General features: G+C 34.3%; 1 protein-coding gene across 1 annotated transcript; it reads left to right on the plus strand.

Annotated features, from left to right (window-relative positions):
• The first annotated feature begins 40,788 nt into the window (after positions 1–40,788).
• On the plus strand, positions 40,789–44,697 carry LOC126884998 (nematocyst expressed protein 4-like). Its single transcript, XM_050651386.1, has 2 exons — positions 40,789–40,890; positions 43,916–44,697. Exons 1-2 carry the CDS (start codon positions 40,841–40,843, stop codon positions 44,532–44,534), a joined length of 669 nt encoding a protein of 222 aa, XP_050507343.1. The 5' UTR covers positions 40,789–40,840; the 3' UTR covers positions 44,535–44,697.
• The last annotated feature ends 16,251 nt before the right edge of the window (positions 44,698–60,948 follow it).

A 60,948-nucleotide genomic window follows, 5' to 3' on the forward strand; every position in this document is an offset into this window, starting at 1 on the left:
AGGCCGTGAATACATATTGGCTCCCGACATCATTTAATATTGCACTATTTGCATCTGGTTTTTTGTTTACATTATAAGCGTACATAATACCCTATGTACTAGTGCTAGGTATTAAGTATTGTAACCTCGGAGATCCGTGGAAAAAATTTACACCCAAAATAACAAAATTCAGTTTGGCAACACTGTGTAAATGTTGATAGTAACATATCCTTTTTAAGATAAACACCAAATATTTTCAACCAAATAATGTTTCAAATGTGATGTGCAAAATAATTTTTAATTGGATTCTGCTAATGGGCTTGCTCTTTTTGTCATTGAAGTAAAAAAAACTTCAAATTTCACTCACTAAATCATTATTGTCCGGTTATCGTCTTAATTATTTTAACTGTACTAATATCCGTCGAGTAATTCTGAATGGTTAATAGGTTGTTAAAACATTTTATCTGTAGCAACTTCTGGAATATCTTAAAAATATTGAATTTCATTGATAAAATGCACATATCTCACATATCTTCGCTTCGACACCTACTCGACTATTCCATTTTAACTGCGCGTCTACCAAAGGGCGCCAGGGCATCGACTGCACACGGGCGCTAAATGGGCTAGAGCCGCCTCTGATAATCTTACAAAATTGTGAACACTAAACACTATAAAGCTTCGACTATGAAAGAAAACTCAAAACAACACACTTCGACCGTCAACAACTCGGCTGCATCGGAATGACAGTGCCAATGTTGCCAGTTCCAGACCGTAATATTCCGAGTTATCATTCTTTGGAATTGGGAGACTAAACATAAATTTTGGTTTCGTAGCATACTATTTCGAAATATAATCGTATGAAACTGACAAAAGTGATTTTTCTTTTAAATTTCCGAAGTTGAATATTTAATTGTATGGATTTGTTTTATATCCAATCGACTTGTAAGTCTTTGGAACTGATAGAAATGATGATTAGGCACATTTCTCCATATTTAACTCAAAATAAAAAAAATCTGACTTGTAATAGTCTGGAAGTGAGGTATCGCTTTGGATGTTGAGAGGTGACTCATATTTTTTGCAGAGATTGTTTGAAAATAACTATATATATATATATATATATATATATATATATATATATATATATATATACGTCTTCCTATCAAGGTGAGATCCGACTAAATCGAGGACAACCCGAGATCCACCAATAGGAAATTAATTATTGGAGTATACTGTTCATAACTATCTTTATAATTAACATATTAATCATGGCACACTTAGAGGGGAAAAGATTTTTGTACTTAAATTTTTCTGATAAATTTACAGCGAAACGAGATCCGTAGCTGAAAAGTAAAGGGGAGGACTTATATACGAAATTTTAGATATTTACCGATCAACGCGAGATCACACACTGATGCCAGCTCTAAAGAGTATTAGTCGAGCGATTGGAGCTCGTGTTGTATTGTATATTTCCCACGATATACAGATATATAGCGGGTGGAGTCAATGACGGCACCAACAGCGTTGTCTCGAATTCTTTATGTAACTTTTAAGTATCGCTTCTTTTGTGTCTTTAACGTCTACGATTTACCTTTCAGAAAGTCCCTTAGTTTTGTTACATACATAAGGGTGTGAAAAAAGAAAAAGAATACTTCACAAATAATAACCATTTAATAATGATAATTATTTGCAATACAATATTTTAAAACTATACATTAATATTCTTAAAAAACACTTACTACGAAACCAAAATGTAATTATTATATTCTTAAATAATACAAATTGTTACAAAATAATTATTTAAATGATTGCTTGTTTTAAAAATACATTACAAGAAAGTAAAAATTTTTATAATTATTATTAAAGTTTAAAAAATAAAATAACTCAATATGTAATTATTATTTGGTAGTTAAAAAATGATTTTAAGTAAAATGATTTAAAAGATAAAAAGAAACACACATAATTTTCAGGGTCAACTCCTAATTGCATGAAAATTTGGATTTAGATTCTACCCATCCCCCACTTCAAAGTTGAATTTGTGCCGTTGATTGCTTTTACTTGGAGGGTGAAAAAATATACGTTTAAAATAAGTCCGGAAACAGATCTGACTAACTTTAAGCAACTTTTGCTCTATAGAGTTTTTTTTAACTTAGGTACTAGGTTAATTCAGTGGTAGGTACTAGAGTCACTTGCGACTAAAAATGTTTACTTTTCAACAAAAAAAAAACATGTTTTTCGGCGGTTTTTCGCAAATACTCAAAACGTAAGTATTTTATCGAAAAAATATTCTTGGAAAAAATGTAGCATATAAAAAAAACGAAAAAATGGTATATTCTTAGTCTATAGAACCAGTAAAAGTAAATTTGTAGCTCATAAAAAAGACGATCTTATCCTTCAAATTCCAAATCAAATATTTTAACGTGATACATAGTACCAAAAAATGAAGCTCTTTTCGGGGAAAACCCATTAAAATTTTTTAAAGTGTTTACAAAAAGGTTTGTTATATTTTATAAAAGTTATATACGGGTAGGAAAGACAACGGAACGAATTTTCGAACGTTTAAACAGACGACATCCCAGATTTACCAATTTCTGGACAATTGATCCAAAGGCTGGATTCTAACAACGAAACAGTTGTGGATTTTCAAGTTCTCAATGAGAGTCAGAATGAAAAAACATTAGTGACCTCGAGTATGATGGTTTGGAGAATTTGGCTGGTTATATCTGCCATAAATTGAAGGACTCCAGTATTCAATCCGAAGATGTTTCAACGTACACGTGGGTTGATCATTTGAGTAAGTGTGGTTTATGTAAACCATCAGACACTCTCTTGTCATATATTAACATAACTGGAGACAATTTTTCCTTCCACATGAATGGTGATTCCATTTTGGTAACTAAAAATTATTTAGAAAACTTTATGTCCAAAAGTGTAACTGTAGACTGTTCTAACAAAGCGAACAAGTTATTTTTTAGGTCTCGGATGTACTTCCGAATTAAAGAATTAAACAAGTCTCTTAACAACCTGACATTGCGTAAAAGAAAAATTATGAAAACTGCTACATAGTTGCTGTATGTACATCTATTCAGAGATATGTAAAGAAAATAGATCAGGCTAGTCATATGCCACTCAATGCATCGGGGTGTAACGCCGATTTCAAGTACGGTGGTCTAGCTATCTTTGTCTGTCGTGCGAGTGTGAGCGTATCTACCAAGAGGTGGGAATAACGGAACGACAGTGACACACAGGCGGCGGCCATCATATGCTAGAGAGAGAAAGCTAAGCGCCGGTAGAGAGATAGATAGACCACCGACATGAACTGTTCCGCGTTACGCTATTTTTCGAACTGGCCTAATCTATTCTGTTATATCTATGCATCTATTTCACATGCACAAAATTTAAATAAAGTGCATGGCATGAAAACTGTAAAACTTGTTTTTGTCTTTTCCAAGCCTCTTACTTAAATCTGATGAAATACATTATTTAAAAAGTAAAAAATTTTGTTTTTTTATCAATCCATTAAATTTATGGTTTTGTTTGGGGCTTTTCTTCCCCTTGGTAAAAATTATATTTACTAATGTGTAGGCCACTAATCAATTTTTGCCAACTAACGAAATATAATAATTTTATTAGATATCGATTATATGAATATTTTTATTTTCCGGATACCAATATAATCAAGAAACTGGGAACTTTACAAATAACTGAAAATCAATTTAAATAAAAGTAAATAGTTTAATAATTTTCCTCTAAACTATTAAGATCACTTAGTTTCTTTTAGTCATAATTCACTCATTTGTACTATTCTCAAATTTTATTCGCGTTCGTATTACGAACGCATAGACGGGACTATGCTTTACCCTGTTGCTGACGTCATGCGCCAATCGGACGAGCTTACGTAACTAGAATATCAGAGTGTGCATATTTCCGGGTCCCGGTGAATTCTTATCTATTTTAATCCCCCATCCTAATTACAGGCCAACTGGCAACTCTGGTGCGCAGGTAATTTTTAGATAACCCATTAACTACCGGTGAATTGGTAAATTTCATTTTTTAAGTATTGTTGATAATCTAATATCGGTACTCCAGGTATTTAGCGCTGCACTCCTAGAAAATGGAAAATGCACAGGAAGTGAAACCGATGATGAAACGAAAAAAGAGAAAACTTGGATGATTGTTTTAATAGAAGTAAAATTAAAAAACGGTCACCAAGCAAAGCAGGCAACGAAAACAAGGAAGACATGGAAAATGTTATGATTACAATAATGAAAGAGCTAATGAATAAAAACGATGAAATGCTTCAGGAAACAAAACAAATAAGGAAAGAATAACAACAAACCAATAAAGAGTTAATGGATGTAAAAGCAGAGAATCAAAAACTAAAAAAAGAAGTAAAACAGCTACATGAAAGAATGGAGCAACTGGAGAAATTTAGCAAAAAGAAAAACTTGATCGTAACTGGGTTGAAAGTAGAAACAAATGATTATAAGAAATTAAAAGAAGAAATGGAAAATTTCATAGCCCAAGAGTTGCAAATACAAATAAAACTTAGAAGTGCAAAAAAAATAGGAGAAACAGTATGCGCAATAGAAACAGAAGCCCTCACGGATAAAATGGAAATCCTAAACAAGAAACGTAAACTAAAACAGCATAAAGATCGTATCTATATAAACAACGATTGGACATCCAAAGAAAAAGAAATACAAAAGGAAATAACTAAAATAGCAAAGGACGAAAGAAGCAAAGGTAAACAAACGAAAATCGGCTACAAGAAATTAATAGTGAATGGCAAAATCTAGATATGGAACGAAGAGAGAGAACAGCTGATAAAAAATTCAAAAAACTAATAAACGAAGAACAGCGGCTGAAATATGATATTGACATGGCAAAAAAAGACTCGGAAATGCAAACAGTTAACGAAAACAAAATAACGCACACAAAATAAAGAAATAATCTCAATAAGAAGAAAAGAACAAAACCCATTAGAATGGGATCTTGGAATATTAGAACCATGATGGCAGTAGGTAAGATGCAAGAAATAGCTCTTGAAATGAAAAAATACCAACTAGAAATCCTAGCCCTACAGGAAATACGATGGAAGAAAGAAGGAAAAATTGAGAAGAAAAGCTTTAGCATGTATTATTCGGGAGAAAACAAACAGGGAACGAATGGTACGGCATTTATGGTGAACAAAAAAATGAGGGAAAAAGTGATACAATTCAAAGCAGTTAATGAAAGGATATCTTACATAAGAAAATAAACAAGCCAACATCTCGATAGTCAATTGCTATGCACCCACCGAAGAAGCAAACCAAGAAGATAAAGCAGAATTCTACGACATCCTGGAAGAAACCTGTGAAAATATTCCGAGGAATGACATATTAATAATATTGGGTGATTTTAATGCAAAGATCGGAAAGGAGGACTATAATCGTAATGTAGCTGGCAAAGAAACCATTCATGAAACTACGAATGATAATGGAGGAGAAATCTGCAACTTAGCAGCAGTAACAAACACATATATAGTTAGTACTGGGCATAAACATAAAAAAGAACACAAAATAACATGGATGATACCAGGAAGAATGGATGGAAACCAAATAAATCATACTCTAATTTCGAAAAAGTGGACACAAATAGTACAAGACGTAAGGTCATATAGAGGGGCAAATGGAGGCACTGACCACATATTGTTGATAGCAAAACTTAAGATGAAAATAATCAAAGCAAATAATCATAAGGAAGGAAAAAGGAGGAAATGGAATATAGCCAATCTGAAAACGCAAGAAACAAAGCAACAATATACAGAACAACTGGAACAGAAATTGGGTCAGTACGAGCACATAGAAATAGAAGGAGAATGGAAAAACATAAAGAACAGCATAATAGAGACAGCAGAACAAATAATAGGATTCCAAAAAACAAAGAATCGAAAGAATGGTTTGATGAGGAATGTCACCAAAAAAGTCAATTGAAGCACCTCGCAAGAAACAAATGGCTACAAAGTGCCGAACAGGAACAACTGGACCAATATAGAAAAGAAAAACAAGAAGCATTGAAACTCTATAGAAGAACAACACATGGATCTCTGAACAAATGCAAGAATTGGAAACGAATAATAAAGACAACAAGAAATTGTTCGAATAGATAAAACAACAATACAGTACCAAAAAATCTGTCACAAAAATAAACAAAAAAGATTGGGAAAAACATTTCACGGACCTATACAAAAACGACAATAAGGCATATTCAGAGGATGAGGATATAAGAGATAACAGAGATGAAGAGGAAGGCGCACCTACTTATCAGGAATTCATGGACGTATTAAAACAACTAAAAGTAAACAAAACGCCAGGGCCAGATGAAATCAACAACGAACTGATCATCAACGGAGGAGAGGAGCTCACGAAGCGAATGCACAAGTTAATGGTTACAATTTGGAAGGACGAAAGCATGCCCATAGAATGGAAAAACGGACACATCGCACCAATCTTTAAGAAAGGAGATCCAACTAAGTGCTGCAACTACAGACCAATTATGCTATTAAATACAACGTGTAAGATATTGACCACAATTATGAGAAACCGACTAAATCAATACACAGAAAAAATTATAGGACCATACCAACAGGGTTTTAGAAAAGGAAGATCAACAATAGATGCAATACACGTACTGACACAAACAATTGAAAAAAGCTATGAACATGACATAGAATTACACATACTATTCATCGACTTCTAACAGGCCTTCGACAGCATGTACAGACAACAATTATTAAAATAAATGAAAAAAATGGAGATACCGGCAAAATTAATAAGACTATCTAGAATGACAATAAAAGACTCAACAGCAAAAGTTAAAACAAATGAGGGCGATACAAATGACATCAAAATAGAACTTGAAGTAAGACAAGGAGACAGTCTGTCAACGACAAACGACACTATTTAATATCGCTCTAGAAGGAGTAATTAGTGACACAGGGCTGAAAACGACAATCATTCAAAGCTCAACACAGATCATAGGATATGCAGATGACCTGGGACTGGTAGCACGAGATAAAAAAAGACTAGAACAGGCACTTTTAACCCTGGTAAGAGAAGCAAAGACGAGAGGATTAATAATCAATCAGAATAAAACAAAATATCTTAGAAGCAAACGAGACAATGTAAACAGAATAACAGAAATAAAGATAGGTGAAAATACATTCCAGAGAGTAGATTGCTTCAAATACCTGGGGGTGATGGTGGACGGCAAAAACGGAAGGAGTATAGAGATAAACGAAAGAATTAAAGCAGGTAATAGAGTATATTGGAAATATCACCAATTACTCAAGGACAAAAACCTGAGCAAAAAACAAAATCAAAAATATACACAGCAGCAATCAGATCAGTGATAGCCTATGGAGCAGAAGTAATGTGCCTTACGAAAAAAGACGAAGAAAAGTTAAGAATAATTGAGAGAAAAATTATGAGAAGAATACATGGCCCAGTAAAGACAGAAACAGGGGAATATAGAAAGCTGATGAACCATGAAATAATAAATATAAATAAAGGAGAAGATATAGTAAAATTCATTAAAGCACAAAGGCTCAGATGGTTTGGGCACACACAAAGAAGAGGGGTAGAAGAACTGATCAGGAAGATAATGAACTGGAAACCAGTAAAAAATAGACCGAGAGGAAGACCAAAAATAAGATGGGAAGATCAACTGCTAGACGATATATCAAAGATGGAAATTGCAAACTGGAGAGAAAAGATTCAGGACCGGAGAGAGTGGAAGAAGATAGTAGAGAAGGCAAAAAAACATCACAACCTATGAACTACGACCTAAAGGAAAAGCGGACTAATTTACCGCGTGAAATGGATTAAAAGAGCTCATATTTGAGTGAACTATACTCTAACAAGAGTGAACGGTCCATATAATAATTCCAGGTATGTACCTGTATAAATTACCCTCCTTGAAGTTGATGTAAAAGGTATTCATCATTTATGTATTGTCTTTTGGAAGGATTACTAGAGAAAATCCAAATAAATTTTGAAAAAATGGCTGAAATCGCTGAAATTCTTGTAACAGATTTCGTAATGAGTGAACATGGGTGTAAGTTATTGGTGGTAAATGATTTTAAATTTCACTTGAAAAAAGTGCTAAAAAGTGGAAAACATTTATGGTACTGTTCTGCATCTGGTTGCCACGCAACCTGTTATACCGACGGTTAGTTTTTTTTAAATATTTTGAGTAGTAACTATGTTGGTTATCAACAATTTGATGTAAAAAATGCACATTTTGCCATTTTTTGTCTACCAGTAAGAAGAAAAACATTCAAAACAAAATTTAAGATAACCGCATTATAGAGCATGTAAAACAATTTAAACAAGGTTTTATAAATTTCGCTATACTTAATTGTTGCTTATAAAACTATAAATTAAGTCAGTTTAACGTTAATATAACTTATGTAAAAATACAACTTATATCTCGATTTTACGTGAAATAGCTCAAAGCAATGAGTAAAAATACACGGTTTTTATGAGACTCAGTGTAACTACGTAACAATTGTTTTAGTTTCTATATGGACGGAATAGAAAAATTTATATAAATCTGACCAATTTTTTCTCAATTTAATTATTTATTGACAATTTAAATGAAAAATAGCCGATTTTAAGAATTTTCGTCTATAAGTTACAATATTTTACCAAAAAACTGAAAAAAGAACCGGTTAGTTTATTGAAATAGCCTTAAAACGAGTTGAAGTAAAATAGAATTGGAGCTTTGTTTATCAATAAACATTAATGAAAAGTATACATTTGCGATAGGCTCTGTGTTGGCTTAATCCGTTACTATTCAAATTTATTTCTTACGTTTTAAGCTAACTACCTGAGGTACCCCTAAACCCTAAAAATGTCATCAAAACGAAGATTTTGAAGCTCTTCCGACTGGATTAAATAAGCTCTTATCGATTCAAACAAAAGTTGTGTATTTTTAATTCTAAATTTCAACTATTTAATTAAAAATAAAGGGTTTCAGTTGATAATTCAAAGTTGCTACACCCACCGCTTTCGCAGGCAGAATAAGAACCGAGGTGTTGAGAAGAATGGGAAAAGATAAAGAGGTTTTAAATACAATTAAAGTCAGAAAACTGCAATATCTGGGACATGTTATGAGGGGCGAGCGTTATAACTTGTTACAATTGATAATGCAAGGAAGAATACAGGGTAGAAGGAGTCGCGGAAGAAGACGCATCTCCTGGTTAAACAATTTGAGAGCTTGGTTTAATTGCACTTCTGCTGATCTCTTTAGAGCAGCGGTATCGAAAGTGCGAATTGCCGTGATGGTTGCCAACCTTCTTAGAGGAGATGGCACATGAAGAAGAAGAAGATAGATTTTGAAAAACCATTAAAAAAGCATTCCAAAGTTTTTTCGATATGCCGTCTAGTTCTCGAGATATTTGACAATCGCCTTTCTGGACAGAGCTCTTAAATAATGTAAATATTCTTATTCAAGCTAGACATAAGCCGAGTGAGAGAGCTGACCGTGAAATTCATTTGCGATGTTTCCAAATTTACCGGATCTCGGGTTGTCTGCAAAATATATATTTAGCATATACACAACGGATCGCGCGCGCTGCCCTCTACAGCGGATTTAGTGGAACCACTGCAATATAAAATTCACCAAAAGGGATGCAAAATGAGGTCCAGACAAAAATCGATTTCCTTGTACCCCAACCATTGTTACATCGAGATGTCACTATATACACGTGAATACAAGGTGAGATCCAAAATCGGATCTCGCCTTGCAAAACGGATCTCATCTTGTATAGCTTATGATACAAACGGATCTCGCCTTGATATGAAGACATATATATATATATATATATATATATATATATATATATATATATTTTCTTTTGTGTGTCGGTTGGGCTAGGATGACCTGCTGGTAACTATTTGACCTTAAATTTTTAAAGTTGCATATTAGCATTCTACTCATTTAATGATGTTACCTAAAGTTAAAATGAAGTATGCTTAAATACTACTAAGTTTTTGGAAGTGAATCTGGTTTTTTCTTGGTTCATTCTTGACTTCAAAAAAAGCAAGCCGGCTTTTTTCCACTTGTTTTTTATATATGACTGTTACCACATGGTCTTGTCTTTGGCTGTACTAAAGTTTTTTAAATATTAACTATACACTTAAATGTTATATACTTTTACATTACGTTGGTTCATGGATAAGGTTTTTTTACTATGTACATCTTATCGTTTGCTACATGTCTTTTTAAGGTAACGCTAGTGCTGGTTTACCTCTCTTTTGGATGTTGTCTCTTATACCACTCTTTTTGTAGATGAACTGATGATGTCTACTGAGCAGTAGACGAAACGTCTTCAATAAATAGATGAAGTAGCTGAATTCTTTGTCTCTTTTTTCACCCACTTGACCGATAAAACCCTACACTTACGAGTGCTCCTTTGTTATATTGGAATTGACGGTCGTACTCCTTTATGATGTCTTCTGTTACAGAGGGTTTTTACGCTAATACCAGGCGCATCCATGGGGAACTACCAGTGAAAAAGCTCAAGAGATGGACCAATTTGACCGAAAAACTAGCTACAGCTGAAGCAAGAAGAACTTTCCTTCTAGAGTGCAGGAGAACCAAGAAAATTCCAAGATTTATCACAGATACCACTTCTAACATACTTACTACTACCACAGGAACCCACGATCACACACTCCAACGCAGGAGCCAGGCTCTTAATAGACAGGTGAGGGCACGATTACTTAATTTCCATATATCGAAGGTTCATTCAGATATTAAATTCATTTTTGGTCAAATAAATAATGTCACTGATTTCTTAGATCACACTTTACCTGCATCTTTGTTAGATAGGTTTGAGACCTCTTTACACAAGAAATTTAATTTCGTTTATAAAAAAACTATTTTACATCTTCAGAGTAAGCTTGATAAATTGGGTGCACCAGACTTCCACAAAATTCCATTTAATCCTAATTGGATAAAGAATCTTTCTAATGTGGATGTTCCTCAAAATATTCTAAAGCTACTATCTTTGGGCCCTAAATTTGGTCTGGAACCTACCTTCAAAGATTATTCAATCAGTAGGACCCTTGCAGATGTAGAAAATATATTGTCTCATGCAGACAATGCTGATCTTCTTTCCCTAAGGTCATCTTCTAATAACATTCTGTTGAATTATACCAACCGCCCTAGGCAATCCATATCTGAAATTGATAAGATTTATAGGGAAACGGTATCGTTTTTAAAAACCCACCCTAATCTTCTCGTTCTCACCAGTGACAAAGGCAATGCCACTGTTCTTATGGATAAAGATCAATATATCAGCCTCAGTCAATCATTGTTAGATGACGTTAGGTACTACCAACCTCTTACTTCAAATCCCTGTTCAAAATTTTCTAACAAAATTAATAAATTCATTACTCACTTAAAAAATATTAAGATCATAGATCAAACTTTAGCTAAGTCATTACATAATTATGATGGTTATGCTCCAAGATTTTATTGTCTGCCCAAAATTCACAAGCCCACATTGAGCATGAGGCCTATTGTTTCCTCAATTAATTCACCCAACATACATATTGCAAAATTTTTGACTGATATCTTGTCAAAATCTTATAATTACAATAATGATTACAACATTGTTGACTCTTTTCAATTTAGTGAATTTATTAATGACTTTAAGCTACCACATGGTTATATTTTGGTGAGTTTTGATGTAGTTTCACTTTTTACTAACCTTCCCCTAGCTAGTGTCCTTACTTCACTAAGAAATCATTGGAATATTATCCAACCTAATTCTCCAGTTTCCTGGGAAGTGTTTGCAGAATTGCTCCAATTAGTGTTTGACACTAATTTTTTGGTCTTCAACGACAAATTTTATTTACAAATTTTTGGGACACCAATGGGTTCCTCGATTTCACCCATCCTAGTGAATTATGTTTTGGATGATTTAGTATCTGACCGTCTGGGTTATTTAGATTTTCAAGTTCCTTTTGTTAAACGTTATGTGGACGACCTATTACTAGCCTTACCACCAGACAAGACTCAGGCCACCTTGTCCATCTTCAATGGGTTTGATCCTCATTTGCAGTTCACATGTGAACTCGAGGACCCCAACAACCATAGTATCCCCTTCTTGGACATGCGTGTCACTAGAAGTGGAGATAACACACTTTGTACAAGTTGGTATAGGAAACCAATGGCCTCTAATAGGTTTCTCAACTACCATTCTTGTCATCCTTTTAAATATAAAATAAATCTTATTAAAGCTTTAAGCTGTAGGCTACATAGGTTGACACATCCGGTTAATCGAAGGGAATCCCTTCTGCTACTCAGAAGTATATTGGTAGATAATTCCTACCCTTCCTCCCTTATCAATAAATTTCTTTTTTCCCAAAGCTACGGTTCTTCTCTGAACGACATACCCAATGGTGACCAATTTAGATCAATATCGAATAATACTGTTAACATCACAATTCTGCCTACTACTAATCTTGGGACTCCTGTTTCCCAGTTTTCTTCACTTCCTTATTTTCCTCAGGTTACTGATAAACTTATTAAACTATATAAAAATAATAATATTCCTGTTAAGATTGCAATTAAGAACGCAAGAACAGTCAGAAATTTGTTCTCTAAGACTAAAACACCCTTGTCCCCTTTGGAACAAGTTAATGTGGTCTACCACATACCTTGTGCTGAATGTGACGCATGTTATGTAGGGCAGACAAAGCGAGCTTTAAAATCACGTTTAATTTCACACCGTAGTGATATCAATTTGAAAAAACCAACTTGTGCCTTAGCCCAACATGCAATAGATACAAAACATAAGGTGGACTTTGATGAAGCCAAGATCCTTTGCAATGAACGCAACCTGTCGAAAAGACAGTTCTTAGAGATGTGTTTCATATTAAAAACCTCTAATGTACTTAACAAGAGAACTGACATCAGTAACTTGAGTCAAATATACCATGCATTGATTTTGCAGAATTAGTTGGTATTATTACACTCAAATTATTATATTGTAAAAAAGTTTTGTGGTTTTCAGGCTTTTTCCACTTCTTTAATAGTGATCTTGCGGAATCAGTCGATGTTATTCACTTAAATTATTTTATTGTAAAAAAGTTTTTGGTGGTTTTTTCAAGCTTTTCCCACTTTTTTTTTTGATAATAACAGTTTACTTATTAGATGTACAATTTAAAATTTTGCCATAGGATAAAATTTTGCATTATTGATATTAATTATAAATTACAATTTGCCAAACTGATTTATAAATTTTCTTAAATTATTGCATATTTTTTTCTTGCTTTTTGAGCTGCGATATATGGGAGTTATACTATTGTACTATCTTATATATTAGTTAGTTAACTGGATTACCAGTACTAACGTAGGCACTTTTCCATATAATTGTGTGAAGTGCCCTCACTTGTTTAAAATAAACTGTGATTCTTGTCTACGAGGTATAAGGTACATCCCTTGATTACTTCTTGATATTACTTTCACTTTTTAAACACTTTTATAACTGTTTTAATTACATCAATTTAAATTTTACCGCGCTGCACTGCAGTTGTCAGTCACTCTTTGTTATAATTTTTTAAAGGTTGCCTGCCTCTTGGCGAGATGTCAGTTTACACCTGATAATTCAAACTCCATTTTCTTTTGTGTGTCGGTTGGGCTAGGATGACCTGCTGGTAACTATTTGACCTTAAATTTTTAAAGTTGCATATTAGCATTCTACTCATTTAATGATGTTACCTAAAGTTAAAATGAAGTATGCTTAAATACTACTAAGTTTTTGGAAGTGAATCTGGTTTTTTCTTGGTTCATTCTTGACTTCAAAAAAAGCAAGCCGGCTTTTTTCCACTTGTTTTTTATATATGACTGTTACCACATGGTCTTGTCTTTGGCTGTACTAAAGTTTTTTAAATATTAACTATACACTTAAATGTTATATACTTTTACATTACGTTGGTTCATGGATAAGGTTTTTTTACTATGTACATCTTATCGTTTGCTACATGTCTTTTTAAGGTAACGCTAGTGCTGGTTTACCTCTCTTTTGGATGTTGTCTCTTATACCACTCTTTTTGTAGATGAACTGATGATGTCTACTGAGCAGTAGACGAAACGTCTTCAATAAATAGATGAAGTAGCTGAATTCTTTGTCTCTTTTTTCACCCACTTGACCGATAAAACCCTACACTTACGAGTGCTCCTTTGTTATATATATATATATATATATATATATATATATATATATATATATATATATATATATATATATATATATATATATATATTATTCTCATATTACCCATTACTCCTCTTTACCATATTTTCCTCATGTTACTGAAAAACTGATTAAACTGTATAAAAATAACAACATTCCTGTCAAAATTGCTGTTAAGAATGCCAGGACGGTCAAAAATTTGTTTTCTAAAACTAAAACACCCTTGTCCCTTTTGGAACAAGTTAACGTTATCTATCACATACCTTGTGCTGAGTGTGACTCGTGCTATATCGGTCAGACAGGGAGATCATTAAGGGGGCGTCTTACAACGCACCGCAGTGATATTAACTTATCCAAGCATACGTGTGCTCTTTCTCAGCATGCGATTACCACAAAACACAAGGTAGACTTCAATGAAGTTAGGATTCTTGGCAATGAACGCAATCTCGTGAAAAGGCAGTTCTTGGAAATATGTTCAATACTGAAGCACCCCAATGCTCTTAATAAAAGAACGGACATTAGTAACCTGAGTCAAATTTATCATGCATTAATATTGCAGAATTAGTCATTATCAGTGTCTACTTTATTATGGTCCCCTATGGTGTGTTTCTGTATACATTTTCACTCTTAAATATATTCAATAAAATTTTTTACTTTAACCATAACTATTATTAACTTAATTTTTATTGCTGAAAATTTTTGATAAAATAGTTTAATAAAAATTTTTAAATTAATTGGATTTACATAATTCTCATTAATTACTCAGTTCTATAGTGTGATGAACCTTGGACTGTGGAAGTTGGATGAGTTTATAATTTCGTTTGGCTGGCTAACCAGCTATAACCGAGTCACTTATGGTGATTGGGAAAGATCGTTCCTCACTTGGTTGTTTTTTTTTATTCGAACCATTCCTTGAAAGTTAAATGGTGGTTGTTAACCACCTGTTACTCTCTTTTTAATGTTTCGAACTAACAACAAGTTTTCTTTACAATATTATAATACATCTTTAAAATTACCGCTCAAATGCATTAGCGGTTGGTATTTCGCCTTGTTGCTGTCAATTTTGACTTCAAGGTCACTGTCTTTTACGGGATGGTTCGTTGTTCTTAGAAATGCCCATTTTGCCGAGTGAATTTGAATAGTGTAGAAGCTTTTGTGGTAACTTTTAATACTTTTTTATTAATTTGCAACTTTAAACTTTTACAATCATTTTAATAATGTTACCCAAAGTCAAAATCAAACTAAATTAATATGCTTTTGTTGGAAGGTTGATCTTGGTGATCTTACTAGTTCTCGGCGAATACAAGTTTTTTACATAAAATTTTTTTTTATACATGTATGATAACCACATACTTCTTTTGCTGTTCTAAGTCTTTGTTAAATTGTAAACTGTACTTAGTTTTATTGATTGTTTCTACACCTAACGATTCAATGGTTCATTGTTTCAAGCTTTTGTTGCTTTTTATACCTTTGACTGCTACATGTCTTTTTGAGGTAACACTGTTATATTGACTTCTCTATGGATGTTTGGTTTTTCATATTGTTCTTTTTAGATGAACTGATGATGCTCTTTGATCAGAGAGCGAAACGTCTTCGAATAAATAGATGAAGTAGCCACCTTCTTTGTCTTATTTCTCCACCTATTGACCGAAAAACCCAAAAACCCTCCACTCTTCGAGTGATCCTTAATTTATATATATATATATATATATATATATATATATATATATATATATATATATATATATATATATATATATTGTTATATTCCTATTTGATAGGAGAATTAAAATTTTATAATTATAAGCAAAACTCAAATTAATATAAAAGATCTTCAATTTTCTCAACCACGGGCATGTAAATTTAGAACAACCTGTATACAACAAATTATTATATTTAGTTTTTAAGAAAGTGATTCGAAGAAGTGTACGAAACTCGATAACAATGCGCCTAAGATAAACAAGTTTGAGTGACGCGGACCATTATAGAGTTCGCGGAAGATTCGATCATTAGCCTACGCTAAATAAGACTCAGTGAAATAGATAATAGGTCATTAAGTTTTGTAAAAAGTAGAAAGTAAGTTTAAATTGGGAAATGATTATTTTTTCTTGAAATCCATTAAACATATTTAGAAAGATTAAAAGTTGGTATTGAGGAATACGCGAATTAAAATTTGTGGTGGAATGTTGATTTTTGAATCTGGAAGGGATATTGAGAAAGTAGGGGAATGAATGAGGATGAGAGATCAGAATGTTTTGAGCGGTCGAGAGGTGAAGTCCAGTGGTAGACGGTAGTGTACGAAGAGTGAAAAAGCCGGTATAGTTCCGTGAGTGTTGAGTACCCATCGGAACGAGAGGTAGGCCGAGTCGAGAGAAAAGAATCTCCTTGAGCAAAGAGTGTCCCGGTAGCTGATTGAAGTGGTTCGAAAAAGGTAGAACACGGCATCACGAGAAAAGCAGGAACGAGAGCGATACGAGGTAGTTTTCAAAGGAGAACATTACTAGAGGCCAGGACGAGTTTTTCATCGCAACCAAGGGTAGGAGGAAACGGGTCTTGTGTGAGGACATTCGCAGCTCACCAGATAAAGGTCAGTCTCATTTGTCAGGACATGAATGTATGGGTTTTTGTATTAAATACCACATTAAAAATTGAAGAACATAATCGCTAATATCATCAGAAGATTTTCATCAAACTTAAATAAATTTGTTCCTAATAAATCCAAAAGGAAATAAGATTCCCATTTTTTAATGTTTGTGTTAAATAAATATAAGATCTAACAAATATTAAGCAATGATTGCCATTTATATAAAATAAACAAAAATTTGATTCATAATTGTAATCCATATGTGTGTATTATTTTATTTTTTTCCTATCCTGATTAGGAACCACTGAGAAATACTTAGAAGCCACAAAAGTAAGTAAGAAATTTTATAATTCGCCCTGAGATTGAAAACATATTGATATGTGATCTGGTTGATTAATTAGATTATCATTAATGCATTCATTAAATTAAATTACATATAAGAATATCATCACATATAAATAAATAAGATCACAACAAATGTCGTCCAACGTGGAAAGCATTGAAAATTATTTCTAGTGGCAAATTTGAAGGATAGAAAGAGAAAAGCCGGTAGTTGGAAATTTATATGCCTGTGGTAAAAAGTGAGAGACTTACAGTTGATAACATAAAAATTTAGATCCGTTTAGGTACAAATTTTACATAACTGATTTTATACTTTATTTTTACGATATTTACATTTGATATATTTATTGACAATTTATAATATTTGGGGGAGAAAAAGTCGTTTTGGGTAACATACTATTAAAATTTCACATTTGGCGGGGATAGTACTTCTTGAAAACAAATGTCTGTGACAAGAAGCCAAAGCAAAGACAACAAAAAACAAAAAGAACATTCAGATCAAGAGGAAAATTCAGACCAAGAAGATAATTTAGACACAACCATCATGGAAACAGGAAAAAAAGAATTGTCAGAATTAGAAAAGATATTACAACTTATGCAACTCCAGTCACAAAAAATGGATGAAGCAAAACGAACAATGGATAAAAATCAGGAAGAAACATCAAAGAAAATGGATGAATCACAACAAAAAATGGATCAAAAAATGGATTAAACACAAAAGAAAATGGATAAAATCCAAGACAACCAACAGGAAACAAAACAAGCAATAGAAGAAAACAACAGAAATATAGAGAGTATTAAGAAGGAAATGGTTAAAAAAATAGAAGAGATTGCAGAAAAGAGCGAGAAACAGGAGTTAGAGATTAAAGAAATCAAAATCAAAATAAAGGAGATAACGAATTGCCAGAAAAAGGAAATAGAAAATTTGGAAAACAAGTTTGAAAACGCTATTCAAGCAGACAGAGAAGAAATGGAAAGAAAGATTGCGGAAAGCAATATTCAACAAAATGTAGGAGAAAGAAGAGAAATGGTTATACATAGCACAGATGACGTGAAGATAAGGTTTGGAGGGGATGTAAGAAGATTACACCCAGTGCCGTTCATAAATAGTCTGAAAAAGAAAATACAACACATCGGAAATTTCGAAACAGCAAAAGAAACTATCAGAAACCATCTCAAATATGAAGCAAGCCTATGGTTCGATAGCAAAGAAGAAGAATTCGGCAATTGGCAACAATTTGAACAAACATTTTTGAATTATTTCTGGGGAAAGGTCCAACAATTGGAAATTAACAAGGAATTGCAAAATGGGAAATACAATGATAGGATGGGTGTATCAGAAAGGACATATGCTTTACAAATTTACAATAATGCAAAACATTTACAATATAATTACTCATCGGAACAATTAGTCGAACTGATTGCAAGACATTTCGAAGAAACGCTGGAAGACCATATCACATTGCAAAACTACAAAGACATAGATAGTCTATGCCAATTCTTACAAATAAGAGAATCACGTTTAAGAGAAAGAAAATCAAGAAGGTCGCGAGAAGATTACAGGTCCCGAGAGACACAGGATTACAGAGAGAGAAATCAAAATAGGAGAGACTATACAAGACGAGATTTTAATCCCAGAAGGGAAAACGAAAATAGAGACAACAGAAGAGGAAATTATGAACCAAGAAATAGGCAATGGAATGAGGACAGAAATCGAGAATACCAGAGTAGAAACATCACACGCTCAAATCAAGAAAACAGAAATAATGGTAGACAAAATGAACAGGGATATCGAGAAAACCGAAACAGATCCGACAGACCAAGAGAAAATAGAAGAGAGGTAAATAATACCCAGACAGAAGAATATGACGGAGAGAGAAATTATGACGAAAATATAAACAACGATGAGCAACCGGCGTCTTTTCACGACGGCGCTCACTAAAAACAAAAAATCAAACAGGAATCTTTTGTCACCCCAAGGAGTTTATTAAATTGGCAGGAAACAACGAAAGGAAAAATGGAGTTAATTTAAAATTTGTGGATGGATTTATCAACGAGAAACCAATTAAAATTATGATAGATACTGGATCTGAAATAACATTGGTCAACAGAAAACTAATAGAAGTTAATTTAACAAATTTAGTTTACAAAATACCTAGGGTAAATTTAGTGGGCGCAAACAAACGGACATTGGCAACTATAAATGAAGGCATACGAGTAATGGTACGACTGGGTAAGAAGATGTATGCACTACAATGTGTAATAATGCCAAACATGTCACATGACATGATAGTAGGAGTTGACGAATTGGCAGAAAAACATGTAGTGATAGATTTTAAAAATAATACGATGAAACTAACAGAAGAAAAAGAAAAAGAACAGGACAAGGAACAGATACGGACGAATCAGGTAAAGAACAAACAGTGGAAATGAATTTGGCAACGAAGCAAGGACAAAGAAGAAAAGGGAGAAAAAGTCAGAAAAAGATAAAAGAAAATGAAACCTGTGGCTCCTCAAAAGAAGAGTTGAGCCCAGAAGAAGAAAAATTGAGAGTATCAAAAGCAAAAGAAACCTGGGATTCCTCAAAAGAAGAGACGAGCTCAGGAGAAGAAGAAATAAAGCTAACAAATGAAAGTGAAAGGAATATGATTGAAACAGTGGTATTTGAAGAGGAGGTATATGCAAACGAGGATGCAGAATGCACGGTAAACATATGTGAAGAATCTGAGGAAAAAGACAGAAAATTGATATGTGGAGAAGGGAAAGAAAAAGAATTGCGGTTGATGTTAAGAAACTACGAAAATTTGATCAATGAGGAAAACAGAGTGGCGAAAAAGTACGAACATTCATTTGAGGTGAAAAACTTGGGAAATTTTCGGTCAAAGACTTACCCGATTCCATACAAGTATCGACAAGAGGTGAAAGAAGAAATTAATAAAATGTTGGAAGATCAAATCATCGAAAGATGTGATTCACCGTATGTTAACCCGATTGTGATAGTAAAGAAAAGCAATGGAGAATTGAGATTATGTTTAGATGCCAGGAATATCAACCAGCACACTGTATCACAATATGAATCACCTCTAAACATCGAGGCCATTTTTGGAAGAATTACGGGATCACACATATTTTCTAAAATTGACTTAAAACACAGTTTTTGGTTGATACCTTTAGCTGAAAAGTGTAGAAACTACACCGCTTTCTCAATTGATGGTATTGTCTACCGGTTTAAGGTAGTGCCATTTGGATTGCAGAGTGCTTGTGCTGCACTCGTCCGAGCTCTACATACCATTTTAAATCGCCATGAAGATTTCATAGTTCATTATATCGATGATTTATTAATTTTTTCACAAGATACTCAGAGTCATCTGGAACACATAAAAATAATTTTGGAAGAATTGGACACAGCGGGATTGAAATTAAACATTGAAAAATGTCAATTTTTTCAAAAAGAAGTAATTTATTTGGGTTTTCAATTGGACACCAAAACAGTCAGATTAGCCGAAGACAGAGTCAAGCTCATAGATGAATACCCAAGACCAACGAATTTGAAAACATTGAGAGGTTTTCTTGGCACGATTAATTATTTTAAAAAGCTGATTCTCGATTTGAGCCAAAAGGAAATCCCTCTGATAAAATTGCTAAAAAAAGGAATAAAATGGAATTGGAAAGAAGAACAGGAGGAAGCTTTCGAAACATTAAAACGAGAATTCGCAAAAGGAACGAAAATATACCACCCCATTTACAATTTACCTTTTAAACTCCGAACTGATGCGTCCATACAAAAATTTGCAGGAGTTCTGTCTCAAATACAAAACGACCAAGAAGTGCCGATATGCTTTATATCTCGAGTGACTAAAACACATGAGAGAAAATATAGTGTTACAGAATTGGAGTTTGCCAGTGTACTATATTGCGTAAACAAATTGAGGTTTTACTTATTGGGAGCAAAATTCACAATCGAAACAGACCATGCAGCTTTAGTACATATCATGAAGAATCGATTAGTAAATAATAGAATACATAGAGGCATTCTATTATTACAGGAGTATGATTTTGAGTTCCGATATATAAAAGGAAAAGACAACATAATAGCCGACGCTCTAACACGGGATGAGGACACCGGAAAAAAGGAAACAATTACTCTACAGGTGGGACTAAATAGATTAATACAAGAAGAAGGGATATATTCGTTAAATGAGATAAGGACAAACCAGGAAGACCTAGAGGAAAGAGAGAAAAGAAGAGCGGAGGTAGAAAATAACATATATTTTAAGAGAATAGACGGAAAGGAACTATATTTAGTGACACAGACATTGGCAGAAAAGATAATAAAGAAATTACCTGAGGACAATGGGCATATCGGTAGCAGAAAGGTTTGGCTCGTTTTTAGGGAAAATTACATCAGCCGACAGGATTACCGCATTGCAAAGGAAATTACCCAGAAGTGCGATGTATGTCAAAAATATAAGAGTAGGAATTTCAAAAACGAAAATATTGCCAAAAATATTGAAGCCCGAAACAAACTAGACATTGTAGCAATAGATATGTTAAGCGATCTAATTATGACCACTATAAGGAACAAACATATTCTAGTGATGGTGGATGTGTTTTCAAAATACGTAAAATTATATAGTTGCCGCACCACAAAGGGGGAAGAAATATTAAGAAAAATCGACAATTTTATAGCCACAGTAGGAACACCAAAAAAGATTCTACTGGACAATGCAACGTATTTCCGAAATGATCATTTCAAGGGACAACTTCGAGAACGCGGAATAGAGACAAATTTTGTCAGCATCAGGCATCCGCAGAGTAATCCTTCGGAACGATTCATACAGGAAGTGACGAAATTTCTTCGCATTGCAACAGATGGTCAACATCGCCACTGGGACAGGAAAATGGCGGAAATAGAAATGTATCTAAATACAATTCCGAGCACAGTAACAAAAGAGACCCCAGAATACATCATGAAGGGTGTACTGCCGATAAGGCCATGGGAAGACCCAGAGCCAAAGGAATATCAACAGGTGATTGAAACAGTACAGAGAAGATTACGGCGAAGCAACGAAAAGTATATCCAAAGACAGGAAAACAATAGAAAAAGAAGACCAGTGACTTTCCAAAAGGGCGAAAAAGTACTCGTGAGGGCATTACGAGTATCAAATCTTCCTGGGGGCATTTGTGCAAAGTTGATGCCTGTTTTCGAAGGCCCGTACATCGTGAATAATGAAAATGGGATAAATAGTTATGAGTTGAGGCATAGGAACTCGAAAAAGATCCGAGGAATTTATAATATTCACGATGTATACAAATATCACGAATAAAAGACAGAATTACATAAAGTAGATAGTAAGTTAGGGTACAAGATGTAGATTAAAGTAAGGAAATATACAGGGAGTTGGTTTTGCCTCGAGAAAATTTATTTAAAAATGCAGATAAATTTTATCGAATACAAAGGCGGGGATTTGTTATATTCCTATTTGATAGGAGAATTAAAATTTTATAATTATAAGCAAAATTCAAATTAATATAAAAGATCTTCAATTTTCTCAACCACGGGCATGTAAATTTAGAACAACCTGTATACAACAAATTATTATATTTAGTTTTTAAGAAAGTGATTCGAAGAAGTGTACGAAACTCGATAACAATGCGCCTAAGATAAACAAGTTTGAGTGACGCGGACCATTATAGAGTTCGCGGAAGATTCGATCATTAGCCTACGCTAAATAAGACTCAGTGAAATAGGTAATAGGTCATTAAGTTTTGTAAAAAGTAGAAAGTAAGTTTAAATTGGGAAATGATTATTTTTTCTTGAAATCCATTAAACATATTTAGAAAGATTAAAAGTTGGTATTGAGGAATACGGCGAATTAAAATTTGTGGTGGAATGTTGATTTTTGAATCTGGAAGGGATATTGAGAAAGTAGGGGAATGAATGAGGATGAGAGATCAGAATGTTTTGAGCGGTCGAGAGGTGAAGTCCAGTGGTAGACGGTAGTGTACGAAGAGTGAAAAAGCCGGTATAGTTCCGTGAGTGTTGAGTACCCATCGGAACGAGAGGTAGGCCGAGTCGAGAGAAAAGAATCTCCTTGAGCAAAGAGTGTCCCGGTAGCTGATTGAAGTGGTTCGATAAAGGTAGAACACGGCATCACGAGAAAAGCAGGAACGAGAGCGATACGAGGTAGTTTTCAAAGGAGAACATTACTAGAGGCCAGGACGAGTTTTTCATCGCAACCAAGGGTAGGAGGAAACGGGTCTTGTGTGAGGACATTCGCAGCTCACCAGATAAAGGTCAGTCTCATTTGTCAGGACATGAATGTATGGGTTTTTGTATTAAATACCACATTAAAAATTGAAGAACATAATCGCCAATAACATCAGAAGATTTTCATCAAACTTAAATAAATTTGTTGCTAATAAATCCTAATAGTTCATTATTAATAAAAATTTTAAATTGGAAAGCAAAAGGAAATAAGATTCCCATTTTTTAATGTTTGTGTTAAATAAATATAAGATCTAACAAATATTAAGCAATGATTGCCATTTATATAAAATTAACAAAAATTTGATTCATAATTGTAATCCATATGTGTGTATTATTTTATTTTTTTCCTATCCTGATTAGGAACCACTGAGAAATACTTAGAAGCCACAAAAGTAAGTAAGAAATTTTATAATTCGCCCTGATATTGAAAACATATTGATATGTGATCTGGTCGATTAATTAGATTATCATTAATGCATTAATTAAATTAAATTACATATAAGAATATCATCACATATAAATAAATAAGATCACAACAAATGTCGTCCAACGTGGAAAGCATTGAAAAGTATTTCTAGTGGCAAATTTGAAGGATAGAAAGAGAAAAGCCGGTAGTTGGAAATTTATATGCCTGTGGTAAAAAGTGAGAGACTTACAGTTGATAACATAAAAATTTAGATCCGTTTAGGTACAAATTTTACATAACTGATTTTATACTTTATTTTTACGATATTTACATTTGATATATTTATTGACAATTTATAATATTTGGGGGAGAAAAAGTCGTTTTGGGTAACATACTATTAAAATTTCACATTTGGCGGGGATAGTACTTCTTGAAAACAAATGTCTGTGACAAGAAGCCAAAGCAAAGACAACAAAAAACAAAAAGAACATTCAGATCAAGAGGAAAATTCAGACCAAGAAGATAATTTAGACACAACCATCATGGAAACAGGAAAAAAGAATTGTCAGAATTAGAAAAGATATTACAACTTATGCAACTCCAGTCACAAAAAATGGATGAAGCAAAACGAACAATGGATAAAAATCAGGAAGGAACATCAAAGAAAATGGATGAATCACAACAAAAAATGGATCAAAAAATGGATGAAACACAAAAGAAAATGGATAAAATCCAAGACAACCAACAGGAAACAAAACAAGCAATAGAAGAAAACAACAGAAATATAGAGAGTATTAAGAAGGAAATGGTTAAAAAAATAGAAGAGATTGCAGAAAAGAGCGAGAAACAGGAGTTAGAGATTAAAGAAATCAAAATCAAAATAAAGGAGATAACGAATTGCCAGAAAAAGGAAATAGAAAATTTGGAAAACAAGTTTGAAAACGCTATTCAAGCAGACAGAGAAGAAATGGAAAGAAAGATTGCGGAAAGCAATATTCAACAAAATGTAGGAGAAAGAAGAGAAATGGTTATACATAGCACAGATGACGTGAAGATAAGGTTTGGAGGGGATGTAAGAAGATTACACCCAGTGCCGTTCATAAATAGTCTGAAAAAGAAAATACAACACATCGGAAATTTCGAAACAGCAAAAGAAACTATCAGAAACCATCTCAAATATGAAGCAAGCCTATGGTTCGATAGCAAAGAAGAAGAATTCGGCAATTGGCAACAATTTGAACAAAAATTTTTGAATTATTTCTGGGGAAAGGTCCAACAATTGGAAATTAACAAGGAATTGCAAAATGGGAAATACAATGATAGGATGAGTGTATCAGAAAGGACATATGCTTTACAAATTTACAATAATGCAAAACATTTACAATATAATTACTCATCGGAACAATTAGTCGAACTGATTGCAAGACATTTCGAAGAAACGCTGGAAGACCATATCACATTGCAAAACTACAAAGACATAGATAGTCTATGCCAATTCTTACAAATAAGAGAATCACGTTTAAGAGAAAGAAAATCAAGAAGGTCGCGAGAAGATTACAGGCCCCGAGAGACACAGGATTACAGAGAGAGAAATCAAAATAGGAGAGACTATACAAGACGAGATTTTAATCCCAGAAGGGAAAACGAAAATAGAGACAACGGAAGAGGAAATTATGAACAAAGAAATAGGCAATGGAATGAGGACAGAAATCGAGAATACCAGAGTAGAAACATCACACGCTCAAATCAAGAAAACAGAAATAATGGTAGACAAAATGAACAGGGATATCGAGAAAACCGAAACAGATCCGACAGACCAAGAGAAAATAGAAGAGAGGTAAAGAATACCCAGACAGAAGAATATGACGGAGAGAGAAATTATGACGAAAATATAAACAACGATGAGCAACCGGCGTCTTTTCACGACGGCGCTCACTAAAAACAAAAAATCAAACAGGAATCTTTTGTCACCCCAAGGAGTTTATTAAATTGGCAGGAAACAACGAAAAGAAAAATGGAGTTAATTTAAAATTTGTGGATGGATTTATCAACGAGAAACCAATTAAAATTATGATAGATACTGGATCTGAAATAACATTGGTCAACAGAAAACTAATAGAAGTTAATTTAACAAATTTAATTTACAAAATACCTAGGGTAAATTTAGTGGGCGCAAACAAACGGACATTGGCAACTATAAATGAAGGCATACGAGTAATGGTACGACTGGGTAAGAAGATGTATGCACTACAATGTGTAATAATGCCAAACATGTCACATGACATGATAGTAGGAGTTGACGAATTGGCAGAAAAACATGTAGTGATAGATTTTAAAAATAATACGATGAAACTAACAGAATAAAAAGAAAAAGAACAGGACAAGGAACAGATACGGACGAATCAGGTAAAGAACAAACAGTGGAAATGAATTTGGCAACGAAGCAAGGACAAAGAAGAAAAGGGAGAAAAAGTCAGAAAAAGATAAAAGAAAATGAAACCTGTGGCTCCTCAAAAGAAGAGTTGAGCCCAGAAGAAGAAAAATTGAGAGTATCAAAAGCAAAAGAAACCTGGGATTCCTCAAAAGAAGAGACGAGCTCAGGAGAAGAAGAAATAAAGCTAACAAATGAAAGTGAAAGGAATATGATTGAAACAGTGGTATTTGAAGAGGAGGTATATGCAAACGAGGATGCAGAATGCACGGTAAACATATGTGAAGAATCTGAGGAAAAAGACAGAAAATTGATATGTGGAGAAGGGAAAGAAAAAGAATTGCGGTTGATGTTAAGAGACTACGAAAATTTGATCAATGAGGAAAACAGAGTGGCGAAAAAGTACGAACATTCATTTGAGGTGAAAAACTTGGGAAATTTTCGGTCAAAGACTTACCCGATTCCATACAAGTATCGACAAGAGGTGAAAGAAGAAATTAATAAAATGTTGGAAGATCAAATCATCGAAAGATGTGATTCACCGTATGTTAACCCGATTGTGATAGTAAAGAAAAGCAATGGAGAATTGAGATTATGTTTAGATGCCAGGAATATCAACCAGCACACTGTATCACAATATGAATCACCTCTAAACATCGAGGCCATTTTTGGAAGAATTACGGGATCACACATATTTTCTAAAATTGACTTAAAACACAGTTTTTGGTTGATACCTTTAGCTGAAAAGTGTAGAAACTACACCGCTTTCTCAATTGATGGTATTGTCTACCGGTTTAAGGTAGTGCCATTTGGATTGCAGAGTGCTTGTGCTGCACTCGTCCGAGCTCTACATACCATTTTAAATCGCCATGAAGATTTCATAGTTCATTATATCGATGATTTATTAATTTTTTCACAAGATACTCAGAGTCATCTGGAACACATAAAAATAATTTTGGAAGAATTGGACACAGCGGGATTGAAATTAAACATTGAAAAATGTCAATTTTTTCAAAAAGAAGTAATTTATTTGGGTTTTCAATTGGACACCAAAACAGTCAGATTAGCCGAAGACAGAGTCAAGCTCATAGATGAATACCCAAGACCAACGAATTTGAAAACATTGAGAGGTTTTCTTGGCACGATTAATTATTTTAAAAAGCTGATTCCCGATTTGAGCCAAAAGGAAATCCCTCTGATAAAATTGCTAAAAAAAGGAATAAAATGGAATTGGAAAGAAGAACAGGAGGAAGCTTTCGAAACATTAAAACGAGAATTCGCAAAAGGAACGAAAATATACCACCCCATTTACAATTTACCTTTTAAACTCCGAACTGATGCGTCCATACAAAAATTCACAATCGAAACAGACCATGCAGCTTTAGTACATATCATGAAGAATCGATTAGTAAATAATAGAATACATAGAGGCATTCTATTATTACAGGAGTATGATTTTGAGTTCCGATATATAAAAGGAAAAGACAACATAATAGCCGACGCTCTAACACGGGATGAGGACACCGGAAAAAAGGAAACAATTACTCTACAGGTGGGACTAAATAGATTAATACAAGAAGAAGGGATATATTCGTTAAATGAGATAAGGACAAACCAGGAAGACCTAGAGGAAAGAGAGAAAAGAAGAGCGGAGGTAGAAAATAACATATATTTTAAGAGAATAGACGGAAAGGAACTATATTTAGTGACACAGACATTGGCAGAAAAGATAATAAAGAAATTACATGAGGACAATGGGCATATCGGTAGCAGAAAGGTTTGGCTCGTTTTTAGGGAAAATTACATCAGCCGACAGGATTACCGCATTGCAAAGGAAATTACCCAGAAGTGCGATGTATGTCAAAAATATAAGAGTAGGAATTTCAAAAACGAAAATATTGCCAAAAATATTGAAGCCCGAAACAAACTAGACATTGTAGCAATAGATATGTTAAGCGATCTAATTATGACCACTATAAGGAACAAACATATTCTAGTGATGGTGGATGTGTTTTCAAAATACGTAAAATTATACCGGGTGGTGAATCGGAAAACGGGCCATAGGAAACTCAATGTAAAATTCTAAACTGTTGAATTCCTGCTTCCCTATCTATTTTACATCAAAAGTCATGAGAAGTTATTTGTAGAGGATTGAAATCTGTATTAAAAACAGAAGTTACAATTGTTCTACGATTTAAACACATTCCAAAATTTTGAAAAATATAATGTATTTACCGCAGTAGGTATGTGTGGGTATGTTAGGCCACACGTTACTATTTATCTGACAGTGAGCACATTATTGACTGAAGAAAATATCTTTATTATTAATACTTTCTCCTTAACTAAGGGTATCTTATCAACTTTATTGTGTTTTAAACAAAAAATGATAAAATAATTTAAAAAATTGACAGTTCTAATTGTTAATATAATAAATTCATTGTCAACAAATGCAATCTTATACACATTATTGTATTGTGTGTGGCCTAGCTTTGGCGTATTACTCTGAAAATTGTATTATATTTTTACAAAATTTTGAATAATTATTGTTCATAGAACAATATTAACAGTTGTTTTCAATAGAGATTTCAATTCTCTACAAATAGTTTCTGATGACTTTTGATGTAAAATAATTAGGGAAGCAGGAATTTAACAGCTTAGAATTTTACATTGAGTTTCCTATGGCCCGCTTTCCAATTCACCACCCGGTATAGTTGCCGCACCACAAAGGGGGAAGAAATATTAAGAAAAATCGACAATTTTATAGCCACAGTAGGAACACCAAAAAAGATTCTACTGGACAATGCAACGTATTTCCGAAATGATCATTTCAAGGGACAACTTCGAGAACGCGGAATAGAGACAAATTTTGTCAGCATCAGGCATCCGCAGAGTAATCCTTCGGAACGATTCATACAGGAAGTGACGAAATTTCTTCGCATTGCAACAGATGGTCAACATCGCCACTGGGACAGGAAAATAGCGGAAATAGAAATGTATCTAAATACAATTCCGAGCACAGTAACAAAAGAGACCCCAGAATACATCATGAAGGGTGTACTGCCGATAAGGCCATGGGAAGACCCAGAGCCAAAGGAATATCAACAGGTGATTGAAACAGTACAGAGAAGATTACGGCGAAGCAACGAAAAGTATATCCAAAGACAGGAAAACAATAGAAAAAGAAGACCAGTGACTTTCCAAAAGCGCGAAAAAGTACTCGTGAGGGCATTACGAGTATCAAATCTTCCTGGGGGCATTTGTGCAAAGTTGATGCCTGTTTTCGAAGGCCCGTACATCGTGAATAATGAAAAAGGGATAAATAGTTATGAGTTGAGGCATAGGAACTCGAAAAAGATCCGAGGAATTTATAATATTCACGATGTATACAAATATCACGAATAAAAGACAGAATTACATAAAGTAGATAGTAAGTTAGGGTATAAGACGTAGATTAAAGTAAGGAAATATACAGGGAGTTGGTTTTGCCTCGAGAAAATTTATTTAAAAATGCAGATAAATTTTATCGAATACAAAGGCGGGGATTTGTTATATTCCTATTTGATAGGAGAATTAAAATTTTATAATTATAAGCAAAATTCAAATTAATATAAAAGATCTTCAATTTTCTCAACCACGGGCATGTAAATTTAGAACAACCTGTATACAACAAATTATTATATTTAGTTTTTAAGAAAGTGATTCGAAGAAGTGTACGAAACTCGATAACAATGCGCCTAAGATAAACAAGTTTGAGTGACGCGGACCATTATAGAGTTCGCGGAAGATTCGATCATTAGCCTACGCTAAATAAGACTCAGTGAAATAGATAATAGGTCATTAAGTTTTGTAAAAAGTAGAAAGTAAGTTTAAATTGGGAAATGATTATTTTTTCTTGAAATCCATTAAACATATTTAGAAAGATTAAAAGTTGGTATTGAGGAATACGGCGAATTAAAATTTGTGGTGGAATGTTGATTTTTGAATCTGGAAGGGATATTGAGAAAGTAGGGGAATGAATGAGGATGAGAGATCAGAATGTTTTGAGCGGTCGAGAGGTGAAGTCCAGTGGTAGACGGTAGTGTACGAAGAGTGAAAAAGCCGGTATAGTTCCGTGAGTGTTGAGTACCCATCGGAACGAGAGGTAGGCCGAGTCGAGAGAAAAGAATCTCCTTGAGCAAAGAGTGTCCCGGTAGCTGATTGAAGTGGTTCGAAAAAGGTAGAACACGGCATCACGAGAAAAGCAGGAACGAGAGCGATACGAGGTAGTTTTCAAAGGAGAACATTACTAGAGGCCAGGACGAGTTTTTCATCGCAACCAAGGGTAGGAGGAAACGGGTTTTGTGTGAGGACATTCGCAGCTCACCAGATAAAGGTCAGTCTCATTTGTCAGGACATGAATGTATGGGTTTTTGTATTAAATACCACATTAAAAATTGAAGAACATAATCGCTAATATCATCAGAAGGTTTTCATCAAACTTAAATAAATTTGTTGCTAATAAATCCTAATAGTTCATTATTAATAAAAATTTTAAATTGGAAACCAAAAGGAAATAAAAATTATTTAAAAAATAATTCATATACTTATTCATACTAAATTTAATAACATTTAATTTTTCCTTTTGAATTGATTACTTAAATCAAAAATGAATAACCATTTTCTATTTCGTTGCAAAACGAAAATACAGCCGAACCATATTCTAGTCCAATCAGAGAGTGCAGCAAGCACCTCTACCCCTTTCGAAACTTATTAGTCTCTCATCAGGAGGCACATATCCTGCTCTCTCTGATCCAACCAAAACAAACCCCAGCATGCAGTCCCGGATTGCAACGAACGAAATGGCATAGATGCCCTAGCGGCAACTGCTAGCAAAAAGATTAAGTTCACTCTAATGGCATATAAAACAACATAATGCTATTCTACATCCCACCAGAATGAAAACAGTGGGAACCTTCTCTGGTTACACCTCCGAGGCTTCTACAATTTGCAAGCCATACGGATGCTGAGACTAAGGAAGATGAGGGAGATGATGCTCGTTGGAACTTTACCGCGCTGAGCAGATGGGTAGTGAATTGTTAATTTTAGGATTCCCTCATCTTCCTTAGTCTTAGCATCCGTATGGCTTGCAAATTGTAGAAGCCTCAGAGGTGTAACCAGAGAAGGTTCCCATTTTTTTCATTCTGGTGGGATGTAGAATAGCACTATGTTGTTTTATATGCCATTAGAGTGAATACTTAGTCTTTCTGATTACTTAAAGTTGGAATGACTCACTGAGTAATAGAACTATTCCATACAAAAAATTAGCATATATGGTGTGGATAAAAACAAACTCTCTCAGTTTCAACAAATGATTTGACTAACCTTTTTGTTCCTTCACTCCTTCTTCTCCCAGATTGCGTCGTCCTTGATTCTTCCTCACGTACTCTTTGGATGTTGCGACAAAGTCCCTCTCGTCCAAACTGCTTCAAAGACAGACAAAACCAGGACTCGCTCGAATTCTCCTCAGTTTCTCCTTGCTCGATATCTTGTGCAAATAAATACTAATCAGCTACTCGTTCTAGACAGAACAAAGAATCTCCCTCGGACACAGGAAAATTTTACTTCTCAACCGGTCAACAATTTCATTTCAACTTGATTCTGCTCGCAAAGGCCGATTTCACCACTTTACACTGACTTCTCACTTTTCAAAAACTGGAATGCTCTCTCCCGATAATAATCACACAGTGACTATCTTTTCTCTCTCAAATTCAGACTCCACATTCTCATCCCTTCCATCGATCTTTCTCTACCCAAAACATTCATACTTTCCTTTCCTAAGAAACCAACTTAGTTTGTATCAAACTTTCCATTTTGTTAAAAGTCTAAGAGACATCAAATTACTATCGTTTCGATTGAAATTGTATCGTTTTTACACTTCACTATCGTAGAACTTAACAAAAGGCCTTACATTTTAAACTCAATAAAATTTGTTTACCTTTTAAATCTTCTACGAATTATTTACAAAAATCCTATTGACGCACTTTCCAATATTTTCGAAACCATTGTCTGTAAATCCTTTAAAAAAAACCCATTAACGAAAACCACATTAACGATTTCACCTTCCCCGAAAAAGCACTGTTTATTAACTAAATTCGACTCTATACAATTTTTAGTCATATTCAGGGTGAATAAAATCTATGATCTCGTGGTCTATGATATAAATTTATTTTCTGAATTTTTCCAAAAAACAATTCTACAACAATATATTTCTAATTTTTCTTTTATGGTCTTTCCATAGTCTGCCTGTAGATGATATTATGCTGATTCCTCGATAGTTTTCGCAGTTTTTTCTATTGCCTTTCTTATATATTGATGTCATATATGCCTGAGTCCATTCTGCCGGTAAGTCTTCTCCATTCAGTGTTCTCTCAAACATTTTGTGTATCATGCGGAATAGCTTTTCTGATCCGTTCTTTATCAATTCATTTGGTATTCCGCCGGGGCCTTCTGCTTTTTTGTTCTTTAGTGTTTTGATCGTTCTTTTCACCTCAGCTAGGTTTAATTCGATTTCGTCATGTGTATAGATTTCTATTCCTTCTCTGTCTACTTCTTTGAATTGGGGGCGACTTTCGGTTAGCAATTTTTTATAGTATTCTTGCCACTCGTTTTCTTTGATTTGACCGATCTTGACCTTCTCTGTCTTATTTCTTTGGAGTGTCCTTTTCGTCAAATCGAACAAATCTTAGCAAATTTTTGAATCGTTTTAACCCCATGGTAGCTTTAAATATAGTAGGTCCATAAAACTTACTCCAAAGTGTATCTACATTATGGATTTTGGCACTCATGTGCCCTGCAATTAGTAGTAGTCCAATAAAGGCATATAGCTCTGTAGAGTCGCAATATTTCCAGTTCTCTATTCCCAGGGCTTTTTCGGCTTCTTGATTTGTACACTTCTCTATTTCGTCCACAAACAAACCAAAGGAATCAACAGGATCATCTTCACTTTGACCAGGAGCTAACATTACTTTGTGCACTTTGCTTTTTATTATGTCGTATGATCGCATACATCCTGTCGGTTGTGGTTGACTTTTCCAGTTAATTCCATCCTTAGTTTCAAAAATTAGACACTCTGAAATCTGGGAACTTGTAGCTACACATTCTTCTTCATTATCACTCAATACTACTTGCTGATCGTTCTCTTCATTTGCTTCCGAAAGATGATCTTCAATTTCAGAGTCACTTTCAATGCCACCTACTTCAGGAGATTCTTCATCATCGGAATCCCATAGATTATTAGCAATATTTTGCAGTTCTCAAGCTGATAATGGTTTTCGGGACATTTTATTCACACTATCTACTTTCACTGTAATTCAATATAATTTTAGGAGCTTAGTTGTCGACACTAACATCGATATAAAACGACTGATAGCAGATGCATTATTTATTTTAAAATGTGTATAGGTGCCTACCTAACAATATTATTGCATTTCAACAATGATTATTAGTTTTTTTTTCTTTCCTTATTGGCTTTGGATTACTTGATCCGTTCAGCCACGATAGATACTAACTTACTGTTTGCTACAATATTCCAAATATAATAAGATTACGTACATATGCTCACATATAATTTTATTCACGCACATACATACATGGCTAGATACTGAAATCAATAAAAAGCAAAAAAACCAAAAAGTGGGGTGGAAACATTAAACTGACCGGCAGGTATACCCTTCACTCATTATTAGTTTTCAAAATTCATTTAGAATAGATATAACACCTATTATAAGCATATCTTTGATGTTCACATTAAAGAGACGTTTACATTGTTTGTTACACGTTTATACTTGATTATTGGATTTCCGGAATCATAAAAGTCGTTTATATGATCCACAAAAACATTACCTGACTGCCCGATTAACTTCAATAATAAAGATTTAGGCTTTAGGTATAAATACAAATAGGGTCCGACGGGCCCGTGTTGCCCCTTTACGTGACAAAATTTTTTCGACGCAATAATTTCAAAAATGGTAATGAATAATTTGAATAGCTCATAACTATGTTGAAGGAAACATATTTCTAAACAAATTCAGTGATGCATAAAATTCAATAAAAAATTTGTTGTCAGTTTATGATAAAAGAATTGGCGTCTTGGGCCCGTTGGAACCACCTTGCCCGGATAAGGGTTAAAAATAGTTTCATTTTATTAAGTGATTGTAGAAAAAATGTTGCATGTACTACAAGTGCAAAGTGACATTATTGCTTTCGAGTAACTCTTACTCTCAAGCAATAATGTATCACTTTTCGCTCTTAATACATAAATAACCATTATTTAAATTCTGGCATAACGTTACAAAACGGGTAATTTCATTATGCAAGTTCTCTTTGGTTTCATCAACATATTTTTTATATTTCTCGCACAAAGTATTAATTGACGTCTTGACTTCTTCTTTATCTAGCGTAAAAGAACATCTAAAATCTGATGTTACATCCTTGTAGCATTCAATTTTCTTTAAAAGATTTTGAGTAATATTGTTGCATATAACATTAAATGCCTCAATTCTGAATCTCTCTTACACCTTTAAAATGATTTGACTTTCACCTGCTTCTTCCAAAAACCCATTTATTTTCTTTATTCCTTGAAGGTCAGTTGTATAGTAGATTTTTGAAATATCCTCGCCTTCGCAAAAGAAAGTTTTCGCTTCTTGTTCAATTTCGCAGAACTTATTTCTTACGTCTCCAACAAAGCTAAAAAAATGCCATTAATTCTAGTCTACACGTTCTACGTTTAAGAGTAAACAGTAGCGATCAACAGGTAGCAATAAAATATAACTTCGGGAGATAGTATCATAAACTTTGGCAACATTGGTAATCTTTGACATTATGTAAGATTAATATTATTGACAATTTAACTCATAGGCGCACTAAATGGAAGTAACCGAAAACAATTTTGTTATTAGTAAATAAATATTTATAAAAATAAACCCAAATGGGTGAAAATTTTATGTTAACATAGGTATTTATACGAAAAAATAATAATAAATAATAATTTCATTGTGAAGCGAAACGAGAGCAGTCTTATTTTATTTAGTTCATAGAGCGCCAAAGGCACTCTAGAACACCCTTTAACCCTTCTTAGGGTCCCATCAGAGGTGCATATTTCATTCTATTTGAACTACTAAAATTCGGGCTACCGTTATCGGTTCACAACGAAATGATGGCATGAATGCCGTGGCGGTATCTGCTAAAGACGAACGAAAGTTTTACTTCTAATATTAACAATATCAAAAATAAAATAAAACTTAGAACTAGTCTTCTGGTTAAACCAATCGTGGCTTGTGGCTTCTAAAATTTGCAAGCCAACGAATTGCCGGAGCTAAGAAGGCCGAGGGAAATCTACCAGGTTAAGTCGTACTTCATGGAATGATTATTTATTATTTTGATTAGTTCTACTCGTAATCTGAGTATTCGGAACTAAGCTTTGTTGGAATTTTACCGTGCTGGACAGGCGGGAAGTGAGATGCAGACTGATAGATCTTCCTCGGCATTGTTAGCTCCTGCACTTTTTATAAAAATACACTTTCTTCAATTTTTTTATCCGATGCCTAGATTTGGGTCATTTTGGAACTACTAATGAAATAAAAAATTTTAGTAGTTCCAAAATTACACAAAATCTAGGCATTGGATAAAAAAGTTTATTTGAAGAAATTGTATTTTTTTGTTCTTCTTAATGGCGGTACAGGCTCGTTTTTTTAATATTGTATTTAATTACAGAGTAATTTCCACATATTAATATATTTTTGAAATTGGGCCCTGTACCGCCATTCTTTATTTTATTACGAATACGTGTGCCAAATATCTCGAAAAAATATTCAAAATTACAGCCGCAATCTTGGAACGCGGTTTTGCTACCTGTTGATCGCTACTGTATCACCTTTCACCTTTAGCAAAAATAAATTTTTTCGGGTTCAAAAATTGCAATTTTTCGATTTTATGTTCAACCGCGTTTATCTCGAAAACTATGCATCCTACGAAAAAACTTGTCAGAACAATTTTTGCTTAGAATGACCCAAAAAATACAAAAAAAATGTTTTGTTTTGCGAGAAATCGCTGTTATGTAATTCCTCAAGTTCTGTGTTTATAACAATCTTATCGACATCCGGATCAACTGTTACCCAACAAATTCGTGTACTACGGGTCAAGATACATAAAAAAATCTTGGGTAAGACCATCTGAATAAAGGAGGCCGTTGTACCCCCTTGGCGACAGGACTATGAATATCTACCTAAAAAAAATTGGCATTTGTACTGTAGTCAGGATTTCTGTACCTCAACATAGATTTATTACGAATTTCATTTTCATGGGAAACAACTTTTCACACTTTTTTTATGTATGACAACAGTAGATTACTTCTCATAGGTACTTACATTGTTAAAATTTGTGGTGGCTCCAATTTCGATGTTCTCATAATTTTGGCACGGCTTTTAATGGACTTTTTCTTGGAATTATTCGCTTTATTTGTCGTTTGATTAACTTTTCCCATTTCGTTAAACTATTGATAATATGTTAAAAATAAACTATCCTCCTAAATCTTTATACTCGCATTAGAATTCGAAATGTTTTTACGTAAAATATACTTACCTACCTACATAGAACTGAACTAAAACACAATTAACAGCAATCTATTATTTCAAACAGGCCAACAACTTATACAACAACAACAAAAATATAATAAATAACTATCAATAAACACTATTTTCCTATGAAACAACTATAACGAATTCTTAAATTAACACACTACTGCACTGGACTGATATCAATAAAGATGACAGAACAAATTAGAGAAAATCTGACGCAGGTTTGTCAAAATGACACTGATAATTTCTCTATGTTGCCTAATTAGTTATTTAGTTATAATATGTTCGATTTCTTGTTAGAAATAAAAAATTTTAGTAGTTCCAAGATTACGCAAAATCTATAGTCCTGTCGCCAGGGGGGGTACAACGGCCTCGTTAATTCAGATGGACTTACTCAAGTTTTTTTTATGTATTTTGACCCGTAGAACACGAATTTTTTGGGTAACAGTTGATCCGGATGTCGATAAGATTGTTATAGACCAAGAACTTGAGGAATCAAATAACAGCGATTTTTGGCAAAACAAAACAATATTTTGTATTTTTTGGGCCATTTTAAGTAAAAAATATTTCTACAAGTTTTTTCGTAGGATGCAGAGTTTTCGAGATAAACGCGGTTGAACTTTAAAAAAATCGAAAAATTGCAATTTTTGAACCCGAATAACTTTTGATTAAAAAATAAAATAGCAAGTCTGCTTACCGCATTTGAAAGTTTAAGTCAAATTATATCGGTTTTGATTATTTGCATTGGTAAAAATTTATTTTTTTATTGTTTAACAAAGCTATAAACACGTACGGTTTCCCGTGCTTTTACATGCGTTTTAACGCATGTAACGTAGAAATAGTCTTGATTGCACTAGTACCTATTCTACCTATTCGTTCGATTTTAAATGAGAAATCATAGAAACATCACTCACGCACTAGTTGTTTGTAGCTTTGTTTAACAATAACACAATAAATTTTTAGCAATGCAAATAATCAAAACCGACATAATATGACTTGAACTTTCAAAGGCGCTAAGCAGAATTGCTATTTTATTTTTTAATCAAAAGTTATTCGGGTTTAAAAATTGCAGTTTTTCGATTTTTTGAAAGTTCAACCGCGTTTATCTCGAAAACTGTGCATCCTACTAAAAAACTTGTAGAAATATTTTTTGCTTAAAATGACCCAAAAAATACAAAATATTGTATTGTTTTGCCAAAAATCGCTGTTATTTGATTCCTCAAGTTCTTGGTCTATAACAATCTTATCGACATCCGGATCAACTGTTACCCAAAAAATTCGTGTTCTACGGGTCAAAATACATAAAAAAAACTTGGTTAAGTCCATCTGAATTAACGAGGCCGTTGTACCCCCCCTGGCGACAGGACTACTAGGCATGCGATAAAAAAGTTTACTTGAAGAAAGTTTATTATTTTTTTCTTCTTAATGGCGGTTCAGGTTCCTTTTTTCAATATTTTATTTAGTTATAGAGTAATTTCCACGTACTAACATATTTCTAAAATTGGGCTCTGTACCGCCATTCTTTATTATATTACGAATATGTGTGCCAAATATCTCGACAAAATATTCAAAATTAGAGCCGCAATATTGGAACGCGTTTGCTGCTACCTGTTGCTCGCTACTGTAGCCTCTTAAGCCCATAGTTTCTAACGTTTTGCTTGTTGCATTTACTCGTTCCAAAATTCTTGCCCAAATCAGTGTCAATAGAGCTGTCTCAAAGGTATCCATTTTATTGTACAGTGCCTTGGCTTCATTTTTAACTGCTGATTTTTTATCTCTATTATTGCTTAACTGGAAAAAACATATTTGATGGATCCATAGTTTTCAAATAATGCATTTCCAGCGTCAAATCGGGCGGACCATTTAGTTTCAATTAATCTTTTTACACAACATTTGCCGCTTTCTTTCAATAAATTACACCCTTAAGGAGAAGCCGAAAAAAATTTGTAGATACTCTGAAGATTTCTGAAATAACTAGTTGTTTCCAAGCTGGGTTGGATTTACATGCAAAATTTACTGCAATTCGAGACATCTTTCTGACAACTTTCTGTAGTTTTTGTAAAAGGGCCCCGCCACAAACATTGACACGGGCCCCTGTGGGGCTAGGCACGCTACTGTGTATAGGCGTGAAAAGAGGTAACAATCGAACATAGGCGTTTGCAGTGTATTGGCGTATCTGCGTATGAGATTATTTTCGGAAAATATGTAGATTATTTGGATTATTCGAAGTGGAAGGTCAACAATAGATCAAATATTTACCATCCGACAAATACTAGAAAAAAACTGGGAATTCAACCGAGATGTACACCAAATCTTCGTAGATTTCCAGCAAGCATATGACTCGATAAAAAGAAGCAGACTATGGCTAGCAATGCTAGAAATGGGAATACCAAGAAAATTAGTGCAGCTGACTCAAATGTGCGTGGCAGACTCATATGCACAGGTAAAGATAGAAAACAGAACATCGATGCCATTTAGTATAACATCAGGGCTTAGATAAGGAGACCCTTTATCGCCATTGCTATTCAATTTGGCTTTAGAATACGCAATAAGTAAAATATTGTCTGAACTAACAGGGGGATTCGCAAATCGAGGATCAAAATTATTGTTGGCCTTTGCCGTTGATCTAGATGCAGTCGCTCATTCTTCAAGAGACGTAAGAGAGGTGTTTTCACAGCTCGAGGAGGAAACAGGTAACCTGGGCCTTCGAATAAATGAAGAGAAGACGAAATATATGCTGGTGACCAAAAATCCATGACCAAGAGTTAGGCAGAACGTAACTATTAATGACCACAACTTTGAAGTAGTAAAAGAGTTTAAATATCTGGGAGCAGTAATCACAGAGGACAATCACATAGAAAAAGTGGTCTCAGCAAGAATAGCTGCGGGAAATAGAGCATTATACTCCCTATCATCATTATTAAGATTTAAGCTGCTGAAAAGACAATTTAAATTAAGACTGTACATGTACATGTCAATTATTCGCCCAGTTGTTACATATGGGAGTGAAACATGGACTCTACATCAGCGAGAAATAAATAAATTGCTGATATTTGAAAGGAAAGTCCTCAGAATGATATTTGGTCCTCAAAGAGATGAATTGACAGGAGAGTGGAGAAGGCGCCGCAATGCTGAATTGGTGACTCTATATGGTACTGAAAACATCGTCAGACATATACAAGCTAATCGGATAAGATGGGCAGGTCATGTAGTAAGATCAGAGGAAGACAGAGGGCTAAAGACAGTGTTCTTCGAGAGACCAGACGGCAGAAGATCAGTGGGCCATCCCAGAAAAAGATGGAAGGATGATGTTGAAACCGATCTATCTAGGATTGGGGTACAACAATGGCAAATCGAAGCGCAAGATCGCAGACGATAGAGGGCCATAGTGGATGCGGCGAAGACTCACCCCGAGTTTTAAAGCCAGTCAAGAAGAAGAAGAAGCTAATCTCAGAGCATGGTATAGAAAGACCTTAAGACAACTATTCCGTATAGCAACCAACAAAGTCATCATAACCAGAATGATCGCCAACGCTTAGAACGGACAGGCACCCTAAGAAGAAGAACTCCGGTCCAGAAGTCCGGTTCCTGTTACTTTTTATTTTTTTTTAAGAATCCGCGTTGAGTAATTGTTTTGTAAAAAACTATATTCTGATAATTATTTGGACTTTAAATAATTACTTTACTATCTCAGTCAACTCCAAGGCCTAAATAGCAAACATATAGATATAAACCAAAAGAAGTATGTAGATGTGGTATTTTATCGATAAGGGAAATATTTTTTTGCGATTTAACACCTATAGCTGGCAACTATTATATTAATTGGGTTTAGCAAAATCATACGTGACTAGAAAAAAGGATTTTAGCACGGATTTTTGTAATAATCGTTTAAAAAATTTGTTTAAAAGGAAGAAGAGTAGCATCATCCAGCATTGTGGGCAAGTTTGTCTCGCTAACACAGTCACAATGGTCCGGGCGTTGCATATTCTTGCAACGTTGCTTGCTGTACAACTCAGGTAAGGCAATAGATATATTATATACCTTTAATTTGGATATAAATTAAAAAAAGTAAAACTTTTTAAGTAGCGCATTGATTTTTTCAAATAAAATATTTCACCTAAACCTTTTCTCTCACTTATATCTATCTTCAATTTTCTATCTTCGCCTGCTAATAAAATAATAAAAAAAATTAATAACAAATTTATCCAAAAATTCTTCTTACATCTAGTTCTTCCATGTTTTCTTTGTGACACTTTGGCATTTTAAACCATTAAGGCTATATCCGTGGAGCCTTTCTCTCATTTGCTCGATCAACTTTATTATTATACTTTGTTATATTCTTTATGATATTATGCTTTTTAAGATATGGATTATACTCACCGGAGGGACCGCAGACGTTCGGATACAATTAGCGTCTGTTTGCAAAGACAATGACGTCGACTTTGCAAAGTAACAAGACACTTACTCAACACACACTACACATTACACCTGAGTTAGTGATAAGATATACAATTACGTGGCTAAAGGTTCTAGTTCTAAACCAAGGCCAGCATCAGAGGAAAAAAAAGTTATGGATTATCTCAAAACAATACATCCTGAACTGATTTGCCTAGAGCGTTACAGTTCTGGCGTTTCCTAGAATAAAACAACGAGTGAGGTACTTACAAAATATATTGTACGTCTCAAAAGTAACGCATAAAATTCATAGTTTTATTCTTCACGGAATTTGAAAAAAAAAAACAGAAAAATAGGTCGATTTTTTTTATTTACATACATTTTATATTTAATTGATTTATTCGAAGAAATCAATAGTCCTTTCAGAGACAAATTCAATAGTACAGAGTTTATCCTTTTTTCATCATTTTTTATCCTTTTCTGATTGCTTTGTAAAATATTTAATGAAATTTTAAGGATATTATAATTTTGTTTTTTTTTATTTTTTTTTATGGTGTCTTGTTCAATTAATCAATATTGGTGATTACTTCAGCATTTGTTATTCTATTCTCTACGGTTTTTTGTTAGTTCATTATTTAAACCATTCCATTATCATATAAACAGGTGCCAAAGATATGATGTTCTGCACATTTTGATGGACTGGAGTCACTCCCTTTCTTTCCTTGTATGATCAAGAACCTGTCTATTTATTATAACTCTCCCCAGGGAATTTTCAGTATTTTCCTGAAATACCTCAAATAATTCTTGATCATGGCTGAAATTGTGAGTGCTCATATTACACTCCCTATAGCATAGTTGGAACCTTCTGAGATGGATAAAAGTTTTATCACGATTTATTTCACCTTTATATTTTATACCACTATTCATTTAGATTTTGCCTTTTTCCACTATTTATTTTCGTGCTAAATTATCTTACGGCAAGATTTATTATATCGCCTTTAAAGCCATATAATTGACTTCTTCATCAGAATTATATCATCTGCATATCTGATGCTTGATATCTTAATTCAAATAATTTCTATACCTTGTAAATTTTGAAATTCTTCTGAACTTTGTTGTTTGTTGCCAGTCCAGGTTTCTAATTAGCCTTTATTGTATCTCATACTCTTTGCAGTAGTTTACAATCCGAAAAGCGAGCGCTGGCGAATGACCTTGCGCGAAAATACACAACGATAAATACACAATACGAGAAGGTCACCCGCCAGTTATCGCTTGTCAGATTGTAATTTACCAAATGATTTCCCGAAATCAAAAAACGTGTTGTTACACTTGTTTCTGGTCCCTTTTATTACAAACACCTAACAGTACAGAAGGCTAACAGAAGAAATTCAAATCCGTCGAGGAGTCCGACAGGGATGTATCCTATCGCCACTTTTATTTAATCTGTTTAGTGAAGCCATCGGTCAACAAACACTCACGAAAGAATTTGTTGATCTGATAATAAATGGTTAGACGATCAACAATATAACGTATGCCGACGATACGGTTCTCCTATCGGGAACGCTAGTAGAACTACAACATTTCTTTCAAAGTCTCAATATATACTGTAATAGTTACGGCTTCAAAATTAATTTGAAAAAAACTAAATTTATGATAATCGCGAAATCAAAGAACATCAGAAATAATCTTATAATAGATAATAAAGTGATTGAGCGTGTGTCCTGTTATTAATATCTAGGTGCTTGAATCACAGATGATACTGATCAAACAGAAATGATTAAATGCAAAATAGAAATTGCTAGATCAGTCTTTAGTAGAATGGGCAAACTCTTTTGTAATCGGGATAACAACATTAAGTTTCGAATACGAATGCTGCGGTGTCATGTATTTTCCACCCTGTTATATGGAGTTGAGGCTTGGACACTAAAAAAATCGACCATAAAAAACATCGAAGCATTCGAGGCGTGGTGCTATAGGAGCATTCTCAAAATATCATGGATCGACTGCGTCACTAACACGCAAGTACTCCAAACTTTAGACAAAAGATGCGAAATTGTAAATAAGATAAAAACTAGAAAGATGGAACACTTGAGTCACATTGGGGGGTGAAGAGTACGAACTTTTAAGAAATATCATGCAGGGCAAAACTAAGGGAAAGGGAAAAATATCGTGGCTTCGAAATCTACGTGAATGGTTCGGGTGTAGTTCGATTGAACTTTATAGGCGCGCTGCTAACAAAGTTGCAGTGGCCATGATGACTTCCATTCTCCGCTAGGAGTGGCAGAAAGAAGAACAGTACTTTTTAACAACTCAAACGGAAAGACAGAACTATCCCAATACTCCATTACTACCAGTGTTAAACTGTTGTTGATATCGTTGTTATTGTTTATACTTAATCAACCTTACGGAACTGTCGACGAGTATTATATTTGATCATGACATGTTTTCAGAAGAATTTGTAATTTAAAAGAGATTCTCTCCTATCCAATCCACTTTTTGTTTGCTGGTTACTATATTCTCATGTGAATTATAACTCAAAGTTGATTGTACAGTTGTTTATATATTATAATACAAGATTTCTGTTTATTGTAATCTTCTTGGATTTATTTTCGTTTTTTAATATTTATCCTTTTTTTTATTTTTTAGTTATGGAAATCCCCAACCTGGATATCCTGTTGATCCTCATTGTCCACCTGAAGATTGTGAACCGTATCCAGTACACTGTCCTTACCCAATACCTGAACCAGTATGTGAAATTCCGGTAATACCACCACCACACTACCCTCATCCAATACCCGATTGTGACTATCCGTATCCTGGATATCCTCATGGCCCCATAAATCCTGGTCCATTACCACCACATCTACCACTTCCTCCTCATCTTCCAATTCCTAAACCATGTGATGGTCTACCAGGTGCCTGGCCAAATGAATGGCCATGTTATTTCCCATGTGGTTGGCCAGATGATTGGCCTTGCGATTTTCCACTTGGTTTGCCCAATAACTGGCCTATTGATTTTCCACACGGATTACCACATGACTGGCCTAATCACTTCCCACATGGTTGGCTACCAGATAATTTACCACATGGATATCCCAATGCTTGGCCCTGTGACTGGCCTGAAAACTGGAGGGATTACTGGCCTGATTGCTGGCCTAATTACTGGAATGATTGTGAGCTTCCAATACCATTACCACATGGACATGGATATCCACACGGACCATACCCAGGACCAGGACCATACCCATGCCCAGGTCCCTTATGAACATACCCAAGTCCAGGTCCCTTACCACTATCCAGTTATCCAGTTTAATTCTGCATTCTAAGCTTTGTAAGGTATTAGGAATAATGTTCAGTTAGCATAAGTAGGTATCGTGACTTATATTTTATTGCATATGTACTAAAATATAATGGTTAACAAAAAATAATGGTTGAAACGTTTTTCTTTATGTACCTACATATATTGTTAATTTCAACAGTTGGTATACAAGATGACAGAATATATCAAATTGGTGAGATTTAACGGGTATACCGAAAACTATGGAAGAGGAGAAAAAGGAGGAAAGGAGTGACATCTAAACAAGTAATTAAGATGTCACTACTTATTTTTTCGTTAAAGCAACAACTGGACCGGCTTACACACAGAGACGTTTAAAAAAAAGCAGAAGATGGAGACGAATTTGCAATAGCAAATCCTCATTAGTGGAGCCAGCACTGGAAAGAGAAGACGAATGATTGTCCCATCAAATGATCAACAGAGTCCTATAATATCGAGATACAGGGCGATTATTAAAAAATGACGAAACATGTTAATATAGGGTTGTTTCCTTTTTTTATTAAGAAAACTTTTGATGTGTCATCTGATATGGCATAGTATATTTTATTTTTTTTTTTTTTCAGTCATAGCTACCCTGCAAATAAAATGTTGGCGTCATGTTAAAGGTAGTTAAAAATAAAACATTCTGTAACGCATTTTAACGTTTTGTTCTGAGGAAACTATTCCTTGGCACTTTTTATAGGCAAAAATAAAATAAGTACATCATAAGACAAGCGCATAGTGCTGACAAAAATGCCATCAATATCGGAGATATAGCTTTAACAATATGTACATATTATATTCAAAATTAATATACTAAGCAGGGAAGACTGGAAGGAGGATGTACATACAGTGCGTCCATAAAGTAACGCATAAATTAATTATTTCGTAGGACACGCGCCAACTCGTAACTCTTAATGACAAACTTTTTCAAATCAAAATGTACACCGGCAAATTCGTAACTTTTTACTACCTGACTCTCCCAACTCGCAACTTTATACAGGTGAATTCGAAACCATTGTTTAATTCTAATACCACAGGATAGACAGGTTAAGAGGTAAGAAATAAATTTGAACAGTAACGGATTAAGCCAACACGGGGCATATAGAAGCGAATGGTTCTTGGTTTGCTTAAAATATGTTGTGTATTATATGTACCTATAAAAAATAACAAAAATGAAATTCTTTTAATAAAATAATTGAAAAAATATGATATATGTATATACCAGGGCGGATCTGTAAAAAAACGTCTATTTGCGGATGTGCGAGGTGGCATTCGGATTTTTGCAGATAAAGTTAGATCACAACTTCAATAATAATAATTGACTTATGCTCCTTCTCAAATATACTCGGAACATTAATAAAAAAATTAAAATATTTAAAAATTTCGAAAAACATTGATTTTTCTATTTTCTTTGCTTATAATTTTAAAACGATTCATTTTGGAGCAAAGTCGTAGGGAAATAAAATAAAGATAATTGAATTTTGTATGATATACGACTAGCTAAAAATATCTTAAATTATCATCCTTTCTGTAAAATAGCAATAAATACAAAATAAGGGGGCAAAATAAGCCTCTTTTTATTCAGTGTTTTTCAACCTTCGTAATTCGCATAGAAAATCCTTATAACATACTTAAATCTTTCACCAAAGTTCATTAAAATCGACCTGACAGATTTTGCATAATAATTTTGCAATCTAAATTTTTTTAAAAAAGTTCAAATTTTTTAACAAAAAGTAGACCATTTAGAAGTTTGCTAATTTTTTCACATATAAAGAGGCTCTCTACCTATCTAATACACTTAAGAAATTAAAATCGGATTATCTAAGCGGCCTGAGCACTGTTTAAAAGTTATAGACAATTTTTTGGCTTATAAACAAATACAGACCCATATTAAGCTGCACCCCCCACCATCGCCAATAAAGTTCGGACTAGGCAAAAAATTTAGTGCTATTTATGTGCTAATTAGTTGCTCTATTCCGAATTTTGTTGCTCAAACCGTTTACCAGGAAATCGCGTTGAAAGTGGGAGGGTGCAGGTTAATGTAAAGCTGCACCCACCCACACCGAAAAAAGCTCAAACTTCTTGATTTTTTTGGTGATAAATTTAGTGCTATTTATGTGCTAATTAGTTGCTCTATTCCGAAATTTGTTGCTCAAACCGTTTACCAGGAAATCGCGTTCAAATTAGGGGGGTCAAGCTTAATGGCAAACTGCACCCACCCACACCGAAAAAACTTCAAACTCATTGATTTTTTTTGGTGATAAATTTAGTGCTATTTATGTGCTAATTATTTGCTCTAATCCGAATTTTGTTGCTCAAACCGTTGACCAAGAAATCGCATTGAAAGTGGGGGGTACAAGTTAATGGCAAGTTGCACCCACCCACACCGAAAAAAGCTCAAACTTCTTGATTTATTTGGTAAAAAATTTAGTGCTATTTATGTGCTAATTAGTTGCTCTATTTAGAATTTTGTTGCTCAAACCGTTGACCAGGAAATCGCGTTCAAATTGGGGGGTCCAGCTTAATGGCAAGCTGCACCCACCCACACCGAAAAAAGTTCAATTTTATTGATTTTTTTGTGGTGATAAATTTAGTGCTATTTATGTGCTAATTAGTTGCTCTAATCCGAATTTTGTTGCTCAAACCGTTGACCAAGAAATCGCGTTGAAAGTGGGGGGTGCAGGTTAATCGCAAGCTGCACCCACCCATACCGAAAAAAGCTCAAATTTCTTGATTTTTTTGGTGAAAAATTTAGTGCTATTTATGTGCTAATTAGTTGCTCTATTCCGAATTTTGTTGCTCAAACCGTTGATCAGGAAATCTCGGTCAAAATGGAGGCGTCCAGCTTAATGGCAAGCTGCACCCACCCACACCGAAAAAAGTTCAATCTTATTGATTTTTTTGTGGTGATAAATTTAGTACTATTTATGTGCTAATTAGTTGCTCTAATCCGAATTTTGTTGCTCAAACCGTTGACCAAGAAATCGCGTTGAAAGTGGGGGGGGGTGCAGGTTAATGGCAAGCTGCACCCACCCACACCGAAAAAAGCTCAAATTTCTTGATTTTTTTGGTGAAAAATTTAGTGCTATTTATGTGCTAATTAGCTGCTCTATTCCGAATTTTGTTGCTCAAACCGTTGACCAGGAAATCTCGGTCAAATTGGGGGCGTCCTGCTTAATGGAAAGCTGCACCCACTCACACCGAAAAAAGTTCAATCTTATTGATTTTTTTGTGGTGATAAATTTAGTGCTATTTATGTGCTAATTAGTTGCTCTAATCCGAATTTTGTTGCTCAAACCGTTGACCAGGAAATCGCGTTGAAAATAGGGGTGCAGTTTAATGGCAATCCTGCACCCACCCACACCGAAACAAGCTCAAACTTCTTGATTTTTTTGGTGAAAAATTTAGTGCTATTTATGTGCTAATTAGTTGCTCTATTCCGAATTTTGTTGCTCAAACCGTTGACCAGGAAATCGCGTTCAAATTGGGGGGTCCAGCTTAATGGCAAGCTGCACCCACCCACACCGAAAAAAGTTCATACTTATTGATTTTTTTTGGTAATAAATTTAGTGCTATTTATGTGCTAATTAGTTGCTCTAATCCGAATTTTGTTGCTCAAACCGTTGACCAGGAAATCGCGTTGAAAATGGGGGGGTGCAGTTTAATGGCAATCCTGCACCCATCCACACCGAAAAAAGTTCAATCTTATTGATTTTTTTGTGGTGATAAATTCAGTGCTATTTATGTGCTAATTAGTTGCTCTAATCCGAATTTTGTTGCTCAAACCGTTGACCAAGAAATCTCGGTCAAAATGGGGGCGTCCAGCTTAATGGCAAGCTGCACCCACCCACACCGAAAAAAGCTCAAATTTCTTGATTTTTTTGGTGAAAAATTTAGTGCTATTTATGTGCTAATTAGTGGCTCTATTCCGAATTTTGTTGCTCAAACCGTTGACCAGGAAATTTCGGTCAAAGTGGGGGCGTCCAGCTTAATGGCAAGCTGCACCCACCCACACCGAAAAAGTTCAATCTTATTGATTTTTTTGTGGTGATAAATTTAGTGCTATTTATGTGCTAATTAGTTGCTCTAATCCGAATTTTGTTGCTCAAACCGTTGACCAAGAAATCGCGTTGAAAATGGGGGGTGCAGGTTAATGGCAAGCTGCACCCACCCACACCGAAAAAAGCTCAAATTTCTTGATTTTTTTGGTGAAAAATTTAGTGCTATTTATGTGCTAATTAGCTGCTCTATTCCGAATTTTGTTGCTCAAACCGTTGACCAGGAAATCTCGGTCAAAGTGGGGGCGTCCTGCTTAATGGAAAGCTGCACCCACCCACACCGAAAAAAGTTCAATCTTATTGATTTTTTTGTGGTGATAAATTTAGTGCTACTTATGTGCTAATTAGTTGCTCTAATCCGAATTTTCTTGCTCAAACCGTTGACCAGGAAATCGCGTTGAAATTGGGGGTGCAGTTTAATGGCAATCCTGCACCCACCCACACCGAAACAAGCTCAAACTTCTTGATTTTTTTGGTGAAAAATTTAGTGCTATTTATGTGCTAATTAGTTGCTCTATTCCGAATTTTGTTGCTCAAACCGTTGACCAGGAAATCGCGTTCAAATTGGGGGGTCCAGCTTAATGGCAAGCTGCACCCACCCACACCGAAAAAAGTTCATACTTATTGATTTTTTTTGGTGATAAATTTAGTGCTATTTATGTGCTAATTAGTTGCTCTAATCCGAATTTTGTTGCTCAAACCGTTGACCAGGAAATCGCGTTCAAATTGGGGGGTCCAGCTTAATGGCAAGCTGCACCCACCCACACCGAAAAAAGTTCATACTTATCGATTTTTTTTTGGTGATAAATTGAGTGCTATTTATGTGCTAATTAGTTGCTCTAATCCGAATTTTGTTGCTCAAACCGTTGACCAGGAAATCGCGTTGAAAGTGGGGGTGCGAAAACTAAAAAAGAATATTTCACAAATAATAACTATCTATTTCTTTGATTTTATATACATATTTTTATTACAATAATTATTAGTAAATTCTTTTAATTATGTCAGACTGGTATAGTATTTGATAAATAATTACATGATGTCAAAGTCAGATATAATATGATATATTTCCCTAATGGCGTTACTTTTAAAAATAACACTATTAAATTTAAATAACTAGTTAAATACATACTGTAAAGATGACAAATAACAACCTAAATAAAACTATGGTTTACAACAATTACGTTACGACTATTGCTGGTAAATGTACTTACTTGAAAACGAATTAATTCAAAATTCATTAAAATTTTTTGCATATAAAGAATATATTTAGTCGGAATGAGCGAAGCGAATTCTGAAATTCACATGAGTGCCTTAAAAATGTACTTTTTAACACGTATATCATACAATATTTTACCTACAAACGTTATAAATATATAAAATACAATATTTTTGTTAATTGCTGAAACCATGAAACCTATCACCCGTAAAAGATAGAACTGGTTGTCTACACTCGAGGGGAATATCTAAAAATTCTTAGCGAAAATATTATACCGTTATATAAACTTGTTTTTTCTACAAACGTGTTAAAAATACAATAATAGAGTTTAAATTAAATTTTAAAAAACCATTTAAACCACCGTTTTCAAATTGTGCAGGTTTTACTATTAATATTAATGTTAGTAAATGAAATATAAATATTTTGACTTTTCACAATTTGACAATTCACTTTTAACTGCCGTGCCTTAAAATTTTTAAAGCACTAGTGCTATAAAGTAGCATTTTTAACGCTCCAATGGAGTGCTAAAATAGTTATTAATGAAACAGTTCGTGAAGTATGCTTTTTGCGATCGCACGCGATTTTTAGAGCACGAGCGACAACGGAGCGAGTTCGCAAAAGGTACTTCACGCACAGTTTCATACAATATTTTATCTACGATAAACAATTAAAAAAAGCTGTAACACTTCTATTCTACAATTTTTAGAACTTTGAAATTTAAAAATTACAACTACTTTCAAACCACAAAACTGTCAAAACTCTTGTTATAATTCATTGCTCATATTGTCATCACCATGATAACGCGAAAATTAAGGATTGTCACCATGACAACTCGAAAGTTACAAACAGTGCGAAAAAGTAAATCCCATTTAAAATACATTGTTACTTAACGCCAGGGGCGTAGCTACCGCCGTATCAGCCGTATCAATTATACGGGGCCCCCGACATTCAAGGGGCCCCCGACATTCAATGGCCCCATCGCGGCATGTCGAAACAAAATTCCATTTGCAAAGATTGAACTAAATATTCTACAGGTATTTCACTATTAAAACGCTTTGAAACAGTGTATGTTGTTTGGATATCAACATTTTGGTGTAGTGGATTCTTTATATATACCTATATAAATCATATTTACCTATTATCTATTCTCTGCCCCATAACAACAGAGCTTTATTGTTTTCAAGGTATCTCTCATTGTCAATTCCGTTGGCTGTGTGTGAGTTATTGTATAATGTATATTGAAGAATGCCGAATTGCAATTTTTGTAATCGCTTTATCTTTGAATATTTGAAACAGTATGTATTGTTCGGGTATATTATGTATGTTCGTATAATCTGTTCTTTATCTATAATTGTATTTATGTATACCTACATTTCTCCAAGAAATTAACGTATCACTTTAAAAATTGGTCATTTTTTATGTCTCATATTTCCTAAACCTGTTTTCCGATTTAAGTGATTTTTTTAAATGTTATAGTCATATTTTTGAACATTATCGTTTAATAATATTGTTGCTAGACAGGTAAATAGACGACCGGAGTGTGACGTCACAGCCAACTGCGGCTATATTCAGTGTTATGATGATCACTTGCAAACAAAGATTGTAAACACGTTGAAAAGTAAGGTTTTACCGAATTCCAAGACTTTTTAATTAGTATTCAATCTAAAAAAATAAAATAAAATATAAAATCTAAAATTTCTAAAAAACAAATAAATTGTAACCTTACTTCACCGAGACATACATTTTTATTGTTATTTATATAAAACGTCATGCTTTATTATTTACACAACCTTCTAAAATTGTTGTAGTAACTATAATAATACTTAAATATTGCAAAAAACGGAAATATTCTCTGTAAAAACTGATAGACCAGTGCAAATAGCAAAAAAACAATAAAAAATTAATAGCAGGATGAGACCAATTCCAAATGAAAGTACACATATTAGATAACATGTGGAACATTTTTCACCAAATCTGGATGAGGGGAACATGGGTTGGGGGAGCGTTTTTAGGGGTGAAAACGGTTAATTACGATTTGCGGCAAAACGGCACATCCTATCGAAAAAAGTTAAATTGCAAAGTTGTAGGCTATAAGAAGATCTACAACTTTTGTAAATAATCATTTTTCACATAACCTCAAAATATCCGAGAAAATTGGAAAATTCGATGTTTTTGATTTTATTTTTTTTCTCACTTAGAAAAAAATTTTTTTTACTAAATATGGTGGCAACTTACCTCTTTATGTCCCAAACACGCTGTAATTTTTTTTGTCTAAAAATTTTTTTTAAACTCTTGTTTTTTATGTTTAAGGGAAAATGTAAGCATTTTTTCAATTGAAAAATCTCCCGAAATTTTTTTAGCTTTTTTAAAGAAGTTGGCATTTTTTTTGTTTATTGAAACCTCTATTTTCTGATGGTGTAAAAAAATATATACGTTACTGTCGAAAATTTTGTCACAAAAGGCAAAAATCGGAAATTTATTTTCAACCCCTCACCATTTTCAGATTCTCAAACGTAATGTAAGTTGCATAGCGAGTAGGTGCAGCCCAGCCAGACGCCGCGCCGCGGCCATTATGTGTACCATGATGACACATACAGTGAATCAAACGTATGTACGTGTTGATTACATTATGGATGAGAAACCAACGCCAAATGAAGAAAATGTAGACGAAGACCATGATGGTCTAGAAGATTTAGAGGAAACTACACAATCTGTAAGCATTACCGAATGTAATGAAGAAATGCCATCAACGAAGCAAAAACTTAATTAATTGATGAAAAATTGGCCATTACAATTATAATAATTACTTTCTTTTGTATTAAATAAACTTTTTCGTTAAAAAAGTTGTTGCGACTTTTAATTTGGTTCATGAGAAAAAAGTTTTAAAAAAATGTAGTTTATAGGTAAGTAGATTAGTAGATTAAAAAAAATATAGTTTAAAAAAAATAAAAAACACGCTTTTAAAGCACTAAAAATTTTAAAATAACTTTTAAAATTAAAGCTAGTAATATTTTATTTTTAAATTTTAAGTGCTTTAAAAGCGTGTTTTTTATTTTTTTTTTTACTATAATTTATTCACAAAATTAAAAATCACAGACAACGGCATTAGTGTAGTAAATTTTTAACAGAGGTTCGTTGGTTCCTGCTCGCTATGCAACTTATATTTCGTCTGAGAATCTGAAAATGGTGAGAGGTTGAAAATAAATTTCCGATTTTTGCCTTTTGTGACAAAATTTTCCACAGTAACGTATATATTTTTTACACCATCAGAAAATAGAGGTTTCAATAAACAAAAAAATGCCAACTTCTTTAAAAAAGCTAAAAAAATTTCGGGAGATTTTTCAATTGAAAAAATGCTTACATTTTCCCTTAAACATAAAAAACAAGAGTTTTAAAAAATATTTTTATACAGAAAAATTACAGCGTGTTTGGGACAGAAAAAGGTAAGTTTCCACCATATTTGGTAAAAAAAAATTTTTTTTTCAGTGAGAAAAAAAATAAAATCAAAAACATCGAATTTTCCGATTTTCTCGGATATTTTGAAGTTATGTGAAAAATGTTTATTTACAAAAGTTGTAGATCTTTTTATTACCTACAACTTTGCAGTTTAACTTTTTTCGATAGGATGTGCCGTTTTGCCGCAAATCGTAATTAACCGTTTTCACCCCTAAAAACGCTCCCCCAACCCATGTTCCCCTCATCCAGATTTGGTGAAAAATGTTCCACATGTTATCTAATATGTGTACTTTCATTTGGAATTAGTCTCATCCTGCTATTAATTTTTTATTTTTTTGGTCCATTTTAGAGCTATCTGCACTGGTCTATGAAAAAACAATAAAAAATACAAATTTGCCACACTAAACAACGTTTGTTTGGAAAACTCTGACATGACATATGTCAATAAAAATTGACACTTCTACGTCATCACTCCGGCTGTCCATTGTTATTGTATACCGGGTGTACCAATCAAAAAGTAATTTTTTCTCAAAGTCACCACACCCTGTGGAATATTGTTGCATTTATAAAATACTGAAATTAAAACCCAACTATAGCCTCATGTGTTCTTAACATTCTGTTTTTCGATTCATTCGCTTATGTTGGATAGTAAAAAAGTTAGGTAATAATTTAACAACTCGCCTTATTTTTCATCGATACAGGGTGTTTTTAAATAAGTATGGCAAACTTGCAAACTTTATTGCAGCTTCCAGCTTCTCTTGTACTACATTGCTACCTTGTAATGTCATATTTAAATTCTTGAAGAAGTCAAAAATATAACAAATATACGCTACCTTGATTAACCGATTGGCATCATGAAAACTGTCTTTAAATTGAAATATTCCATCCCTAGCCGTTGGTGGATGTTGTTCTAAGAATATTGAAATTTCTTCCTTGAATTATTCAATTAATTCAAAAAAAGTTTTCTTTAAACATTCCCTTTTGATAGTCAACGCACTTCGCAGTCTAAAAGAAGATGTTCATGTGAAACGGCGAGGCGAGGCGACCCGGCATTTTGCTTTCGTGGCCCGGTACCGGGTCGCGACCCACCATTTGGGAAACGCTGCTCTAGCGCGTAGTTTGATTTTACGCTCGTCGTCCATAGCAACCGTACAATCATACAATACAATCACATTGAACATTCAAACTGAAAGATATAAAAGTTAATGTTATGACATTATAACGATAGATATAAAATAGTTACAATAAAGTTAGTGATTTAAAAATAGTTTCATTTTATTAAGTGATTGTAGAAAAAATGTTGTATGTATTACAAGCGCAAAGTGGTAACTCCGCTACGGTCGAGTGGTAACTCTTACTCTCAAGCAATAATGTATCACTTTTCGTTCTTAATACATAAATAACCATTCAATTTGAATTTTCAAATTGTACGAGTATTGTATGGTTGTACGGTTGCTACGGACGACGCGCGGTAATCAAACTTTAACGCGCTAGCGCGATAAAGTGACGGTACTCAGTAAACGTTAACTTTTTGTTGCCATTGACAAGCGAAAAAGTCTTCTTTATCAAGTGATTGTAGAAAAAATTTAATAGATTTGCTTGAGTTTTACCGCAAATAATTTGTGCTATATCAAAATGTATTTTATTTCTGTTAATATAATAATTAATAAATGTAAGATATTGTATTAGATTTTGTAATAAAAATTTTTAAAACTATATTAGTGATTTCTATAAAACACTCACCAGTGTACACTCGGGCCAGATTCAGTGTGTATTTGAGATTTTGGATGTGCACTAATGTTTGGCGTTCGGGTTTTCCACATTTTCTGAATTTTATTTTGGTACCGTGCAGGTATTTTACTTAACGAGATGTTATCAAAATAAAAATCGCAAAATTTGGAAAATCCGAAAGTCAACAACAATGCGCATCCAAATCTCAAATACAAAGTGAATCTGGTCGGACTGTAAGATACCTCACCGAAGAATTAAACTTCAGCCGCTTCAACACCACCTTTAAGACTAATATTCAATTGTTTTATTTTTAAAACATTCACAAGCCACAAAGATTTTGTATTTTTTTTAGAAATTTATAATTCACACTCGTATTCGTATCTTACATCAACATGAGGGTTACTTGGTGAAAGTTTGTATGTTTATTACAAAATGTGGAAGTATGTATATAGTCCATATGGTGAGACCGCTCCATATAGTCCATATGGTGAGTCTGAAAACATTTCTGATTCGGTTTCTTTGTGGATTCCTATTAAAAAATGTCCCCTTTAAACAAATCTGAAGGGTACCGATTATCAGAAACAAATATTACAATCAAACGGCAGAAATCAAAATAGAAGACCAGTTAACTGATAAAATTGCAATAGAACGAGGAGTACGACAGGGCTGTATTTTATCTCCACTACTATTCAATATTTACTCTGAATGAATATTTAAAGAAGCTTTAGACGTTTGTGTGCGAAGGGAGTATTAATAAATGGTGAATGGTTGAATAACATTAGATATGCAGATGACACCATAGTTTTCGCCGATAATCTGAATGATTTACAGATATTAACAAATCGTATAACAGAAGTCAGCAACAGAAGAAGACCAAATTTATGACAATTAGTAAAAAACCAATATTAAACGCTCAACTTACAGTCAACCAACAGAATATCGAAATAGTTGAGCAATATACATATCTGGGTACGAATTTAAATAGCCAATGGGACCACTCGACAGAAATTAAACAGCGAATAATAAAAGCGAAAGCAGCATACGTTAGAATGAGACCAATTTTCAACAGTCGAGACATATCATTAAAAACAAAATACCGTCTGTTGAAAAGCTACATATTCACAGTTCTGCTCTACGGAATGGAAGCGTGGACACTAACTGTTGCATCTATGAATCGGCTCGAAGCTTTCGAAATGTGGTGTTATAGGCGCATCTTACGTATATCCTGGGTTGAACGAATTAATAATGTAAAAGTGCTGCGTAGAATGGGGAAAGACTGTGAAATTCTCATAACCATCAAAACAAAAAAATTAGAATATCTAGGACATGTAATGAGAAATCAAGAACGTTACGGCCTTCTCCAACTGATTCTCCAAGGGAAGGTAAATGGTAAAAGAGGGCCGGGAAGAAGACGCATTTCCTGGCTTCAAAATTTACGAAAGTGGTATAACACCACTACCACTGAACTGTTCCGCGTTGCGGTAAACAAAGTCAAGATAGCCATGATGATCGCCAACATCCGAAACGGATAGGCACTTTAAGAAGAAGAAGAAGGATATATGGCGGAATTTTTGGGCAGAAATTGTTTAAACAATTTTTTTAAACAAATACAAAAGACCACCTTTTTTGCCCTGGAACATATATTTCTAGATTGTAAACTAGCCCTAAGAAAAGATAAGAATAAAAAATCTCCAGGCGAAGATTGTGTAATTACTGATGCAATAAACATCGGAGGCACTTGTCTTCTTAAGAAAATAAAAGACCTTTTTAACATGTGTCTTTTAGATAGCAATATACCCGACAAATGGCATAATGCTCAAGTAATTCTATTGTACAAAAAAGGAGATCCCCATGAATTAGAAAATTACAGACCTATAAGTCTTCTTAGTCACTTATACAAACTCCTTACAAGAATAGTAACGAATCGTCTTGAGAAAAACTTGATTTCTACCAGCCAATTTGGAACAAATGATCACCCACAGAGCATTAAAACGGTAGTAGAAAAGACTATCAAATACAATCGACCACTCGTTTTGGCTTTTGTATATTTCCATAAAGCCTTTGACACGGTAGAATGTGACAAAATTCTGGAAGTACTACAAGCATGCCGCATTGACTACCGATACACAAGGTTAATTTACAATACATACAAGAACGCAACTATGTCGGTGAAACTACATAAAAACACGGACCATATCCCAATCGGCAGAGGAGTCCGACAGGACGATAACTTATCGCCTAAACTCTTTACCGCAATACTAGAATATGCTTGTAAATAACTTAACTGGGAAGAGCGAGGCCTGAATATTGACGGTAGAAGATTAACAAATTTGAAATTCGCAGACGACATAGTTTTGTTCTCTGACAAGCTCAAGAAGATATGTACCATGCTACATGAACTTTAGTTAGTGTACGCCAGTGTAGGTGTCTCAAAATAAACATCTCCAAAACAAAATTCATGACAAACCTAGTACCTAGTGGAAATATCAATATTGGAGAAAACGAAGTAGAGCTAGTGGAAAAATACATATACCTTGGACACGAAATAAAGATCACAAGAGACAAACAAATATGCAAACTACAAAGAAGAATAAACCTACCATAGGTAGCCTATGGAAAACTCAAAGACCTATTTAAAAGCGACATACCAATTTCTCTAAAACGTAAAACATTTGACCAATTTGTGTTGCCTATGATGACTTATGGTGCCGAAACTTTGACATTGACAGCCACAGCTTCTAAAATGCTGCAAATAGCCCAGAGGAAAATGGAAAGGTCAATGCTGAGTATGTCGCTTCGTGACCGAGTTAGAAATGAAGACTTAAGGCGAAGAACAGGAGTTACCGATGTAATTTCCCGAATTGCCACCCTGAAATGGAACTTGGCCGGACACGTCACCCGAATCAGTGATGGGGGGTGGACGAAGAGTGCAGGCCGAGATTAGACAAAAGAAGTAGAGGAAGACCATCTACTCGTTGGACTGATGAGCTCAAGAAAATGTCAAGAAATTGGATGCAAAGTGCTCAAAATAGAGCACAATGGACAAAAATGAGGGAGGCCTATGTTCAGCGGTGAACGAAAAGGGCTGTATGATGATGATAATGATACGTACTATCGAAATATATCGGTATATGATTTTGTTGCTAACCGTAGAAATTGCAAATGCATTAGTTTATCCCACCCGACCTGGCTCCGCGCTATACATATGTGTCTCTGTTCTATGTTAAATAAATAAGTTACTCGTACATATTACTTGGAACTAAAATAATTTAAGGAACACGTACCATCAAATTATACTTCTATCTGATTTTATTTCTCATTGTTTTAGTGAACATACAAGTGTTTCGTTGTGCGTCTAATGAGAAGCTGGCACCGCCCCAATTTGAACGCGATTTCCTGGTCAACGGTTTGAGCAACAAAATTTAGATTAGAGCAACTAATTAGCACATAGATAGCACTAAATTTTTCACCAAAAAAATCAAGAAGTTTGAGCTTTTTTCGGTGTGGGTGGATGCAGGCTTGCCATTAACTTGCACCCCCCCATTTTCGACGCGATTTCCTAGTCAACGGTTTGAGCAACAAAATTCGTAATAGAGCAATTAATTAGCACATAAATAGCACTAAATTTTTTAATAAAAAAATCAAGAAGTTTGAGCTTTTTCGGTGTGGGTGGGTGCAGGCTTGCCATTTACCTGCACCCCCACTTTCAACGCAATTTCCTGGTCAACGGTTTGAGCAACAAAATTAGGAATAGAGCAACTAATTAGCACATAAATAGCACTAAATTTTTCACCAAAAAAATCAAAAAGTTTGAGCTTGTTTCGGTGTGGGTGGGTGCAGGATTGCCATTAAACTGCACCCCCCACTTTCAACGCGATTTCCTGGTCAACGGTTTGAGCAACAAAATTAGGATTAGAGCAACTAATTAGCACATAAATAGCACTAAATTTATCACCAAAAAAAAATCGATAAGTATGAACTTTTTTCGGTGTGGGTGGGTGCAGCTTGCCATTAAGCTGGACCCCCCAATTTGAACGCGATTTCCTGGTCAACGGTTTGAGCAACAAAATTCGGATTAGAGCAACTAATTAGCACATAAATAGTACTAAATTTATCTAAAAAAAAATCAATAAGTTTGGACATTTTTGGGTGTGGGTGGGTGCAATTTGCCATTAAGTTGGACTCCCTCATTTTGAACGCGATGTCCTGGTCAACGGTTTGAGCAACAAAATTCGTAATAGAGCAATTAATTAGCACATAAATAGCACTAAATTTTTTAATAAAAAAATCAAGAAGTTTGAGCTTTTTCGGTGTGGGTGGGTGCAGGCTTGCCATTTACCTGCACCCCCACTTTCAACGCAATTTCCTGGTCAACGGTTTGAGCAACAAAATTAGGAATAGAGCAACTAATTAGCACATAAATAGCACTAAATTTTTCACCAAAAAAATCAAAAAGTTTGAGCTTGTTTCGGTGTGGGTGGGTGCAGGATTGCCATTAAACTGCACCCCCACTTTCAACGCGATTTCCTGGTCAACGGTTTGAGCAACAAAATTAGGATTAGAGCAACTAATTAGCACATAAATAGCACTAAATTTATCACCAAAAAAAAATCGATAAGTATGAACTTTTTTCGGTGTGGGTGGGTGCAGCTTGCCATTAAGCTGGACCCCCCAATTTGAACGCGATTTCCTGGTCAACGGTTTGAGCAACAAAATTCGGATTAGAGCAACTAATTAGCACATAAATAGTACTAAATTTATCTAAAAAAAAATCAATAAGTTTGGACATTTTTGGGTGTGGGTGGGTGCAATTTGCCATTAAGTTGGACTCCCTCATTTTGAACGCGATGTCCTGGTCAACTGTTTGAGCAACAAAATTCGGAATAGAGTAACTAATTAGCACAAAAATCGCACTAAATTTTTCACCAAAATAATCAAGAAGTTTGAGCTTGTTTCGGTGTGGGTGGATGCAGGCTTGCCATTAATCTGCACCCCCCATTTTCGACGCGATTTCCTAGTCAACGGATTGAGCAACAAAATTCAGAATAGAGCAACTAATTAGCACATAAATAGCACTAAATTTATCACCAAAAAATCAAGAAGTTTGAGCTTTTTTCGGTGTGGGTGGGTGCAGCTTTACATTAACCTGCACCCCCCCACTTTCAACGCGATTTCCTGGTAAACGGTTTGAGCAACAAAATTCGGAATAGGGCAACTAATTAGCACATAAATAGCACTAAATTTTTCACAAAAAAAATCGAGAAGTTTGAGCCTTTTTCGGTGTGGGTGGGTGCAGCTTGCCATTAACCTGCACCCCCCCCCCCACTTTCAACGCGATTTCCTGGTAAACGGTTTGAGCAACAAATTTCGGAATAGAGCAACTAATTAGCACATAAATAGCACTAAATTTATCACCAAAAAAATCAAGAAGTTTGAGCTTTTTTCGGTGTGGGTGGGTGCAGCTTTACATTAACCTGCACCCCCCAATTTCAACGCGATTTCCTGGTAAACGGTTTGAGCAACAAATTTCGGAATAGAGCAACTAATTAGCACATAAATAGCACTAAATTTATCACCAAAAAAAATCAAGAAGTTTGAGCTTTTTTCGGTGTGGGTGGGTGCAGCTTTACATTGACCTGCACCCCCCCCCACTTTCAACGCGATTTCCTGGTAAACGGTTTGAGCAACAAAATTCGGAATAGAGCAACTAATTAGCACATAAATAGCACTAAATTTTTTGCCTAGTCCGAACTTTATTCGCGATGGTGGGGGGTGCAGCTTAATATGGGTCAAATACAGTGAGGACGTTTGAGTTGAAATAAATTCATTTTCTGGAGAATGGGCCTCTCTGGAGATAAATCCCGAAATAGGTCGATTTTAATTTTTAAATTCTTTTTTT

Source organism: Diabrotica virgifera, chromosome 5, assembly GCF_917563875.1.
Source record: "Diabrotica virgifera virgifera chromosome 5, PGI_DIABVI_V3a".
Lineage (NCBI taxonomy): Eukaryota > Metazoa > Arthropoda > Insecta > Coleoptera > Chrysomelidae > Diabrotica > Diabrotica virgifera.

Coding starts and splice junctions, on each gene's coding strand:
- LOC126884998 (XM_050651386.1), top strand. CDS start 40,841: ATGGTCCGGGCGTTGCATATTCTTGCAACGTTGCTTGCTGTACAACTC. Junction 40,891..43,915: donor TTGCTTGCTGTACAACTCAG/GTAAGGCAATAG, acceptor TTTATTTTTTAG/TTATGGAAATCCCCAACCTG.